The sequence below is a fragment of the Nicotiana tabacum genome, chromosome 3 (genome assembly GCF_000715075.1).
Source record: "Nicotiana tabacum cultivar K326 chromosome 3, ASM71507v2, whole genome shotgun sequence".
NCBI classification, from domain to species: Eukaryota; Viridiplantae; Streptophyta; class Magnoliopsida; order Solanales; family Solanaceae; genus Nicotiana; species Nicotiana tabacum.
In genome coordinates, this window is record NC_134082.1 from 155,893,034 (window position 1) to 155,965,122 (window position 72,089).

At 40.9% G+C, this 72,089-nt stretch overlaps 2 protein-coding genes across 3 annotated transcripts; both read right to left on the bottom strand.

Annotated features, from left to right (window-relative positions):
* Positions 1-24,014: 24,014 nt before the first annotated feature.
* Positions 24,015-25,683, bottom strand: LOC107765837 (photosystem I reaction center subunit III, chloroplastic). Its single transcript, XM_016584537.2, has 2 exons — positions 25,055-25,683; positions 24,015-24,405 (listed from the first exon to the last, which is right to left on the bottom strand). Exons 1-2 carry the CDS (start codon positions 25,429-25,431, stop codon positions 24,096-24,098), a joined length of 687 nt encoding a protein of 228 aa, XP_016440023.1. The 5' UTR covers positions 25,432-25,683; the 3' UTR covers positions 24,015-24,095.
* A 7,272-nt stretch (positions 25,684-32,955) lies between these two features.
* LOC107765836 (E3 ubiquitin-protein ligase WAV3) lies at positions 32,956-37,961 on the bottom strand. 2 transcript variants are annotated; one of them, XM_016584534.2, is made up of 3 exons: positions 37,404-37,961; positions 35,745-36,655; positions 32,956-35,174 (listed from the first exon to the last, which is right to left on the bottom strand). In XM_016584534.2, exons 2-3 carry the CDS (start codon positions 35,769-35,771, stop codon positions 33,231-33,233), a joined length of 1,971 nt encoding a protein of 656 aa, XP_016440020.2. In that variant the 5' UTR covers positions 35,772-36,655; positions 37,404-37,961; the 3' UTR covers positions 32,956-33,230. The 2 variants fall into 2 exon arrangements, with proteins under 2 accessions (XP_016440020.2, XP_016440019.2); XM_016584533.2 differs by lacking the exon at positions 35,745-36,655 and having other exon boundaries at positions 37,404-37,960.
* Positions 37,962-72,089: the final 34,128 nt, after the last annotated feature.

Here is a 72,089-nt window from a genome sequence, read left to right on the forward strand (position 1 = left end):
TAATGTGTTATTAAGCTAATAATTGTAATCATTGTTAATTAGTTAACCGATCAGGAAAGTTGTGCTTGTATTTGGAGATGAAAGTCGGCTGTCCCACGGGTAGGCCTCGGAGGCCCGATGCGGATTAATTATAAGTTTCTTTCTTAAATGGGGAAGTGGCTCTTAAAACAAATTAATTAAGACATTTTCTAACTTTAGAGACAATAAAAATATCAAAATTATAGTTGCTTTAGGCTTACCATTTTAAAAATAAGTGAGGCGTGCCTCGCCGAATAAATTACAAATTGCGCGGCCCTCACAAATGTATGTATTAATTACTTAGAACTCGGGATCGGCCGCTTAGCGAACTTCATGTCCATTTCCCAAAATAACACCGCATTAGTTTCTTTAGGCGCGTACTTTAAATAACATTACCTTCTTAAACCCAGGTGCACATTTATGTGACCCAAATCCAAATCTCAACGAAGTCGAAATGTGTCGCTAATCACGGGTACATTGATTGTGACGTGGTTCGAGATGCATTTCCACAACGTTGCAAATTCCTTTTAAAAAAATAATGAATGAGACGAGCCTCGACAAACGAAATACACGAGCTGCGGGGCCCTCTATATGTGTTGGTAAAATTACTTAGACTTCGGGATGAGCCGTTTAGCAAAGTTTCACGGCCTTACCGAAAATAATAATACGCTAGTCGCTTTAGGCGCGCCTTTAATAATTTACTTTCTTAAACTCGGGTGCACATTTATGTGACCCAAATCCAAATCTCAACAGAGCTGAAATGTGTCAATAACCACGGGTGTTCGAGATGTATTTTCATGACGTTGCAATTCTCGTTAAAAATAACAATAATAAAAGCGGTAAACAGTAAAAAAATTGCACATAGGTTCAACATGTATTAAAATCAGATAAACAAGCCAAATATGACAGTTGAGCGACCGTGCTAGAACCACGGAACTCGGGAATGCCTAACACCTTCTCTCGGGTTAACAGAATTCCTTATCTGGATTTCTGGTTCGCGGACTGTAATACAGAGTCAATCTTTTCCTTGATTCGGGATTCAACCGGTGACTTGGGACACCATAAATCTCCCAAGTGGCGACTCTGAATTAAATAATAAATCTTGTTTTGATTGTCCTTTAATTGGAAAAACTCCCCCTACGCCTTTGCGGGGTGCCAGGTGAAAAAGGAGGTGTGACAGCTCTGGCGACTCTGCTGGGGAGATAACCCAGAATCTCTAGTTCAGGGTTCAAGAATTCGAGCCTGGAATAATTGTTATTATTTGGATTCATTTATTATTTGATCTTATTACATGTTTTGGCCTAAATGTGCAAAATGTAGCTTTTATCGCTTTGATTTTATATGAACTGTATATAAACTGCTACGAAACCATTCTCTTCTCACCTTCGGGGATGTGCTTGCTGGTTGAGACTCCCTATTCTGTTAGTGTCACACCCTGAAATAAGAAAGAGGCCGGACAAGTTACAAATCCAGACGATCTCGCGGGTCCCCGGTACGTAGCCCCCTCCTCGACTCGAGTTGTCCGCTCGGGTACACATTCTAGAACAAATACCCAGGTTACGAACCTAGAATAACTCAGCTTCATGCCGGATCCCTAGTAGGAACGTTTGTTTGCATCATGTGCATTTGACTTTGGAGGCTCAACACAGGGGTTGGGTCTGTCTAGGACAGGTGTACTAAAACGACAAAAGACCATCCTGATGCATCCAACTTGCTACCTGTGCATTTGTTTGCTTCAGACTTGCATGCTGACCGGCTTTTAAATACTTTGAGGAAAGAGAGATAGAGGTAGTTAATCGCCTGTTTTGAAAAAAATCAATGTCCAAATAGCGTCGAAGCTCTGTCGGATTTTTGAGAAAATGAAAAAAAGGGTTTTGTTTATGAAAAATGGTTTTATTTGCCATTGAAAAGAGTCTTGTTTTCAAAAGAAGTTTGTTTTATCTACCCGAACAACGCCGGTTTGATTCTCACAGGGTGCAGGATACGTAGGCAACCCTCATCGGGTCCAACCTCCCCTTTACAAAAATGTCAAAATTTTAATTTTCGTCATAAATAAGTCGGGTGACGTCGTTTTTGTCAAAATAGCCGAATGTTCCCAAAAGGGACGCCGGAAGGCTGACTTTGCATAAACGGCCGCTTGTAGTCATTTTTTGGATTGTTGACCAGTTGACTCACCCAGCCTCAAAATCTTCGTTCCCGAAGTGCTGAAAGGTCGTGTTCGGAATCAGATCTTTCTTTTAATCTGTGAAAAATTAAAAAAAAAGCCAATTGGTTGAGTCAAATAAATTTTATTTTTTGCTTAATCACCTTAAAAATGTGCAGGATGAGCACGATGCAAAATGAACCTTTTTCAATAATGACTAAAATTCCTTTCAAGTTGCGGCTATGGTGGGATGATTTAGGTGGTGTAAGGCAAGATGAGGTCAAGAAATATCTAAAAGGTCTTACGGGTTTATTGGAAATCCAACCTCGGGGGGATATCATAAGAGCTTTGGTCACCTGCTGGGACCCGGCACACAATGTTTTCCACTTCTCCGATTTTGATCTCACTCCGACTTTGGAGGAAATAGTCGGGTACATCAGAAATGCTGAAGTTCCGTTGAGGCAAAAATATGTGGTTGCTCCAAGAGCTGTCACTGTGCATTGGTTTTTAGATTTGTTAAAGATACCCAGGACGGTCCATAACCCAGATTTGGCCGCATGTTTTTGTAATCTGCGCTTCATATACGACAGATACGGTCATGTCGGAGGATTCAACAACCCGGGTAACAAGTTATGCAGCAAAAGTAACCGTCAGAAATGGGACGAGCATAGACAAGTGGATTTTATGATAACCTTTTTGGGCCTTTTTGTATTTCCAAGGAAAGACATAAACATTGATCTGAAAATAGTCGGGGTTGTCAGTACCTTGCTCACTCAAGATGAAAGCACTCTTGCGCCTATGATAGTATCTGATATCTTCCGAGATCTCACAGCCTGCAAAGCCAGAGGGAACTTTTTCGAGGGGTGTAACTTGTTGCTACAAATATGGATGACTGAGCATCTCTGCCACCGTTCCCAGCTCTTGAGTTATGGTTCCTCGAAGAAAACTTGCATAGAAGAGTTCTACACAAGAATCAAGGGGGTCAGTCTACCCGAAGGAGTTACGACGTGGACATCATTCTTTCGGACCCTCACCGCCATCCAATTACAGTGGACACTAGGATGGTTGCCCGTTGACGAGGTCATCCATATGCTGGCAGCTAGGACCCACTTTCTATTGATGGGGCTCAAGAGCATTCAGCCTTACGCGCCATATCGGGTTTTGATACAACTCGGGAGATGCCAAACAGTGCCACAGGAGGAAGATCTTAGTGCTCAAGTGATTGAGATTAGCCCTGATGGACAGTTCCCTAAAGCAAGAGTCCGTCAGATCTGGAGTGAATGCCAATATTTAAAAGTAGATACTTGCATACAGGATCAGGCCAAAGGCGAAGTGGCGCCAGGAAACCTCGCTTGGTACATGAGAGAACTCGATCACGAAAGGCCGGCTAAAAGACCCCATCTCCAGGAATTCGTCAAGGCGTCGCAAGAACAGTGGGATTGGTTGGCTAAAGAGCACGAGTACAGGGTTACAATTGGCAAGTTGGAGAAGCAAGTTATAGATTTGAAATTTGATAAAGATTTGCATATCGCTGCAGATGAGGGAGAAAAGAGAAAACTAGATCAGGAAAACGAGGTCCTCAAAACTCAAATCCAGGAAATGAAAATAGCTACCAGAAACCCGAAGAGAAGCCGGGCTAATGAAAGGCTCATAAACGGTCTAAAGAAGAAAGTCCTCGAGTATCAAGAAGACCGGGAAAAATCTAAAGCTGGTCTAGCGAGAATCCAGGTGAAATGGATAAAGAAGGCAGAAGAGCGAGCACGATCTATGCAACAAATGAAGGGGGACTACGAAAGGAACATCGCTATATTGAGAGAAACAATATCCACTCTCAAAGAGCGGATTTTCAGACAAGCCCGAGATGCCAGAGCAGATAGGAAGCGCTACTATGATCTAATGGCCCGAGTGGAGAAACAGATGAATGAGTTTCATGATCAACTCCTTTACAACGCTCAAATGCTAGGGACGCGGAATCAACAAATAGAGCAATTGCTTATGGAAAGGGACAGAATCAATGGAAGAATCGACGATATCGGGCACTACATCACCATAAAGTGCCTAGCTTGTGAGGATATGTCTCGTACCACCTTCTGTGCTTTAATAATGATTTATGTCCACCAGATCATAGAAGATTTGAAAGATTTGCAAAGGGGCCTTGCACCAAAGCCCGCGGCGAGGCCGAACGACGCCCCGCAGGTGCCAAAATTCAAAACTCTAAAACATTCATAGTTTGAGTCTGTATTTTCCTCATAGTTTGAGTCTGTTGTCCGTCGAAGTTTGTATTTCCCTTTTTGGCATAAAGTCTATAGTCTGTATCAAGTCTGTCAATTTCCTTTCAAAAATGTTTTGCCTTGTAATAAAACGTTTTGCTACTAAAGGTTGAAAAATTCAAAAATGATGTCTTTATTCTCCGCACTTGTCGCAGAACTACGTGCGGTCTGATTCATGCGGGGACATGATACGTAGGCAATCCACATAAGATTCGACCACCACAAAAAAAAAGAGAAAAGGCAAAGTGAATAAAAGAAAGGAAAAGAAGGAAATAAAAAGAGAGATAAAGAAAGTTTCAGAAACACTTAAACGAGGCACAAACAAAGTAAGCCGGAATGACGCATGCGATCGAAGCAAAGACCTGTTAGAAATGGTTAAACTGCCTAGGAACATTGCATCCCCCAATGTGAAATTGCAATATGTGTTAAACTCTAACGCTAACAAGTTTGTTGTCCTTCCAGAGATTTCGAACTAGTTAGTTTGTTAGAACATTCTGGCAGATTACCATTACCAAACAAGATCCAAAGGGCCCATACTAAAATGCATGACTAGTTCAGACCAAAGTGTCGAGGATGAAAGGATGGAGAATCAAATGCTGAAGGAAGAAATGGATAAGATGAGACAGGAGATGAAAGAAATGTAGCTGGCCTTAGCTAGGGTACAAAAGTGCCTAACCCTCCCGTTACTCCCACTCTCCCACCAGGACACTCGCTGGAATACCCTCCAACCGGCCCTTCGACAAGCTTCCCCAGTCACCAATACTATCAGGGAAGAAATGCCTATGATCCCCAAGCTTCACAACCCAATCAGAACCCTCCTCCACCAAATGTTCCTGTTTTCGTGGCACCCCCACCAGCCACGCTGCAAAGATCACCCAGCGAGCCATTGTTTCAGGCTCACGATAACCAATATTACCCCCCTAAACCAACCTTCAAAGCACCCGAGCCTCATACTTATAATACCTACTTCGAGATCCCGGTAGAGACTGAAAAGTCGGCTAAGAGCCCAGAGCAAGACGAAGTACTTCGAAAGTTTAAAAGCCTGGAGCAGTCCTTCAGGAATATCCATGGTTTAGGCAACCAAGTCAGTGTGGCCTACGAAGATATGTGCCCATTCCCTGACATTCAATTGCTGGTAGGATTCAAGATGCCAAAGTTTGATCTATACGAGGGTCACGGTGATCCAATGGCACATCTGCGAGGTTTTTGCAGTAAGATGAGAGGGGACGGGGGAAAATACGAGTTGTTGATAGCTCATTTTGGTCAAAGTCTAAGCGGATCTACACTGGAATAGTACACAAGATAGGATCCTAGCAGGTGGTACACATGGGACGATCTGGCACAAGCCTTTGCAGGCCACTTGAGAAGAAGCCCGGGGAAAGATTCCGAGAATTTGGGTTCCGCTGGAGAGAGCAGGCGGCAAGAGTTTATCATCCGATGAGAGAGAGGGAAATGGTGGACTATTTTCTGCAGACTCTGGAGCCAACTTACTTCGGTCACTTGGTGACGTCAGTTGGCAAATATTTCAACGAAGTAGTAAAATTGGGCGGTATGATTGAAGAGGGACTTAAGTCCAACAAAATCCTGAGCTATTCGATGATTAAAGCAACCACTCAGGCCATCCAGAGCAGCACGGGAGGTGCGCTCGGAAAGAAGAAAAGGGAAGATGTCGCAACAATCGAGGCAGGTACTTGGTCCAGATCCAGAGGTCCCCCCTCACTACCAACCTAGACCCCATCACTCAAATTACCCATACATTCCATACGGCCCTCCACAGCCCTACCACCCACCACAAAAGCCACATTTCTCTGTCCATCATGCCCAAACTTACACCCAGCCTCCGGCTCGCCTGCAATGGCGTGTGCCACCTCCCCAGAATACATATCCACCTCCACAAAATATATATCCACCTCCACAAAACACATATCCACCTCCACAAAATACATATCCACCACCAAGGGCCTACAGGAATCCTTTGGGACCAGGTTTCTGTGGGAATCAGACTTTCAGGAATGAAAGGGTGAAGAGGAAGAGAGCATTCACTCCGTTGGGAGAAACCTATACTACTCTGTTCCACAAATTGAGGCAGTTAGGCCTATTGAGTCCCGTGGAGCCCAAATTGCCAAATCCCCTTCCCAAAAATCTGGACCACTCGGTAAGCTGTGAATATTGTTCGGGGGCTCCCGTGCATGATACTGAGAAGTGTTGGAAGTTGAAGACTGCCGTCCAAGATCTTATTGACACAAATAGGATCGAGGTCCAGGAGCTAGAGGCACCTAACATCAATCAGAACCCGTTGCCGGCACACCATGAAGCCCACATGATCGAACTAGTGCACGAAGGAGGGAAGCTCAAGAAACCCTCACAAACGGCAATGATGATCCATGCCAGTCCGAAAGAAAAGGCGATCAGTGGAAAAGCGGTAGTGTAGTCGGAAAGGGTAGAAGGCAAGCCAGTGGTGGTGATGGGGAAGAGTTCGTCTGATGTTGCCAAGAATCCAGAGCCGGTCAAAGTAACGGTGAAAGGGATATCAAGCAAGCCAGTAGCCATAAAGGGGGCATACATAGGACCAGTTGTTATCAGGCCAGTAATGCATTTGCCGATAATCAGCGAGAAAGCTGTGCTATGGAGCTACAGTCAAGTAATGGTAATGCATAAGGGGAAGGAAGTTGTGGAGGAAATATGTGAGGCACATGGGTTAACTCATTCGGGAAGGTGTTTTGCTCCCGCAGAGTTAAGAAGGGCCAATCCAGTAGCGACAAAGAATCCAGTTACCGAGGAATAGGTGGAAGAATTTTTAAAGAAAATGAAGGCGCAAGATTACTCCATTGTGGAGCAGTTGAGGAAGACCCCGGCACAAATCTCATTGTTATCGTTGTTGATCCATTCAGACGAGCACCGCCGGATATTGATGAGAATTCTGAACGAAGCCCATGTTCCAGATAAGATGTCTGTGAACCATCTAGAGAAAATAACAAACAAGATTTTTGAGGTCAACAAGGTCACTTTTTCAGACGACGAGTTGCCCGTGGAGGGTATAGAACATAATAGAGCCCTTTATTTGACCGTGAAGTACGAAGACTCGGTAGTCACTCGAGTACTGATTGATAATGGGTCCAGTGCCAATATCTGTCCTTTGACCACATTGAACAAACTGAAGGTCGATGGTGACAGGATTCACAAGAACTACATCTATGTTCTAGGGTTTGATGGGGTGGTACAGACACAGTGGGTGACATCATACTTGAATTAACAATTGGTCCAGTCGAGTTCATCATGGAGTTTCAAGTGTTAGACGTGGTAGTGTCATATAATCTTCTGTTGGGGCGACCCTGGATCCACGTCGCCAAAGCAGTGCCTTCTACATTACATCAGATGGTCAAATTTGAGTGGGATAGGCAAGAGATCGTAGTACATGGGGAAGACAATGCAAGCGTCGTAAGTGATGCCATCGTACCCTTCATAGAGACTGATGATGATAAGGGACCGTGGGTTTACCAGGTTTTCGATACAGTTTTAGTGGACAAAGTTCCTGAAGGTGAAAGCGTCCCACTTCCCAAAATAGCAGTTGCAACTGTCATGGTAGCCTCGGAGATGTTGAAGAACGGGTTTGTGCCAGGCAAAGGTTTAGGGGCTGATCTTCAGGGTATTGTTTAGCCGGTTTCTTTGCCCAAAAATCTGGATGCCTTTGGGTTGGGGTTCAAGCCTACAACGGCGGATGTGAGACGCGCCCGCAAGTTGAAGAAAAGAGTTTGGGTCCTTCCCAAGCCAATCACGCGCCTATCCAGATCATTTGTCAGAGCAGGTATCAGAGAGTTGTCGGTCCCGAAAGTTCTCGGACCACTAATTGGGCCAGATGGAGATTTGAATGAGGGACTTGAAAGGCTGTTCGCCGATGTCAACATGATAGAAGCTGGAGAAGGGCCCAGTAGGTTAGATGTACAGTTTGTGGGGCCCAGGGCAAATATCAACAATTGGATGGCTACTCCCCTTCCTACCCGGAGGGAGTCTTGGTAATGGGCTCTGATTTTTCTTTCTTGTTTTTTTTGGATTATTCCAGGGTTGTAATCCAGTTTTGTTTTGTATTCGGCAAAGTGTGAAACTCTTTTATCCCGTATTTTAAAAAAAAAAGTGAAAGCTTTTCTCTTCTTATTTTGTTTTAATTTTGTTTTCTTCTTTTCTCTTTCTGAATAGTTCTAATGACATGGCATGCACAACAGATCTTCAACCCAGTCTAAAAAATCAATCTGATTCCGAACTAATTGTACAAGAGGTCGATTATGATGATGAATTGGAATACGATGAGGACAAAGCCTTCGAAGAGATAAACAGAGAGTTAAGCCAATTTGAAGAGAAATCCAAGCCCAACTTAAATGACACAGAAGCCATCAATTTAAGGGATGCAGATGATATCAGGGAAACTAAAATAAGCATCCACATTGCACGGAATATTAGGGAAGAACTAATCAAAGCACTTATTGAGTTCAAAGACGTTTTTGCATGGTCGTATGATGACATGCCGGGGTTAAGCACGGATTTAGGGGTTCACAAATTGCCCATTAACCCGGCATGCCCTCCCGTCAAGCAGAAATTGAGGAAGTTCAAAACAGACATGAGTGTGAAGATTAAAGAGGAAGTAACCAAGCAGCTGCAAGCAAAGGTTATTCGGGTCACTCGATATCCTGATTGGTTGGCTAATATGGTGCCAGTGCCGAAGAAAGATGGGAAGATCAGGGCGTGTGTCGATTACCGCAATCTGAATAGGGCAAGCCCAAAGGATAACTTTCCATTACCCAACATCCATATCTTGATCGATAATTGTGCCGGACGTGAGATCAGGTCTTTTGTGGATTGCTATGCTGGGTATCATCAGATTCTGATGGATGAAGAAGATACGGAAAAGACGGCTTTCATTACGCCATGAGGGACTTATTGCTACCGGGTAATGCCATTTGGTTTGAAGAATGCTGGGGAAACGTATGTGAGAGCAATGACTACTGTGTTTCATGACATGATACACAAAGAGATTGAGGTATACGTGGACGATGTGATCATAAAATCCAAGCATCAGGAAGACCACGTAACAGACCTAAGGAAGTTTTTCCAAAGACTTCAAAGGTATGATATTAAGCTCAACCCGGCCAAATGTGCATTTGGTGTTCCATATGGAAAGCCATTGGGATTCATCGTCAGTCGGCGAGGCATTGAGTTGGACCCGTCAAAGATTAAATCCATCCAAGATTTGCCACCACCGAAGAACAAGACAAAAGTAATGAGTCTGTTGGGAAGATTGAATTATATTAGCAGGTTTATTGCTCAACTCACGGCAACTTGTGAACCCATTTTTCGGCTACTGAAGAAAGATGTTGTGGTAGAATGGATGGCAGAATGTCAGGAAGCATTTGACCAAATCAAAGGATATTTATCAAATCCACCTATGTTGGTTCCACCTGAGCCAGGAAAACCGTTAATTCTTTATCTAATGGTCCTGGAGAATTCGTTTGGCTGCATATTGGGGCAACACGACATTACAGGAAGGAAGGAGCAAGCCATCTATTATCTCAGCAAGAAGTTTACAAGCTATGAGGTTAAGTACACTCAACTCGAGAAGACATGTTGCGCCCTAACTTGGGTGGCCCAGAAATTGAAGCATTATTTGTCATCATATACTACTTATCTCATTTCACGCTTGGATCCACTGAAGTATTTTTTCCAGAAGCCTATGCCCACAGGGAGATTGGCGAAATGGCAGATATTACTCACAGAATTCGACATCGTCTATGTGACGAGGACGGCCATGAAGGCCCAAGCATTGACTGATCACTTGGCCGAGAATCCTGTTGATGAAGAATACGAGCCCTTGAGAATGTATTTTCTTGATGAAGAAGTAATGCATATAAATGAGTTGGAAATGACCAAGGAACCAGGATGAAAGCTTTTTTTTCGATGGAGCCACAAATGCAAAGGGAGTTGGAATAGGAGTGGTACTTATTTTTGAAATATGACATCATTATCCTGTTACGGATCAGCTGCGGTTCTATTGTACCAACAACATGGCTGAGTATGAGGCATGCATTTTGGGTCTACGACTAGCTGCAGACATGGATGTCTAGGACGTCTTGGTCTTGGGAGACTCGAACCTCCTGGTGCATCAGATTCAGGGTGAATGGGAAATAAGGGATTTGAAGCTCATACCATATCGACAATGTTTGCATGATTTGAGCAAGCGATTTCGATCAGTGGAGTTCAGACACATCACAAGAGTTCATAATGAGATTGCCGATGCTTTGGCCACCTTAGCATCAATGTTGCACCACCCAAACAAAATTCATGTTGACCCGTTGCATATTCAGGTTCGTGATCAGCATGCTTATTGCAACATGTTAGAGGAAGAACTGGATGGCGAACCATGGTTGTATGATATCAAGGAATACCTCAGGATGGGGATATAGCCGGAACAAGCCACCGGAGATCAAAAGAGAGCCATTCGGCGACTGGCAAATGGATTTTTCCTCAATGGAGGAGTGTTGTACAAAAGAACACCAGATTTGGGATTGCTGAGATGTATAGATGCTAGTCAAGCCACGACAGTTATGACAGAGGTACATGTTGGAGTTTGTGGGCCACATATGAGCGGATATGTATTGGCGAAGAAAATTCTTCGAGCAGGGTACTATTGGCTCACTATGGAGTGTGATTGTATTAGTTTCGTGTGTAAATGCCATCAGTGTTAGATACATGGAGATCTGATTCATTCTCCGCGACAGAATTGCATACAATGTTAGCACCATGGCCATTTATTGCCTGGGGCATGGATGTCATTGGACCTATTGAGCCGGCAGCTACCAACGGTTATAGGTTCATTCTGGTGACCATCGATTATTTCACTAAGTCGGTTGAAGCTAAAACTTTCAAGTCGGTAACCAAGAAGGCGGTGGTGGATTTTGTTCATTCCCATATCATCTGTAGATTTAGGATCCCAAAAGTGATTATCACGGATAATGGTGCTAATCTTAACAGAAATTTGATGAAAGAGGTATGTCAACAGTTTAAGATTACACACCGCAATTTCACCCCATATCGTCCCAAGGCAAATGGAGCGGTTGAGGCAACCAACAAAAATATAAAGAAGATATTGAGGAAAATGGTTGAAGGGTCCAGACAATGGCATGAAAAGCTACCATTTACATTGTTGGGATATCGCATTACTGTTCGCACTTCAGTAGGTGCAACTCCTTATTCGTTGGTATACGGAACTGAAGCAGTGATACCAGTAGAAGTTGAAATCCTGTCCCTCCGGATTGTCGCTGAGGCTGGGATTGATGACGATGAATGAGTCAAATCCCGATTGGAGCAGTTGAGCTTGATTGATGAAAAGAGATTGGCAGCAGTATGACATGGCCAATTGTATCAAAGGAGAATGGAAAAAGCCTACAACAAGAAGGTGCACCCCAGAAAATTTGAAGTGGGGCAGTAGGTGTTGAAACGAATCCTGCCACATCAGGCCGAAGCAAAAGGCAAGTTCACCCCGAATTGGCAAGGGCCATTCATTGTAACCAGAGTGTTGTCCAATGGCGCTTTATGTTTAACAGATATCGAAGGGAAATGCGCCGATATGGCTATCAATTCTGACGCAGTTAAGAGATACTATGTATGATTTCTTTTAATTGTAATTGTTGTTTGTTTGCATTTGGCATGGGAGAATGAAATGACGGAGGCAATTTGTTCTTCCATCCAAACACTTCAACTTTTGCTTCCCCTTTTGAGCCTTATTTATTCTTTCATACCCCTCTTTTGGAATCAGTAATGAAAATGAAAGAAAAAGAGAAGAGAAAAATAATGATAATAAAGACAAAAGAAAAGTCACAAGAAAAACAAAGGAATTGGGAACTACGTTTGACCTGATTCCTAAAAAAGGATACGTAAGCGCCTCATGGCTCGGTCATAGTGTAACAAAAATAAAAATCCTCAAGCAAGAAACTGGGGCAGAAGGTGTGTTTGTAATTTTGGGAAGGAAGTTTGATTCCAAGAGTTGTAATGTTTTACTCATCAAAATTATTTTGAACCTTTTGATACCCTTTTTCTTTTAGCCATACACAAAAACCCATATTGATGTCCAAAAAAGACCTCCCGATTAGTATACAAGAAGTGCCAAGTCATGCAAACGGAAGTCGAGAATAAAACTCTGATCCCCGGCAGAGAAGAGGATCATAAGCTGAAAATGAATTGGTAGCCGATAGAATCCCCAGCATAGAGAGTCATATCGGTAACACTCCAATCCCTAGCTGGGAAAAATAAAATAAAATAAGAGAGTCTTATCGGTGAAAACATCCACAGGCACCATAAGGCGACGTAAGTTGAGAGAAATAAAACGAGAGAGTCTTATCGGTGAAAACCTTCATAAGCACCATAAGGCGACGGGAGTTGAGAGAAATGAGAGAGTCTTATTAGTGAAAACCCCTCGAAGGGCACTATGAGGCGACAAGACAAGATTGGTGGAAAGGATCCGCATTTGGCAAAGAGTTGAGTGCCTGTTTATCCCCAGCAAGATGAGGTCATCCGAAAGATTGATTGATACAAATAGACTGGGTTGATTAATCCGGAATGCACGACATGATCGTTGGGATCGGTTATATCATTCAGATAAGTTCTTTTCTTTCTTTTTCCCCAACATTTGTTAAGAAAGACTTCTTCTTTTTCTATCTTTTGAAATCATCACTTTTTCATTTCTCGGTTTAAAGTCTTTATCTCCCCAGCAGTTTGTTTTTGAAAAGGATTTTCAGAGCTTACTACTAGTTGCCAAGATGGTGCAAAAACACAATGTGGATAGGACGGGCCAAAGATAATGCAATGGAACGAGAAAGACGTTCGTTGCAAGACCAAATGATGGATTGGTCTAGGATTTCGGGGAGGGTATGGAGAAAAGTGGGAAGCAACAATTGGTGAATAAAGAATCGTCAAAAAACAAGAGCTTCCCTGGCAGATTATCGACCAAGTTCCAAGAGGGTCGGACAACACGGAGCAGGGAAAGAAGAGGGGGAAAACCATCCCCAGCAGGAATATGATCGCTAGCAGGAATATCATCCTCAACAAATAATCTCATCCCCAGCAAGCTTTGGTGATGTAATGGAACACAAAGCTGGGAAAGAAGAAAGAGAAAACCATCCCCAGCAGGAGTGGCACGACCATTCGCCACATTTTAAACTAACAATTTTTTTTCTTTGATTTGAAGCAGGGACAGGAAATGTTATAGATGATGAAAAGACATCATGATACAAGAAAGATTGTCAAACTGGGGCAGAAAATTTTCTTTCATTTTGAAAATTTTCTGGAAGTCTGATACCCACTTGGGGAAGAAGCAAGATAACACAAGTTTTGGGAAAAATGGTATCCCCAACAGTTTTCGGAAGAAGGCCAAACAAGTTTTAAAGGAAGCAATTTCGAAAGGAAGATAACACAAGTCTTAAGGGAAGTAGTTCCAGTGGAAGGAAAGCACCAACTTTAAAGGAAGTAGTTTTTGAAGGAGGAAAATAACATATTTTGAATAAAACACTGGTGTTATCCCCAGCAGTTTTCAGAGGAATGAAACACCAGTTTTGAGGGAAGCAGTTCTGAAAGAAGATAATTTCAAGTTAGAAGGAAAATGATCCAGGAGGCAGGAAGGAGCAACAACAATAAAACACATTTTTTAAGAAGTAGTTGAAGTCAGGAGCCCGCTTGGAAAATGAAGGTATTATGTTTTGGGAAGTAGTGAAGTCAAGAGCCCGCCTGGAGAATGGAGGTATTACATTTTGAGTTGTAGTTGAAGTCAGGAGCCCGCTTGGAGAATGGAGGTTGTTGTCATTTTAAGAAGAAGTTGAAGTCAGGAACCCGCCTGGAGAATGGAGGTGTTATATTTTTTAAGTCATAATTGAAGTCAGGAGCCCACCTAAAAAATGGAGGTGTTATATTTCTTGAGAAGGTTGAAGTCAGGAGCCCGCCTGGAGAATGGAGGTGTTACATTTTTAAGAAATTGTCGAAGTCAGGAGCCCGCCTGGAAAATGGAGGTATTATCTCTAAATTGTTTGTTGAAGTCAGGAGCCCGCCTGGAGAATGGAGGTATTATATTTTTAAGAAGTTGTTGAAGTCAGGAGCCCGCCTGGAGAATGGAGGTGTTATGTCTTTAAGAAACAGTCGAAGTCAGGAGCCCACCTGAAAAATGGAGGTGTTATATTTTTGAGTTGTAGTCGAAGATAGGAGCCCGCCTGGAGAATGGAGGTGCTATATTTTAAGAAGTAGTTGAAGTCAGGATCCCGCCTGGAGAATGGAGGTGTTATATTTTTAAGTCATTGTTGAAGTCAGGAGCCTGCCTGGAGAATGGAGGTGTTATATTTTTAAGTTGTGTTGGAAGTCAGGAGCCCGCCTGGAGAATGGAGATTGTTGTCATTTCAAGTTGAAGTTGAAGTCAGGAACCCGCTGGAGAATGTAGGTGCTATATTTTTAAGTAGTTGAAGTCAGGAGCCCGCCTGGAGAATGGAGGTATTATGTTTTGGGAAGTAGTGAAGTCAGGAGCCCGTATGGAGAATGGAGGTATTACATTCTGAGTTGTAGTTGAAGTCAGGAGCCCGCCTGTAGAACGGAGGTTGTTATATTTTAAGTTGAAGAAGTCAGGAGCCCGCCTGTAGAACGGAGGTTGTTATATTTTAAGTTGAAGAAGTCAGGAGCCCGCCTGTTAGAACGGAGGTTGTTATATTTGAAGTTGATGAAGTTAGGAGCCTGCCTGGAGAATGGAGGTGTTATATTTTTAAGTCATTGTTGAAGTCAGGAGCCTGCCTGGAGAATGGAGGTGTTATATTTTTAAGTTGTGTTGGAAGTCAGGAGCCCGCCTGAAGAATGGAGGTTGTTATCATTGCAAGTTGCAGACGAAGTCAAGAGCCCGCCGGGAGAATGGATGTATTATATTTTTAAGAAGTAGCTGAAGTCAGGAGCCCGCCTGTAGAATGGAGGTTGTCATATTTTAAGTTGAAGGGGTCAGGAGCCCTCCTGTAGAATGGAGGTGTTTACTTTAAAGTTGTTGTTGAAGTCAGGAGCCCGCCTGGAGAATAGAGGCTGATTTATTTGCAAGGTCGCTATTGGAGTCAGGAGCCCGCCTGTAGAACAAAGGAGTACACATTCAAGTTGAAGTCAGGAGCCCGCCTGCAAAACAGAGGAATACATTTCAAGATCAAGTCAGAAGTCAGTAATGCGGAGGGTTACAACAAAAATACCCTCAGCATGAATCCCATTTCAGAAATCAGAAAGAAGACTACAAGAGCAAGTCGAAGATAGATAAGATTCTGTAATCATTAGTTTATTCTAGTTTTTTGTTTTCTTTCTAGCAATGGTGTAATAAGGAGGTCGGAAAGCAGTAGTAACAGCATGCAACAACAGTAATAGCAATGTTGCAGTCCCATGGTAGTCTCAGCTACCAAAACTTCCCGAACTACATTAACCTGATTCCCTTTTAGCCAGGGATATGTAGGAAACCTGTGAAGCAAAGGTTCGGTTAAATCTTTTCAAAAATGCTTCACACGGAGTATTCCAACGGGCAAAAATCGCTCGTATCTGCTCACTTTATCTTTGCACGAAAACTCTTTGTGTTTTCGGACAAAGAGGGGCAGCTGTGAGCACGTGATTTTTTCTTCACGAAAACTACTCCAAAAGAAATCGAAAAATAAAACAAATTGCCTTTGGGTACAATTTTGAGAATTTTGCGTGACATTTTGGATAATTATTTTTGTCTGTGAATGTTTACCTTGTTTTAATTAATTGAAAAATATCAAAATACCTGTTGTGTGCATATTTAGGATTTAATTATGCATTTTTGAATTAATTAAATCATGTCCTATTTTAAAGAATGAAAATCACAAAAATATAAATTTTTGGTAGCATTGTCATTTTTATTGTTTAATTGTGTGATTTTATTTTAATCAATATTTGATCTTGTGTGTTAATTATTGTTAAGGGTTAATTAATATCTTTTTAAAATAATCTTGGTTTTACAATTTAATTTAGGAATTTTGGTTTTTAGGAATTAAAAGAAAATGAAAGGAAAAAAAAAGAGTGAAATTGGGCCAAATCAGAACTGGGCCAATTCCAATGCAAAATCAGGCCCAAATCATATCAAACGATCCAATCCAATAGGCCTGGTCTCTCAGACAGTCCAAACGACGCCGTTTCGGCGCCTTAGATCTAAGCCGTTGATTTGTTTCCATCAGACGGCTCAGTTCAACCCAGCATTATTTGAAACGACGCTGTTTTAGGCAAGTTGATCTGAGCCGTCCGTTCCCAATGATCTAACGGTCCAAGCCTTCCCCCATAACCCGGTCCATTTCAACCTAGGTCGACCCAGTCTCGATGCATGACCAAACATCACTGTTTCCTTTAAGTGAATTGATCTAGGCCGTTGATCGTGCTTGATCCAACGGCCAAGATTAAACCACCCCCTCCGTATATAACCCTAATCCCTTACCTCACGCCCCAAACCAAACCCCCCCACCCTATCGTCTCTCTCAAGCTCAGAGACGTACCAGACCCAAACCCTAGCCGCCATTGTTACACCTCCGCCTGAAACCCGGCAGCAAAAATGCCGCCGGTCACCAAATTAGCACCCCTAAGCCATCTGACCACCCTCGTTACAGATCCGCTAACCGTTTGCCTCGAATCAACCTCCAGCTTCTCGAATCTTCAATCGAAGATTCGAGCATAACCTAAACCTACCCCAACCAGTCCCAAACTCATACCGGACATCTCTCTGACTCTTTGGTCTGAATTGAGTTTCAAGCTTAAATTGTGATTTGAGTTTGATGAATCTTAATGTTGTTCTGATATGAATCTGATCTTGAATGTTGATATGAATCTGACCATGATGAACTGATTCCTAAGTGTTGTCAATTGGGAGTTAGTCTCATATGATTTGATTAGTCAATTGTTAGGATTTCTCACTTAAGATTGGTTATAGCTGCTATAGTTTGGTTAATTGATTAGGAGGATTGGATATAGCTGATGGGGTAGAATGGTAATTTCAGTAATTTTAGGGACTTTATGAGGGTATTTTGGGATTAAAAGGTTTGAAATTGGTTTAAGTTGAATGTTCTGACAGTAGGGTACTAAAGTACCATTAAACTAATGAATTGTTTAAATGCTAATGGGGAACAAAACATAATGGTGGGGGGAAGATTGAAAGGAAATAGATTAAGAAATAGGTGCCCATACCTATTTGAATTTAAATAAAGGGAAGGACAAGGGATAATGGGAAAAACATACTCTAGTGGGGAACAAGTGAATTAAACAGAGAACAAAACATATAGTAGTGGGGAGAAATACTTTCCTAATTAGCTAAGTGCTCCTTAGAGCTGGAAAGAGGCTGAGGTTTGGTTATATATAGGTTCATTCAAAACAGAAAAAGGGCTGGTTTTTTTGGAGAAGAAAAATCAGTTATCTTTCAGTTTTTTTTAGAGAGTCTAGGCTGGATTTTGACATCAGAAATTCAGAGTTTAAGAGTGAAATACAAGCTGAGTTTTTACCCTAAAGAGTTCAATAGGTTGAGAGCTAAATACTGAAAAGTGAGGTCTTCTTTACTACTGAAAATCAGAATCAGTTTGTTACTGTTTAATTGAGGTTCTGAGTGTCTTTATTTGAAAATTTGAAGAACAGAAATCAGAAAATCTACTCTCCTGTCTCATTTCTGAATACATTTTGTTCCTGTCTGTGAATTGCTTGGTATTTTCTAGTTTCACTCCTGGGTTTTGGACTGCTTGTGCTGGGTGTATTTCTGCTGGTTGTTGCTCTGTTCTTTGCTGTGGTGTTGCTGTATTGTATACTACTGCTGCTGCTGACCTGCCTTTCATCTTCTTCTTCTTCTGCTATTCTCGATTCCAGGTACACTACTTTGAATCATCTTGGTGTATGCTCATTGAAGCTGAAATGAAATGGCCATAGGATTTATTGTTCAAACTATAGAATGCTTGTATTCTATTTGATATTAGTTATGTGTTTCCTGTTGCATGAATAATAGACGACTGTATAATTAGGACTATTTATAAGTTGTTTGGGTTGTTTGATTCCGGGACTGTTTGGACTTTGGAATGTGATTATGTAATAGTCATATAGGTTTAGTTTTGTTTTTGTAGTATAATTGTTGAAATTAGAAGCAAGCTGCAAGCTGAAACAGGAAAGTGTTTTTGGGAATTCATGAATTTCACTTGTACTAATAAAATTGAGCTGAAATCAGTAAGTATGGGTTTAGATGTGGTTATTGATTAAGAGTGCATTCGTTATTCATATTTTGTTAAGAATCAAACTTGTATCTATGGATTCTTATAAAATTCTCTTTTATATATTTTATAATGCGTATATCTATGTAAGTTTTAGACAATGTTGTCATTGGTGAGTGTTGTAGTTTAGACAAGTAATATATTTTAGTTGTAATAATAATGTTATGGTACATGTTTTCAATCTGTTATTAATAGGCCATTGTCAATAGTTAAAACGAGATTGGAAATTAATGGTAATGTGTTATTAAGCTAATAATTGTAATTATTGTTAATTAGTTAACCGATCAGGAAAGTTGTGCTTGGACTTGGAGATGAAAGCCGGCTGTCCCACGGGTAGGCCTCGGAGGCCCGATGTGGATTAATTATAAGTTTCTTTCTTAAATGGGGAAGTGGCTCTTAAAACAAATTAATTAGGACTTATTTTTTTTACTTTAGAGACAAAAAAAATATCAAAATTATAGTTGCTTTAGGCTTACCCTTTTAAAAATAAGTGAGGCGTGCCTCGCCGAATAAATTACAAATTGCGGGGCCCTCACAAATGTATGTATTAATTACTTAGAACTCGGGATCGGCCGCTTAACGAACTTCATGGCCATTTCCCAAAATAACCCCGCATTAGTCTCTTTAGGCGCGTACTTTAAATAACATTACCTTTTTAAACCCGGGTGCACATTTATGTGACCCAAATCCAAATCTCAACGAAGTCGAAATGTGTCGCTAATCACGGGTACATTGATTGTGACATGGTTCGAGATACATTTCCACAACGTTGCAAATTCCTTTTTAAAAAATAATGAATGAGACGAGCCTCGACAAACGAAATACACGAGCTGCGGGGCCCTCTATACATGTTGGTAAAATTACTTAGACTTCGGGATGGGCCATTTAGCAAAGTTGCACGGCCTTACCTAAAATAATGATACGCTAGTCGCTTTAGGCGCGCCTTTAATAATTTACTTTCTTAAACTCGGGTGCACATTTATGTGACTCAAATCCAAATCTCAACAGAGCTGAAATGTGTCAATAACCACGGGTGCATTGATGTGACGCGGTTTGAGATGTATTTTCACGACGTTGCAATTCTCGTTAAAAATAACAATAATAAAAGCGGTAAACAGTAAAAAAAATTGCCCATAGGTTCAACATGTATTAAAATCAGATAAACAAGCCAAATATAATAGTTGAGCGACCGTACTAGAACTACGGAACTCGGGAATGCCTAACACCTTCTCTCAGGTTAACAGAATTCCTTATCCGGATTTCTAGTTCGCGGACTGTAGTACAGAGTCAATCTTTTTCTCGATTTGGGATTCAACCGGTGACTTGTGACACCATAAATCTCCCAAGTGGCGACTCTGAATTAAATAATAAATCTCGTTTCGATTGTCCTTTAATTGGAAAAACTCCCCCTACGCCTTTTCTTGGTGCCAGGTGAAAAAGGAGGTGTGACAACAGCGAAGCGAAGCAAAGTCATGGATCACTTCGCGAAATGGAAGAATTTCAAAAGCTGAATCCGCGTCAAAGCCGCACAACGCGCGAAGGCAGACTCGGATTCCAGCTTCTCCCAGCCGAAGTTGGATTGGAAAATTCCGCCTTTTAGCAACCCTAAGTGATATAAATACATCAAAGAATGATTTTGTAAGGGCTACACAACATCTTTGAAGGCAAGAACAAGCAAGGAGCAAGACGGAAGATTCGAAAACGAGTTTTTATCTTTCTTCTTCTCTTTTTCTATTATTGGTGATGAATTCTTATATTGTAGTTGTGAAAACAATTATGAGTAACTAAAATCTTTATTCTAGGGTTTGATGGAACCTTTTAAAGGATCAATTTTTATTGTGTTTAATATAAATTTGCCGTTGAATTTTCTCTGCTTGTTCAACTACGTGATTATTGTGGTTGATTGTAGGAGCTCTCAATCGACAATGCCTATTTAGTGTGTATTACTCGAAAGAGAGTGCATATTTAGGTAGTTGTTGAATAACATCACTCCTAACGTATATGAGGGATCAATACAGAGGGTTTAAAGGTGGGATTAAGAATAACGAAACCTTGGTGCGATCTTAGTGAGCGGTAAACTAGTGTTAGCCAGCGTAGTTCGGAAGAATACGTCTAGTAAATTGTTGTAATTGCTCGGCAGAGAATTAATACACCTAAAGTGCTCACGATCGGTAAAGAGTATTTAGGCAAATCTATAGGAGACGTAATAGGGAGGATTCCGATAAGTGCAAAAATCGTAACCCTAGATCTTTCCAATCTTATCTACAACATTTGCTTTGTTAGTAATAAGATTACAACTTTTAATTACCTTATTTTTAGTTAGTAAACACTCAACTCATTATTCAATATTTCTGAAAGTTGATTACTTAAATTCTTGTGAAACTAGCAGTTGTCATTAGTAGGGTAATTCCCTGTGGGATTCGACTTCGGACTTGTAAACCAGATTATATTTACAACGATCGTTTAGTCCTTTTTATAAGGCATAGTTGGGCGTGATCAATTGGCTTGAGAGATTAATTTGTTAAATGATGAAAATTAATTTGGGATTTACCTTTAGTGAAAGAATTATTTATTTATTTATTTATTTTCTGTTATTGAGTTTTTAGTTATATTTATGTAATTCATGCTTAATTATAATTTCAGTATTTTATTGTTAGCCCATAATAAGTGTCAAAGTCGACCCCTCGTCACTGCTTCTTCGAGGTTAGACTAGATACTTACTGGGTACATATTGTTTATGTACTCACGCTATACTTCTACACTAAATGTGCAGGATCAGAGGCAGGTGCATCTGGATATCAGTCCGGTGCGCATCCTTGATTTCGCGAGACTTTGTGGTGAGCTACATTCTGAGCCTGTTCTGCAGCAGATGAAATCTTCTTTTTTCTTATATTTTTGTCTATTTCACTTCAGACAGTAGTGTAGTATTCTTTTTGTATAGTCTGCTAGTATTTCATACATTTGTGATACCATGTCTTGAAAATTATGTAGTAGACATATGATGACTTTTGGATTATTTTACTTATCTCATTTGATCTTAAAAATTGTTATCTCTCATCTTATAAAATTTTTACTTCCTATTTATGCACTAATTAAAAATCAGCTATTTTAAAAATATTAAAATAAACAATCATGTGGTTAGTTCACTATTGGCTTGCCTAATGGTAGTGTTGGGCGCTATCACGGCCTATGGGAGAAATTGGATTGTGACAACTTTAAGGTTGTGGGTGGAGAAAAGTAACGGCGTGTGTATGGTTTAGGATCTCAATCTTTGACTTTGTATCCAGACTCCAACTCTATCACTTCACGCACTTTACATCTGATACCGGATGCTGCTAAAGAACGCATTAAAGTTCTTGAGGAGGAGGTGTTGTGTAAGAGAGAAACTCAAGAGAGGATTCTTCAACAACGTTCAGAAGAGGAGGTGCAGCAACGCATCGAGCAAGAGGTGCAGCAACGCGTCGAGCAGGAGGTTGTACTTTTGAGGCAACAAAGTGACGATCGATTTCGTTCTATAGAGGAGCAATGTAAGAGCATGAAGAGCGAGATGACGTATCATCCCGCCCATCTGTGGGTCCTACTTAGTTGATGCTTAACTGTTGAATATTATAAAACTTATGTCAATTGTTTAAGTGTAATGTTGCTAACTTTTGTTAGCTGAATAGGTGAAGTTTGGGGTAAATTTCACAGATGGTCATATAACTATGACATTTTTTCACTAAAGTCATATAACTTTTTTTTCTCACACAAAAATCATAAAACTTTTACTACTTTACTCAAAAAGTCATAGTTAACCAACAAAGACAATTCTCCAGTAATTTTTTTTGTATTTTACCATTTTTTTTATTTTTTAAATTCAATCTAATAAATAAAAATCATAAGATTTAGAAGTATATTTACTACTAGGTTTAGAAGTATATTTCGTTATTCATAAAATTTAATTCGTAAATACTTCAGTAAGAACTTCACTGATAATTTATATTTTTAGCTAGAAAATTTGATTCAATAAAAGTCTTTCTATCATATCTTTTAAATATAAATTTTATATTAGAAAAAATTATAAATTTAATCAGTTTCATAACATTTAGGCTTTTGAAGTCACTTAACATCTTCCTTCATTGAGTTAAATAAATAAAATTAATAATGATAAATTTTAGAAATTTATACTTTTTACTTTTACGTACTTCTATTTATGAGTCTCATACAATTTTTAATGTAATAAATATAAGATTTATAAATTTTTTTACTTATTCGGACGAGGTACACACGCAAAGCATGCTAAATAGCGTTCACCTTTTTTTACCATTTATAAAAGGATTACATACTAGACAAGGTTATAATTTAATTATATTTATAATACTTAGGATATAAAATCAACTAAAATTTTGATTATTAAATTTTTCCTTAATTATTTGAATTATATTAGAAGTCCTAATATACTCTGTGGCGAAACTAATATTCTCTTCTTTTGTCCTTTTATTATGTTGAGCTGAGTGTCTTTTCGAAACAGCATCTCTACTCTTTTTATAATTAAATATCTAACTGTGAACCCAGTTATTATTGCATATAAATTTGAAATTACGGTAGGAACTCATAAGAATCAAATCCCGGATCCGCTTCTGAATAGAGTGTATGCCTTTGATATAGGAGGTAAAATTTTCTATTTTAATTGAGTCATAATTTATTAGATTGAATTTAAAAAATAAAAAAATGGTAAAATACAAAAAAATTACCGAAGAACTGTCTTTGCCGGTTAACTATGACTTTTTGAGTAAAGTAGTGAAAGTTTTATGACTTTTGTATGAGAAAACAAAGTTATATGACTTTAGTGACAAAGTGTCATAGTTATATGACCATTTGTGAAATTTACCCCTGAAGTTTGCATATTTAACTTCAAACTTTTGAATAATATATTTAACATTATGTTTGTTATATTTTGATTGCCATTTTTAATTATTTTATGCTTTTAGATAATTAAATATAATTATAATTTATTAAATTTGAAAGTTTAAAAGCTAAATTTGTGATAGATTTAGTTAGTCACAAATATTTTACTAACCATTAAATTAGTCACAAAATTTGTGATGGAATGCAATTCCGTCGATAAACGATTTACGACCAAAGATTATGAGGCATTTGTGATTCCGTCACAAACAATGAATTGCGACAGAATTGTCCGTCACATATTTGACTTTTTTTTTCGTATTGTCATGAGCTTGAATCGTGATAAAATCGTCTAAACACACATTTTTACAAACGTTAATGAAGATCCACAAGATCAACACATAATTAATATAGGGAATTCACATTCTTTCATTAAATATAAACAAGTGAGAGTACAATACTCCAACAAGAGAAAAATGAATGAAATCAGAAATTAGGGTCAGTGAGCTCTCCATTCAACAACTCTCTATAAGCAGCAACAGGCCAGCTGAAGCCTCTCCAGATGAGCTTATTAGCCAAAGGAACATCAATGATGATTTCCTTCATAGTTGGTTTCTTGTCATCTCTTACAGCAATCAAGTAACTCCTTCCAACCCACCCAATCCAACCAGCAATGTACAAGAAGAGAATCCCTGGTGTGATAAACTCTCCCCAGTGCCTTTGGTCTCCACTCACTATCAAATGTGGCAATCCATCTGATCCACACAACAGTCCTTGTTTCCCATAGTTGTCAAATCTGCAAACCCAATTTATCATTCATTATTATGTATGGAAAAAGTATACAAAGGGCTGCCCGTGCACTGAGCTCCCGATATATGCGGAGTCATGGAAGGACCGAGAACTCTACATTTCTGCAAGAGACTGTCTCCACGGCTCAAATCCGTGACCTCCTAATCACATGGCAACAACTTTACTAGTTATGTCAAGGTTCCCTTGGTAAGGAAAAAATACATAATTAGGAAAATTCCATGATATTCCTAGAATGTAACCAGTGGCCGACCCAGGATTTTTTGCACGCGGGTTCAATTTTAGAAGTACATAACTTTAATCGTCAAATAGTAGTTGTCAAGTGGGTTCAAATAAAATATTATAAAATATTTACGCAACTTTAATCATAATTTATACATATACACAGTATTATCTTTTGATGAAGCGGGTTCAATTGAACCTGTTTGCCACCACGTGCGTCCGCCACCGAATGTAACAGCCTACCCCACCACTAGTAATATTATCCATTTTGGGCCAAGGCTGACACATCTTTAAAACACGTCACTACGGCCTAAGACTTGTTTACTTATATACTCAGCAATTTCTTTCGTATTTTGTCGACGTAAGAATCACCTAACAACGAAAAACTTGAAGAATGAGGGAAATTGAAGACAAACCTGCGCTTGGTTTTCTCAACAGTAGCCTTAATAGCCAGGGCAGGAGCACTATCAGGCTCATAAAGTTTGAGAGAACTCTCAAGTTTCTTGATCTGTTGCTTCTCACGCTTAGCAAACTGCTTTGATTCCTTGCATGGAGTGAGCCCCGAGATGTCAGCAGAAGCTGGAAGCACTGGTGCTGACAATAGAATAGAAGACAAAGCAAGTGCAGCAGAAAAAGCCTTTAATGAAGAAGAAGTATCCTCTGTTGAATTAGATGAAGGGGTTTGGTTTGAAGAGCAAACAATGGTTGAAGTTCTTGGTTTTGTGCTAAATTGAGAGCTAAACCTAGGTGTTGTTATGGATTTTGAAAGGTTTGTAGGAATAGTGAGAGACATGGTGTTTTTTTCTACTTTTTTTAAGGTATTATTTTCAAGAAAATTGGTAGAATTAAGAAGGAGAGTTTGGAGATGGAGTGTGGAGAGTGAAGGGATGGTTTTTAGAAAAAGGAATATTAGTGATGAAGGAAGAGGATAAGGTAGGGAAATGGAGTAGAAGAGAGCTTACGTGGAGGGGTTTGATTGGATAATTGAGTAAGATTTTGTGAGCTTTGGAGATTTTCTGAAATTTTTATCTGTGAGATTATATGTGAAGAGCAAGAACCAGGGATCACAGATATAGATACGCCTCCTATGGTGTGGCCTCCACGTGTCTTGAGGTTTTGGAATTTATTTTGCAAGGGTAAACTCGGAACTTAATTTTCGTGAAAACTGCTGTACTATAAATTAAATTTGTCACGATCCGGATTTTCAACCCTTGGGAGTCCTTATGACGTCTACTAGTGAAAGTTAGGCAAGTCAACCAACTGAACTATATACTGTGTTTCTATTTTTAATCCGATAACAGTTTAGAGCCAACAATTAGATAACAACAGAATTGAATAAGCGGAAGGTTGCATTGCAAAGTTTTAATAATACTGCTAATACCAATCCATAACAAATCTACTCAAGACTGGTGTCACAACTTCACACTCTGTCTAGGAGTACTACAAATAAAGGTCTGAAAGAAATAAATACAACATTGTCTCTGGAAATACATGAAAGAAACAGGAATAGTAGATAAAAGGAGACGCCAAGGCCTGCGGACACCTGCAGGACTACCTCGGGCCGCCTGATGAACAAGAAACAACAATCTCACTGCGGTCCGAAGTCTACAACACTGGAATCTGCACAAAAGAGTGCAGAGTGTAGTATCAGCACAACCGACCCCATGTGTTGGTAAGTGCCTAGCCTAACCTCGGCGAAGTAGTGACGAGGCTAGGACCAGACTACCAAATAAACCTGTGCAATTAAATCATATACAACGGAAATAGAAGCAGATAATTACAATTAAAATTGGGCGGGGAAAACATGTTGCGGGGTGTAACAGGTAACAACAGAACGACAGTAGAGAAACATAAGGAATGTCATAAATCAGTTACCAGCAAAAATAAAGAAATAGAAGAAACAGGCACACACGTAATACCGTTGCAGGCGCGCAACCCGATCCCATCTCATATATTACCATTGCATGCGTGCAACCCGCTCCCATTTCACATATTACTGTTACAGGCGTGCAACCTGCTCCCATTTTACATATTACCGTTGCAGGTGTGCAACCCGCTCCTATTTCACATATTACCGTTACAGGCGTGCAACCCGCTCCCATTTCTTTTGTCAACACCAATCAAAAAAAAGGGTCCCGGCAAGGGATCAATAATATCAAACAAACATCCCGGCAAGAGAACAATAATATGACAATAACATCTCAGCAAGGGAACAATAATGATAATAATATCCCGATAAGGGAACAATAATGATAATAACATCCCGACAAGGGAACAATAATGATAATAAAATGTGAAGCGCAGTAAACCACAACGGAGTCATAACAATTACAATACAAGACTCACGGGCATGCTTAACACCGACGTATAGATACTCATCACCATGCCTATACGCCGTACTCCACAATTAACACGTAGCAAGTAAGACACGACTCCTAATACCTCAAGTTAAGGTTAGACCAAACACTTACCTCGATGCCACGAACACAATTCAAGTCTCAATTATCGCTTTACCTCTTGATTCCACCACCAATTCGCTCGTATCTAGCCATAAGTTACTTAATTACATCAATAAACGCTAAATGAATCAATTCTAATGCATGAAAATGAGTTTTCTAAAGTTTTACCCAAAAGTCAAAAATCGCCCCCGGGCCCACATGGTCAAAACCTGAGGTTCGAACTAAAACCCGATTACTCATTCCCCCACGAATCCAAATATATAATTTGTTTTGAAATCGGACATCAAATCGAAGTCCAAATCCCCAATTTTTGAAAAACCTATGTTCTACCCAAAACACCCAATTTCCTCATGAAAATCATTGATTTTGAGTTTAAATCATATGAAAAGATATCAATGATTGAAGAAAACGAGGTAAAATTCACTTACAATCGATTTGGAAGAAGAGTTGTCTTTGAAAAATCGCCCAAGAGTGTTTTGGTTTTGAAAGAGTGTGAAAAATGAAAGATTTTCGGCTAAGTTATAAAATTGCAAGTCGCAGATGTCATAATTTCGACCAGGGTTCGCAATTGCGAACCCAGACTTCTGCTAAGCTCGCATTTGCAAAGTGACTCTCACATTTGCGAGGTCGGAATTGCGAACATACAATCGCATTTGTGATAACAGGCCTAAATGGGGAGTATCGCATTTGCGAAGGAAAAATCTCGCATTTACGAGGAAGGGCTGGCCTCGGCTGTTTCGTATTTTCGACTTAGCCTTCGCATTTGCGAAGCCTGCAGGCCTGCAATGAAACAGCTGAAGCCTGCAATTTCTCAAGTCCAAATCCACCCCGTGGCCTATCCAAAACTCACCCGAGCCCTCGGGGCTCCAAACCAAATATGTACACCAATCTAAAAATATCATACGGACTCGCTCGTGCATTCAAATCACTAAAATAACATCAACAACTATGAATTTAACATCAAAATCATGAAATTTCGTAAGAACTTCAAATTTTCCAATTTCCTCAAATAAGGTCCGATTCATATCATTTCAAGTCTGTTTCTTACCAAATTTCACAGACTCGACTTAAATCACATATAAGACCTGTACCGGGTTCCGAAACCATAATACGGGCCCGATACCATCAAATTTTAAACACATTTCATTTCCAAAACTCATAAATAATTCCAGAAAATAATTTTCTTAAAAATTCATTTCTCGGGCCTGGGACCTCGGAATTCGATTCCGGGCATACGCCCAAGTCCCACATTTTCCTACGGACCCTCCGAGACCGTCAAATCATGGGTCCGGGTTTGCTTACCCAAAATGTTGACCGAAGTTTCGGTCAACTTAAATTCATTTTAAAGTCAAAATTCATTATTTTTCACAGATTTTCACATAACGGCTTTCCGGCTACGCGTCCGGATTGCGCACGCAAATTGAGGTGATGCTGAAAGAGGTTTTTAAGGCCTTGGAACACAGAATTTACTTTTAAATAAATTGAACAAATTGTATTTTTCTAGTCTTCCTATAATGGTATTCAGTTGTGATATTATTTTTATTTCACGTAACAAAACGTAGGTAACATTAAAAGCTTGTGCTGGGAAAAAACTAGGGGTGTCAATGGATATTCGAAAACCTTCTAAATCGACCGAACCGTACCGCACCGAACCGATTTTTATGTTTCTTTTTAAGAAACCGTAGGTTTTTATATAAATCTGTAACCGCACCGATAATTAGGGTAGGTTTTTTATTTTATAAAAATAAACCGAAAAAATACCGAACCGTACCAAATAAATTTTACATGTAGAAAATATATTTATTTAGTAAGTTTAAAAGTAATAATGCATTAAATTTTCTTTGGGCCTTGGAATTATGAAAACTATTACAAGCCAACAAGTAATTAAACTCAAAATACTAATTCTTAAAACCAATTATGCTACTTCTACTTAAACTAAGTTATTTCAAGTATCTTTATTACCAAGACACAAAGTATTCTAGCGATTATGAGTAGCAAACTACAATGTATTGAATATGTTTCCATTCATATAATTTGGATTTATTTTTTTGAATATTTAATCTTCTATAGATTTTATTCTTGAGTCCCAGCTTGGTATATCTTTCAACTCGTGTGATTTATATTTTCTTTGCCTTTGTTTGATTTCTTTTACGCTGTTCTAGAATAGTTGATGGATCTATACTCTAGCCATCTTTTTTTTTTTAATTCATCACCCTTTAAACAGTAAAAATGTCTAGATAATTTTGCTAAGTCCAATAAAATAATGTATGTTATTGCATTCTACTTCTACTGGTGAATTTTACATGATATAAAAAAAATACCGAAAATTAACTGAACCGTATCGATACCAAAGAGAAACCGACATGATTGAGACGGTTTCGAAAAGTCTAATTTTGGTTATACATAATAGAATAACCGAAAAATTTATATGGTATAAATTTTATAAAATAACCGGCCGAACCGAACTATTGACACCCCTAGAAAAAACTAAAAACCAATTAAATTATTTAAGACATGTTTGGTGAATAAACAAATGGGAAATAGTTTACTAACAGTGCGTGCACTTGAATCATAATATAGTGGCAAGTGCTCCTGCGAAGTGATAAACACAAGATGTGCCTCACTGACTAGGTTTAGCAAAGTCATTGAGTACTACTTATTAGTGCAATTATTATTCTTTAAGTTTTGAGACAACTCGTGATATTTACCCAATGAAAATTCTTTGACATTAATGGTGTGTTTGGTACAAAGAAAAATATTTTTCTGAAAATTAAGTGGTTTTATCATTTATTTTTCTTTGTTAGTTTGGTGAGTGCAATTTTTTTTTCGGGGAAAAATATTTTCTAGTGTTTGGTTAGATAGTAAAAAATAATTTTAGGAAAATAATTTTTATGTTACTCTCCTCAACCCACCTTCCCCAAAATCCCCATATTTTTTGTACTCCTTCCCCCCTCCCCTCAAACCCCGAACTCTATTTTCTTCAAGAATTTAATTATTCATTTCAAATTCACACAAACTCAAAGTAATTAATGTGTTACTTTACTTTTATCACACAAGAATAACGTTAAAATTTGAGTTTGATAACAAAACAAAAACAAAAAAAACAATTACAAGAAAATACACATGATTTTACACCACAACAAAAAATGGGCCATGTTTTTAAAGTTTACCCGCTATAGTCCAGTTTGTATAGAATTTGAAGGAAAGATTTCAATCACTAACCTAGTTCTCTTTTTTCCTACACGCCCAAAATGCTCTCTCTCCATGTGCCTCTTCATTCTCTACAGGCCATCATCTTCTATCCTCTGTATTTTTTTGATCTATCTCCCATATTCATTTTTTATCTTCTAGAATTTTTAAATCTATATTTCATCCTATCTTTTCTCCTCTCTAATTTCCAGATCTAATTTTTCTTAACTTTTTTTAATTCTCTCAAACTTTTCTAATGCAAAAAGATGAAAGTCTAGAGTAAGATGAAGAATATGAAGTTAGTTGTTCATTTGAAAGGATTGAGGAAGAAAACATTTGACCCATTAATGATTTAAGTAATTTTGATTGATAAATCTCGAGTCTCTTACTGTGAGCATTTAGTATCGAAATACAAGTCCCAAAAATCATAATTCTGCCACTAACGAAGCTAAAGTTTTCAGATCTAGAAGTTTTCATTGTGAATTGGTGCTTCAATTCAGATGGGTATTGACTAATAATAGTATTATTGATCGGGTGAGACAAAATTTAAGAATTTGGGATTCATCTAGACCTATCTTGAGCTGATTGGTTCTTCTTCTTCTTTTTTCTTGTTCTTTTTGATAATATTGGTGTTAAAACAGAGGTGTAGTGATGAACATAAGGTATTTTTCAGTGCATATGCCGTATAATTGGTGTTTATACACACTTATACAAATATTATATAATTATGTATAAAATAGGTATAAGTGTATAGATTTGTGTATAATGATGTATAATTATATTTTTTTTCAATGTATAAGGGTGTATATACATTATTATTGTACAAGAGGTCTTCATGAAAGTTTGACACTTTTTTTTATATGGTAAATATTGTGTTGAAATAAAGGTTTAATGATGGCTGGAAAGTTTTTTTCTAATGTAAAATATGCATGTTGAATTTATGTACATTCAATGCATATGTTGTATACTCATACATATGTATTATATATATATTGTATAAATATGAATATAAGTGTGTGTATATATATATATAAATGACAATAAACTCTTTTTTGGTAAATTCCGGACATAAATAAGGTAAAGAGAGATATATATATATATATATATATATATATATATATATATATAAAATGACAATATAATCCTTTTTTGGTAAAGTTCGGACAAAAATAAGGCAAAGAGAGGGGGAAAAAGTAAGGATTTAAAATCACGTGATGACTTGACTTTTTGTGAGATAGTCACATTAATCTGGAAGAGAAAAAAACAAATAGGAGAAATAGAAAAAAGAAGAAGGAAAGAGATCATTATGAGATTGATGTCAGACGATAATGTCAGTCAAACAATGATGTTAGAGGGCTTCATTGGCTATACGGATGAAAACTTAAAATGGTGGGTACGCAAATGAAGAGCACCTATGTGGGCTGCACTTATGTGAAATTAAATTATCCCAAGCTTTATTTTATTGAAAAAGAAAGTATCTTTTCTACATCATGAAAGAAAATTACTCATTTTGTTGAATGAAAGAAAATGCTTTTACGAAAAGAATATACTCATTTTGTTGAAATAAAAAAAAATACTCTATCTACAACATAAAAAATACTCTTAATAATAGTTCTATTTAGGTTGGTGATGGGCGAGGTGGGGGTGTCGGTTCTGGGGGAGGGTGGTTTGGGGTAGGGTGGGTGAGGGTGGGTTGGTGTGCTTAGAAAATAGGGTGGAGAATGTTAAAAAAGAATTTTGGAAAATGTTTTACCTTCTTTTGATAGGAAAAATATTTTTCTCCAATTAGAGAAAAATATTTCCAAAGCATTTAAGCCAACCAAACATAAAAAAATTAAAAAACATTTTCCGAAAAATATTTTTCTTCGTACCAACCACACCCTAAAAATTGATTAGGATTGATATGTGGAAGTAGCCAAAATGAGCTCATTGACGGACGTTTCAATGTGAGCGTCCCCTTCTAATATTATTAATGTCATATCTTCTGATGCTACGACATGTAACTACTAACTAGTATATTGACGTAACTAACTCTTAGAAGATTACTTATTACACTACTTCATCCGATTCAACAAATTTGCTTTTAGCACGCATCAACAATAATCCAACATAATTCCACTAGTGGGGTCTGGGAAGGGTAGTGTGTACGCAGATATTATCTCTACCCTGGGGTAAAGAGGTTGTTTCCAATAGACCCTCGGCATCCTTCCCTCCAAGAACTCCCTACACGCCCATTAAGAAAATATTAAATTTTATACAAAAATACCTACTATGACTAAACTACCCCTAATTAAACATTAATGTAAGGAGAAAGAAAACTTTTTAGGGATATGTATATAGGGGTTATTTTGTAAAAACAAATTGAATTCTTTCTTGATTACATAGCTGGACACTTATTTTGAACCAAATTGAAAAAATAAATTGATCACTTATTGTGAACGGGAGGAGTATCTATTTCGTGATCGCCAGCTTAAATGCAAAAGCACAAACATCTTTTCTTAATAGAAACGTCATATTCGACCAATGGCTGTTCGCATATTAAACACTACCCATTCTTAGGGATTTATGTTTCTAATTTTTGAAAAGAATCTGAGCATCCAATTCTAAACCTTAAGGCTATGTTTAGAGTAGCCCATGATCATTTAAAACCTCTTTGAAATCCTTACAGAATCGAAAAGGGACGAGTATAGTATTCTCTAATAAGAGGACGATCTCAGCAGAAAAACGGTTATCAGCTCTAACATATTATTCCGAAATGTAGAGACGTCAATCCAAAAGAATCTAATTTGAAAATGATTCAACTATGGAGAACTAAAAGAAAAAACAAATGGAGCAAAAAAAAAAAGTATAGTAGGGTCAAATATACCACAGAATTATATCACGAGAAGAGTGCTGTTGTTCAGTTGCCTATCACGCTGAGAACGAATGGGGTTAGAAATGTTTACTAAGATCTTGGAGTTAAGTTGCATGTCTTGTTGGGACGAGGAACTTGTTCAACACGATTGGCAAGACTTAGGTTCTGTGACTTTGAGACCATGTTGATCATAGATGGAGTCTCATAGCCAATGGCGCCACTATTGCTTGAGCTACCACCTTGCGATATTATTTGTGTTGTTGTGTCTCCTCTAGTTGTGGCTCTTTGCCAAGAATGTGAGCTCAAACCCGAGAGAACATAGGCTCGTCCTGTTTGTTCATAGCGTTCCCTGCTCGCCATCCTCTCTCTGATTTCGGTGAGTTCAGTGTCAAGCCAGTTACAAAGAGCATCACCTGCTTGCGCAGATACAGAAGATAGAAGAGAGGATCTTCTATTAGCTAGAACAGCTTGAGCACCCTCAAGATTTCCCATTTCTGCCATCTGTTGTGCCTCTGCAATGGTTTCTGCTACCGCCAGCCTGTTTATCTGTCTATCAACCTCACGACTTACTAGCACATCTGTAGGAGACAGTACTGGTGGCCTACGTATCTCAACTGTCTCACCCTCCACACTGACCATCTCTTCGGATGTGGCATTTTTGTAACCACATGTAATTTGCAACAGAGATGTCTTTGTTGCGCTTCCTTCAATTTCAGCTGAGGGAACAGACAAGTAGACAAGGAATTCTTTTTCCTCATCTGCATACAGGTTCCCAATGTTTATTACACCTTGCTTTCCCTGTACAGAAATTTCACTTGTATATCTTCCTGAAGGGATGGATCCAATATCCACTCCACGAGATGCTGACCTAACAGTAAGTTTTAGCTCCTGGGCTACAACACTGAGGAGACCACCAATACACATTGCAAAGGCATCTTGGACAGTACCAACAGTCTCAATGAATGAAAATGTACCACCTGATGCATCTGAGATAGCATGCATAGCAGAGGAATCATGGTCTAAACCAAACCCAAATGTATGCACATGAAAAGTTGGAAGCTGGTCTGCTGCTAGTGCTTCTCTATTGCGAGGACAAATGGAAGAAGGCAATAGATTCAGATATTCTGGGCCTGATGTTGCATTTGAGGATCTGCGGTTCCTAGGACTATGCCGTTGGTTGGCATTATCCCCGTTATAGGTGTCTCTCCCATCTGACAAGAGAACAATGCTAGCAACTGGATTCCTTTCACGCCTTTCTTCAAGAACTCGGACCCCCTTTTTGAGCCCTTCCACGATATTTGTCCCACCATTTGCTGAAATGGCATTGACAGCCTGTGCAGCCTCTCGACGCCCTTGCTCTGTCATCCTTCGCAAGGGAAAGTTTCTTTGAGCTCCGGATGAAAACGTAACAATAGCTAGACGGTCAGAAGGCCCCAAGTTATCTATGACAAAACAAACTGCTTGCTTCAGGAGTGACAATTTTGATCCAGCCATGCTGCCACTAACATCTAGAACTGTGACTAGGTCAATACGCGCACGCTCTCGGTGCCGAGCATCATCAGCAAGTGGGGGTGCCCTTACTCCAACAAGAACAGCAAATCTTGACACAGCTTCGGAAGCCGCAACTGCAGAATATTCTGGAAAAGCTCTCAAGACTACACTCTCTGAATGAACAGTGGAAGGGGAGGAGGTCTGGTCCACGGTAATGCTGGGAAGAGGTTCATCATCAGAGAAGTGAAGGGGCTCAGGAAGGGGGAGAGATACCGGTGGTGGAACACGAGAAACATTGTCAGGGTAATGATCTTCAAGTGGAGAGACACGAGTCCGTCCTGCACTGTTAATGGTTGCATCAGTACTGAAGGACGACATGAGAGGAATCTCTTTCCATTTGCATCTGCAGATAGGGCAGAGGTAGTTTCCATGCTTAACACTGTTGGCAATGCAGCTGAAGTGGAAGGAGTGGGAGCATTCAGCAGTGAATATGGCCTGACCATTCCCAGGTTTCATACTCCCAAGGCAAATGGCACATGTTCGCTGCAATCACAATAAAATAGACAAAGTGGCAAGTATAGTGAGAATACTGTAATCAGCCAATAAATATATCCGTATGTAACCACATGTCCCTAGTCAATTCCTCAATTAACTTAAGAAACATTGATGAAGCTATAGTTTATATATCCACTCAAAAAAAATTGTAGTGGACTCTGTTGAACAGCAGGTTAACCAAAGCACAGAAATTTGAATCTATCATAAGGTATACATGGGACAAGGGCAAAGAAAAGCTAAGTAAAAGAGCAGCAATACCAATTTTCTGACCAAACAAACTGATGAAGTCACCAAGCAATCGCACCCGAGGGTGCGGTCCAATGATCAATGAAGTGGTGTAAAGGTTCAAATCCTAACGAAGGCAAAAAATAATAGATGATTCTTCTTGTCTGCCTAAGCCTTAGTGGGCAGAGTTACTATATGCCGGCACTAGTGGCTATTCGGTGGAATAATCGAGGTTCACGCAAGTTAACTCGGACTCTTATCATTATAAAAAAGAAAAAGAAAAAAGAAGTTACTAAGCAATCATGCAAAGACTTTCATGACATAAGCCCTTACTTGCAACCTTTGCCCCCAGTGTGACATTCATGGTTAAAACAGTAAAACTGCTTCGACTGTACATTCACGGTAAGTATTTTCAATAATAAAAAGGTTCTGGAACCTTTGGGCTTTTTTCCGGGAATAGATAAGTCACTCGGACCCAGTTACCGACTCATTCAATAACTTAAATCATTGATGAAATAAGCTTTTGGAATCATTAGGTATATAAGTATTAACTTTATGAAATATCGATCAAAATGAAGTCATTTGTTTAAGCAGTAAGGACTTTTCGATAAAATATACTCCAATAAAATATACATGAGGACATCTAGTTACCTAAACCAAGTACTGACAAAACTAATGAAATATCTGAAAAGGGTCAAACTATCCCTATCGTTTGCTAAATGGTTTATAAATACCCTCCGTCTATCTATCCGTTCAAAAAAATACACTCCGCCCATTTATCCGTTCAAAAAAACACACGAAGTTAATTCTATTAACAAAAATACCCCGCGATTAACGGCAAAACTTGTGGATCTTTTATTTAATGACGTGACGATTTTTAATTGGGCCACGTGACAATCTTTGACTGGAACAAAAAAAACATTTCATTAGTAGTGGCAATTGCTACTACTAACCAATTCTAGCAAATTAGCATTTCAATATGAAAAACTAACTGCATCTTGCCCACATCTAATATACTCCATGTGAAGCAAACACGTAGTGGCATAAAAAAAAAGTCCGTCCTTTTCTAGGTGGCAAAGTCAATTGTTGTTACGTCTAAGCTATTGCCAATTATAATCCTATATTTTATAGAACTGGTCCAGCTTCATTCAATCCAACTTCTTTTACTAGACATGGGCACACACACATAGCTGGCGTAAGAAGTTGTCAAAAAGATCTCAGCCAGATCCCCCATTTGTCCAAACCTGAAATCATCAAAATTCTCAGCTACCCAATAAATAATCTACCTCTTATCTTATTTAAAAAATGAAATGAGTCGGTAATAAATAGTTTTGGTTGTTCTAATGCGTAGGATATTGGTTGTACCTTCATTAATAGTGGTTGTACACTAGCATCAATTTTAAGAGTAGAAAAGGTATTTTCACAAAGACAAACTCAGAAAAAGCCTGGCACGGAAACCCAAGAAAGGTCAACTTTTAGTTCTCAACTACTCCTATTTAGACAACGAAATGACCTTTTTGACCTTTACAAAAGGGCGTTGATACCAAAGTAGAGCGGAGGGCAGTATAGTAATCATCTATGCATTCGTCATCTAATGCCTTGTAAAGCTGGCTTTCCTTTTAGTTTATTCATTGATTCAAATAAACCAAACAAACGTGATAAATTAAAAAGTGAATTCCCAATAGTACCCCGGCTCAGATCCCCCAAAACGGAAGAATCCAGTAAATTTCGCAAAATAACGAATGTATTTTTGTCCAAAATCAATTCTCCCTCCAGTTTAGGAAAAGCACAAAATTCTGCTCCATTTTCGCGATGGTAAAATAGCAGTTGTCATCACCGGTGAAGCAAAAACCGACTTTCCGGCGAATCAAAATGGATAACAAATCAAATACTACCGGCGAAAAACAAGGAAGAAACAACCGAAAAACTCAACAAAAAAAAAGAAAAAGAAAAAGAGGACAAAATTATTTAAAAGAAAAGAGAAAAGCGGACCTTAGAGGATCGGGAGGTGGAGCTGAAACTTCGGGAGAAACGGGAGAAAGAGGAGGAAGAAGGGGCGGAGGGCGGCCGAGGAGGTGGTGGTGATTTGGAATTGGAACCGGAGGATGCACCATTATCGGTAGGAGACTTAGGCTGTTGCCTAAACGACAGCGTCTTCTGCAGTTTGCTCCATGTCCCTGACATTCTTCTCGTTTTAGCTCTTTCTATAGAGCAAGAAAAAGGAATATAATGGATTTTAGGGTTTGGGTTTGTATGGGAAAAAATAACAAACGTGAAATTGGAGAAGAAGAGAGAAAAAAGAAAGACAATTTGGATTTTAAAATAGTGACAAGAATTTTGTTTGTGTGATACGGCAAAGTGTATCTGATTTGATCTAATTAATTATTCGCCCTTCTTCTCTCTCTTTTGATTTGGTTCCAAAAACGGAAGGGCTTTTCATTTTAGCAAGGAGTAATTGTATGGGTGAGAGAATAAAACTGCATGTTACCATTTTCAGTAATAATAGTAATAAATAAAGTAAGAGAGGGAAGAGGGGAGTAATTTTGGGCAACTTTCAATTTCATTTATTGTAATATATCTTCATATTTTAATTGTCTAGATCCTTATAGCTGACTTTTTGGTAATTTACAATTCTCGCGGTTAGGTCCGCAAACAAGTGTTACCGAGACTAGAATACGGGAACTAAATATTTAGTATGGTGTCATTTGATTGCAAAGCGGGATATTTAGAGATTAACAATCTTAAAATTATAATTAAAAATTTAGGATTATAATTCTAAGATTACTATTCCACATCCAATATGGGATAGTTATATAACCATTTTGATATAAATTTTGTACCGATATTAGCTAATACCAATAACTAAACATAGGACAAATACAATCTAAAAATTAATCCCGACCTCCCGAGATTATAATACCTAATCCCAATAATCAAATGCCCCTAACGTTATTTTTTATTCGGAGTAGCTAGGATTATTATACGGCATTGAATGTATAAGAACAATATCAAAATTTTGTATAACTAATCAATGATTGCTTATGCCGAAAAATTAATTCAGCCAAATACATGACTAGATAATCCCATATTTTATTCAAAGACTATTTTTCTCTATCGCATGAATCAAACTATCAATTATTTGTAAATTCTGGTAAATGCTAATTCGTGTTTCCTGAAAAGGCGGAGCACCTGATCATCTGATCACTCCTAAAGAAATGTGATAGGGGATTATGTACGGATACAAGGTCATCTCGAGTGAGCATCTTACAACTCAGCATAAGCTTTTGGTTATGAACTTAGATATCAGGTAGACGAGGATGTGGAGGGTTTTGTCTGGTCTATCTAGGGTTAGGTGGGGTGTGTTGACTAAGGACAAAGCACAGGAGTTGGGGGAGAGATTGATGGCTATGGGAGCTTGGAGGAGTAGTGGGGATGCAAGCTGTATGTGGACTATGATAGCGAATTGTATTAGAGAGCGACGAGAGATGTGATAGGGGTCTCGAAGGATTTCTCTGGTGGACACAAAGGGGACCGATAGTGGAACGAAGAGGTTCAAGGAAAATTGGAAGCTAAGAAAATAGCTTATTTGAAGCTAGTAGAAAGCATATGCGAGGGGGAGAAGAGGGCTAACAGGGAGTGGTATAAGAAGGCTAAGCAGGAGGCAAAGTTAGCAGTTACTACGGCTAAGACCGCTACGTTTGGTCATTTATATGAAGAACCTGGGGACGGAGGCGGGGACGGGGACAAGAAGTTGTACATGCTGGCGAAGGTGAGAGAGAGGAAGACTCGTGATCTGGACCAAGTGAGGTATATAAAAGATGAAGAGGGTAAAATTTTGTCGGAGGAGGCTCAAATTTGGAAGAGATGACAGCCTTATTTCTATAAACTCTTGAATGAAGAGGAAGATATGAGCATTGTGCTGATGGTAGACTATAATCCCGTATTTTAGTCTCTTATTGCACTATAATTCACTGCACTTTACTTGTGTTGAGCTTTAATTAGTAGTGTTTTGCACTTATTTTGTATTATATGCCGTGTAGGAGTGATTCCGAGTTATTTAGATGTTGCGGAACAAATTCGATTTATTTGGAGCTTTGAAGTCTAAGTAGAAGCCCAAGGGATTAAACCGGGATCGTCTTCGGGGGTCAAGGACCAAGTCAGGATGTCAAAAATTGAAGAAACGAACTCACTCTACAAAAAATGCACGGTCGCGCCGACTCAAAAATTGAAGAAACAAACTCACTCTACAAAAAATGCACGGCAGGCAGCGCGACAGTGCAAATTATGCCCAGAAATGAAATTGCAAAACATTCTGGAATTGTCCACAAGCACGCCGCATGCCGCGGGGTGCGGCGCGGCGTGGTAGCACAAAAATATTAGGTTGACTTCCCATTTCTGCTAAAAAGGGTAATTTCGTTCGGGGTTTATTGGGGGTTAACTTAAATACACACAAAAAACACCATTTTTGGGACTTTTGACAACATTTTTTTAGCTAAGAAGGCTTGGGAAGAACACAAGCACAAGGATTTCATCATTCCTTCCTCACTCAAGATCCGGGTTTGGATTGAATTTATGTTTTCCTATATTTTAGTTACATTTGTGAAGAACTTCTCCATGTCTATGGAGTAGTTCCTTTTGAGTTTTGATGGATTTGGTGTATTGATGATTGTTTGTGGATTATAACTCTATATTTATGTATTTGAATCATTTTTGGAAGATTTAATTGTTGCATCTATATTCACTTGTTCTTGTAATTGAAAGAGGCATAACTTGTGATATCTTTGCACTATTTTGTTGGTTGAGTTCATAGATTCTTCTAAGTAATCGAAAGAGGCTAGTTGAATTGTTAATTAAACCTAATTAGGAAAATAATCGAAAGTGGTTTTCCTAAAGATCGATACACTACGCATTCTTGCATATCTTTACAGTGCTTAAATTGGTTCATCTCGTGAGGTTAAGACTTAATCGAGAGAGAAGTTTTTGCTGAGTGTTTGAACTAATAATAGAGTGAATTCGAGAGATTCACTCGAACATTGGAAGTGAACTATCTAGAGTTAGATCCCGAACAATTATCTTGCACTTATTCCGTCAAAACACTATCATCTCCCACCGATAACCTTAATTATTTATTCCTTATTTTGATAGTACTAGTTAATAGCTGTAGATTTTATATTCTTAGTTAAATCTTATTAATCGTATAAATATCAACTATTGATCCTCATAGATAGCAATCAAGATACAAACTACGAGAATACTGTTTAAATCTAATTCTTGTGAATACGATATTATATTATACTATCTTTGACTAGCGAGCACAATTTAAGTGAGTGTTTTGTGCTCGTCAAATTTTGGCTTCGTTGCCTGGGATTGGCAATCAACAGTGTTTGAAATAGTTTGTAGTGCTTATTCAGTAATTTATTTTATTTTTATTTTATTTTATTCTTCATGGGTTTCTCATCTGTGTGCAGGCAACAAGATAAGTCCATGGTGTATGATACGATCTTCTTGTAAAGAAGTAATACCCTCAAACCAAAATTGGAAAAACACTTGCGGCAACTGAGGAAGGAGAAAGAGTTCACCGTAAAGTTCGTAGGGCAACCTTCAACCCAAGAACACATGGTTAATAGTGTTGACAACGAGGTAGAGGCAATGCAACATAGAGAAGAAGTTGCAAGGATAGCAGTTGAGGCAGCCCGTAGAGCTGCTGAGAAAACTGTCGAAGATAATAGGGGTCGAAGATTCAATCTAAATCGACTCTTGATTGAAGATCAGTTCGAGAATGCGGTACCCAGGCCTGGTACAGCATTGGGTGATTATGCCAGACGAGTCTATATTCAAGGATTGTCAAGTGTTAGACCACCTCCAATTGTAGCAAATAATTTCTAGTTGAAGCAAGGTTTGCTTCAAACCATTCAAAACAACTGCTTTTTCATAGGGAAGATGAATGAAGGTCCAAACACGCATTTGATGGACTTCGAGGAGATTATGAACACCTTTCAATACAATAGGGTGTCACTAGATACAGTGTATTTAAGGGCATTCCCCTTTTCACTTAAAGATGATGCGAAGCTGTGGCTTCGAAGCTTGCCAAATGGATCAATTAGAACATGGGAGGAAATGACCAAAAAATTTCTTGATAAATATATATCCTCGGCTAAGACGGGAAAGTTTAGAAGAGAAATCCATAACTTCTGCTAGAAAAAGACTGAAACTATTTTTGAAGCAAGTGAGAGGTTTAAGGATAGTTAGAAGGTGTCAACATAGCGGAATTGAACTTTGGATGCAACTCCAGGATTTTGGGATGGATTGACACCGGCCTCGCATAAAACATTGAGCAATATAATTGGAGGCCGTTTTATGAAGAAGACTCTAGATGAGATAGTTACAATTCTTGATGAGTTATCCGAAGATGCTAATCAGTGGCCCCTTGAAAGAGTGGAAAGAAGAAAATCAACTGGTGTTCACCAAGTTGAGGCTACTACATCTGTGCAAGTACAATTTGATGCTATGGATAAAGAAATACAAAAGCTAATTGTATCTTCGATGCAAAATGTACACCACACAGCTTGTGATATATGTGGAAGAGGATACCTTACTCATGAGTGTCAAGCCTCAACTGAGGAAGTGAATGTTGTAGGAAACTATAATTTTAATGTAATGGGTCAGAGGCACCCCGACTTTTCATGGAGTTCACCTGGGGGTACTGCAAGTGCATGGCAACAAAACAACCCTAGATTCCAGGAACAAGGAGCTCCAAGTTTTCAAAATTAGCAGAGGCAGCAGTATCAGTCTCCACTATCAAATCAATCTAGCATAGAAGATCTTATGAAGACATTCATTATCAAGACAGATGAGAGGCTTGATGCCCATGATGCAACTATCAAAGAATTGAGTACATATTTTCGTAGCCTAGAAAGATAGGTTGGGTACTTAGCTACTCTAATATCTAAGAGAGTCCCAGGAACACTCCCGGATGATACAGAAATAAATCCCAAAGAAATAGTAAATGTTGTAACTTTGAGAAGTGAGAAAGATTTGAAAGATCTCACCCCAATCCAAAAAGATATGAAACATGAAAAAGAAAGCGGGGAGTAGCTGAAGAATGCTATCGAAAAGAGGAAAGAAGGAAAATCGAGAAGGGAGGAACTTGATATGAGCAAGCATATGCCTGCGCTATCTTTTCCCCAAAAGATAAGTAGAGAAAAGCCAGGCAAGCAGTTCGAGAGATTTCTAGATGTGCTGAAATAAGTTCATGTAAACCTACCATTCATAGAAGTGCTCTCACAAATGTCGACTTATGCCAAGTTCTTGAAAGAGATCCTAACAAATAAGAGGAAAATAGAAGAGATCTCAGTGGTCAAGCTCACAGAGCATTGCAGTGCAATATTGCAAAACAAACTCCTACAAAAGTATGGAGATCCAAGGAGTTTTACCCTACCTTGCTCTTTAGGCACTACTTAATTTTGACAAGTCTCTATGTGATTCTGGTGCCTCAATTAATCTAATGCCTCACTCTATTAACAAGGAACTGGAGAAGGAGATTGGAGAGATAAGGTCTGCACCAATATCTTTTCACATAGTAGACCAAACGACTCTAATACCCGAGGGAATAGTTGAAAATATCTTAATTCAGGTAGATAAGTTTGTATTTTTTGTAGATTTTATAGTGGTAAAGTTGGATGTAACGACCCGACTGATCGTTTCATAAGTTACTGCTTCATTTTCCCCATTTCTACTTCTTTATGTGTTGTTTAGTTGTATTATGTGGTATCGGGTTGGTTGGTTCGGGTTCGGAGTGATTTTGTAGAGAAATGAGATACTTAGTCTCTTAAATTGGCCATTTAGTTGGAAAAGTCAACCGGAAGTTGACTTGTGAAAAATCAATCTCAAAATTTGATTTTTTATTATTCGGATAGCTTCGTGAGATGATTTGTGACTCAGTAGCGTGTTTGGAATGCAATTTGAAGGTCCATGGTAGGTTTAAGCTTGAATTAGCGAAATTGGAATTTTGGCGCTTTTCGGTTGGTAGTGAAATTTTTTGTATCGGGGTCGGAATGGAATTCCAGAAATTGGAGTAGGTCCGTTGTGTCATTTTTGACATGTGAGAAAAATTTTAGGTCATTCAGTGGTGGTTTGATAGACTTTTTGATCTTTTGCAGAATTCGGAAGTTTTTGGAATCCTTAGGCTTGAATCCGAGGGTGTTTTGATGATTCGATGTTGTTTTGAGTGTTCCGAAGATAGGTACAAGTTTGAATAGTGTTATATGACTTGTTCGTACTTTTGGTTGGGGTCCTGAGGGCCTCAAGATGATTTCGGATGGTTATCGGGAAGTTGGAAGTTTGAGTTTGTAGCTGAAGCTGCTGAGTTCCTGTCATAACCGCACCTGCGGATTGGGGACCGCATGTGCGGGCCCGCAGAAGCGTAGAAAGAGCCACAGATGTGGCCAAGGGTGTGAAAGGCAGGAGCCGCAGATGCGGAGAGCTGAGCACACCTGTGATGGCGCAGGTGCGAGTATTTGAGCGCAGATGCAATTTTGGGCGGATAAGTGACTTTCGCAGCTGCGAGTAAAAGGCCGAAGGTGCGGTATTGCTGAGCAGAACATATAAATAGATGCCTTCACGAATGTTTGTAAGCACGTGATTTTTGCTTCACGGACAGTCACTCCAAAAGAAATAGTAACAAAGGACCTCGCTGTACAATTTTCAAGTTTCCGTAACATGTGTTGTTAGTCATGTGTGGTTCTGTCCATTTTGTCCATTTTTACATTATTAAACAAAATACAAAATGTGTATGTCCTGGTAATTAGACCATAATTCATTCAGTAAAAGAAAAATTCACAAAAATATTCTAGGGTGCGATTTAACCTATTTAAATATTTTGATAATTATGTTTGTTTGAATTTCATTTTTATTTTTTAGTTTTAAGATTAGAAAAAAAAAAGAAAGGAAAAAGGAAAAAAGAAAGGGAGAAAAGAATGAAGGAAGCGGTTTGGGCCAAGGAAATAAACCAAAAATAGGCCCAAACCAACGATCTGACCCGGTCCGAACCAGGCCTGCCCAGGCACCTCCTGAAACGACGTCGTTTCAGGCAAATCAATCTGAGCCGTCCGTCCCAGCCGATCTAATGATTCAGGACTTCTTTCAGCGACCCACGTTCAAACCCGACCCAAATAACCAGCCTGACCCAATCCCTCACTTAAACCAAACGACCCCGTTTAACTGCCAAACGACCCCGTCTCATTTCTCAGCATCAGATCCAAGCCGTTGAGATCATCTGATCTAACGGCTCAGATCCAATCCCATAGACCATATATAAACCTTCCCTTATACCCACGCCCCCTATACCAACACCCCACCCCTTCGTCCCCAAGTCGAACCCGGACCTCCCATTAGAAACCCTAGCCGCCCTCGTCTCCCTCGCCATTAAAGCCGGCGGCACGAACGCCGGTGACCACCTCCTGAACACCCTAAGACCCCCTCACTCTCCTGAACAGGGATCTGTTACCCTCTTGCCTCGAATCACCTTCCCTCGTCTCGAATCTTCGTTTGAAGATTTGAGTCGAACCCGGACCTATGCCAAACCACCCCATCTTCATACCAGACATTCCCCTGACCTTCCTCGTGACCAAACCAAGCTTGGTTTGGTCCGAATCTACCCACAACTCCTAAAAATCCAGATCTGGAAATCCAGAACTTGAAACACATGCACCTGGGGAACCCGGCCAGTTTTGACATGGGTTTGAGGTCTAATAGACCTTAATCAAGGTGTTCTCATGTGAGAACACCCTGATTAAAGTTTGTTCGGCCTCAGAAGGTCGAAGTTGAATCAGATTTGGGTCTGTTTGATTTAGACATTTTGGTAAGTTTTCCTTTCTTTTGTTTTATTTCTAAATAAGTTGTCAGCATATCTCTTTGTGTTTGGTTGTTATTTTGTTATTTTTTTTGGATTTCTTTCATCTCTGTAAAGACCTTTTATTTGGTCAATTGTTTTCTGTGTATGATTTGAATGTATTCTGTGATGAACATGTTCGATTAGATTAGTCGTCAAATGAATAAACTTATATAGGTTCCCAGTAATTGAACACAAAATTGTCTGATGCCCTTTAGGTCCCTGAACATATTGTTTATGTGAGCGACTGATTATTACCTGCTATAATTAGTATAGTCGACTCGACAAATGTCGTTGATTAGTTTCTATAACTAATGAATCAAACGAGCTAATAATGTCGCATGACTAATTGATACTTTGCCACTGATTGAAGGCCCCAGCATTGTTTGAAATAGTTTGTTTGCATTGAAAAATGACTGAAAGGTTCAGTCTAGGCAGTCCTGAATTTGAACTTTCATCAGTTCAAAAATGCCCTGATGCTGCAAAGGGTCAAGACAGTGATAACCAGGGTTTAACAGGGGTAGTCTGGGGTTTGAAAAGGACAAAAATGATTAGTTTAAATGAGCTGACAAGTAGGGTACTAATTTAGGATTAAACTAATACCCATGGGGAACAAGACATAAGAGTATGAGGCTTAAAATGAATAAATAAAACGAGCCCATAACCCTTGATTAAACAAAGACCAGGCGTGGGGAACAAAGGGGCTGGTACCAAAGATGCTTAGGCATGGGCTTATAGGGTATGGGCATTCTGCCAATTGGCAGGGCAGGCAGCTCAGCTGTACTGGTTCATTTGGCCTATAAATAGGCCATTTGATAACTTAAACAGGGGTAGAGATTTTAGTCTGGAGAAAAGAGAAAAACAAAGTGAAAATTTTCAGAATACTTTGACTAAAACATTGCCCAAAACTGCACAAGGAACTAAGTTGGTTGAGCTGTTCTGGCCAAGTCAGTTATTCTAACTAGGGTCATCACTGTTCCGTTAAGAGAAGGCTGTGTGTTTTCTGCTGTGATTGTTACTATACTGAGTTTTCTGTGAGCTGTGGATTGAGTTTTAGCCTTCTTGATTGTTGGAACTGTACTGAGTACTTGCTGAGTTTTGTGATTATTGGATCTTCTGTTGCTGTTACATTTGGTATCTTGGGTTTTCGGTTGGTTCATTGTTCTTTTTCTGGGATTTGTCTGTCTGATGCTCAAGCACCTGTGGGCTACATAGTTGCTGTTGGTTGTGTTGCTGCGTTGTTGCTATCTGTTGTTGCTGTTGATTACTTGCTGCTGATACTCTCTCTCTTCCTCTTCTTATTGTGCAAATATCCAGGTACACGACTAATACTGTCAATGTAACTTGAAGTTGAGTATGAATGCAAAAGAGAAGAATTGAAGATTGTTTACTTTAAGCATAGGCTGTTGTATTGAATATCATGCAATGCATGATAGTTTACATTTGTTTGGATACTGAAGGCAACTTGCACGCATCGTAAATATCAATGTATGGGGATTGAATGTTAGTTGTATATGTAGGCTGTTAGATGAATATTCCTAATGCAGTAGGTTGTATCCCAGATTTAGGTTTAAATTGTGTAACATACTCTTTAATGTAGGCCAGGCATGTAAACTATCCACTGCTAGTATAGTTCTTTCCCCTTTTGCTAGTTTGTCACATATAAACTGATAAAGAACAAAGAATCGGTTCTAGGCCTCCACCCCAGGAAGGCCGAGCCCAAATCGAAGGTCAGCTAGGCCTGTATCGGAAAAACAGGGCCCAAGTCGGGCCATCTCGCATGAGCTGGATTTGGGCCCATAATTTGCGACTAGTTGGCCATAAATGCAGTCACATTTTATTATTCTGTAGTAGCACTTTAAATACGGTTTTATAATCAACTAAGGCTATTTACTGCTTTCAATTGATAGAGACAAACACGACGAGAAACATAGTTGCTATAGGATATCCCTTAAAAATAACAACGAGATGAGCCTCGATAAAAATAAACAAAACGCAGATACGGGGCCCTTGTTAAATGCATATTAGTGAAGCATTTAGTTTCCAGGACGGGTTGTTTAGCCAATCTCACAACCTCCCTAAAAATAACAATACGTTAGACTCTTAGGACGCGCCTTAATAAATCTTACCTTCGTAAACTCGGGTGCACATTGATGTGACCCAAATCCAAATCTCAACGGAATCGAAAATGTGTTTCTAATCACGGGTACATTGACTGTGACGTGGTTCGAGATGCGTGTCCATGACGTTGCAAATTCATTTTAAAATAAGGATGAGATGAGCCTCGCCGAATAAAAATACAAATTGCGGGTCCCTCAGTAAATATTTGTTTAAAATTACTTAGACTTCAGGAGGGCCGTTTAGCGAATTTCGCGGCCTTCCCAAAATAATAACACGATAGTCTCTTTAGGCGCGTCTTAATAATTTATTTTTTTCTTAATTCGGGTGCACATTTATGTAACCCAAATCCAAATCTCAACCGAGTCGAGATATGTCAATAACCACGGGTACATTGATGTAACGGGGTTCGAGACATGTTTTCACGACGTTGCAAGTCCTATAAAATAACAGTGAATGATAAAAGCGGTAAAAAGTTAAATTTTGCACGTAAGTTCACACTTGTATAAAATCAGATAATCAAGCCAAATATAACAGTTGAGCGACCGTGCTAGAACCACGGAACTCGGGAACGCCTAACACCTTCTCCCGGGTTAACAGAATTCCTTATCCGGATTTCTGGTACGCAGACTGTAATATAGAGTCATTCTTTTCCTCGATGCGGGATTAAAATTGGTGACTTGGGACACCCTAAATCTCCCAAGTGGCGACTCTGAAATAATTAAACGAATCCCGTTTCGATTGTCCTTTAATTGGAAAAAACTCCCCTGCGCCCTCGGGCGCGGCAAAAGGAGGTGTGACAGCTCTGGCGACTCTGCTGGGGATCTGTAACCCAGAACCACTGGTTCAGGGTTAAGAATTCGAGCTTGAAATAATTGTTATTATTTGGCTTTATTTATTATCTGGTTTTCTTTTTACGTGTTTGATCCTAATGTACTAAATGCTGCTTTTACTGCTTTGATATTATTTGGACTGTATATAAACTGTGCCGAAACCCTTCTCTTCTCTCTTGAGGAGCGCACGCTGGTCGTGGCTTCTTTCTGTTAGTGTCATATGCCAAAATAGAACGAGGATTCGGAGGAGTTGCAAAATCGGATGGCCTTTTGGTTACCGGTACACAGCTCCCATCCTCGGCTCGAGTTGTCCGCTCGGGTAAGCCAGGTCTAGAACAAACACCTAGGTTTTACAGCTTAGCATAACATAGCTTCATGCCGGATCCCTAGTAGGAACGCTTATTTGCATCATGTGCATTTGACTTAGGGGACTCAGCACAGGGGTTGGGTCCGTCTAGGACAGGCAACCTGAGAATAAAGGCCATCCTACTACATCCTGTTTGCTTTTACTTGTTTCAAGGCTTGCATGCTGACCGGTTTCTGAATATCGAGAATGTTTGGAAAGGGAAGAGGAATAACGGTTAAGGGGTTACTTATTCTTGAAAAGTCACAAAAATGGTCAAAGCTCTGCCAAAATTTTGAAAAGAAAAAAAAATGTGTGTCTTATTAATTTGTTTTAAAAGAAAAAAAGGAGTCTTTGATTCATTTTTAAGAGAAAAATAGGGTGTCCCCAAAATTCGATTTATGCGCGAACTACGTCAGTTTGATTCTCGCATGGTGCGGGATACGTAGGCAACCCCCATCGGGCTCAACTTGTTCTTTCAAAATAGAGGTACAAACCAAATAACAAAAGTTTTAAGGTAACATCGTACTTTTCAGAAACAACCAAAATTTCGTTTTTCTAGAAAATAGTGTGTCGATTTGTGTATTTGAGTCTAATGAGTCTGGATCTTCGCTTAATCACCCCAATAAACATGCAGAATGAGCATGAGTCCAAGTTTGCCGATGACAGTTAGAAGCAAAATCCCCCTGGAAGTGCGATTATGGTGGGAAGATTTGGAAAGGCCAGAGCAAGACAAGGTCAAACTGCACCTGGGGGGTTTGGTTGATTTGTTGAAAGTCAGGCCTCGGTGCGACATCATAAAGGCTTTGGTTACATTCTGGGATCCGGCCCACAACGTGTTCCGTTTCTCAGATTTTGAACTCACCCCAACCTTAGAGGAAATGGCGGGTTACATGGACGTCACTGAAGGTTTGAGACACAAATACCTGATCGCTCCAAGGGCTGTGAATTCACACAAATTCATGGATCTGTTGAAGATAAGCAAAGGAGTCCCATACGCTGAACTGGATAGAGGTTTTTCTACCCCACAATTCATATACCAGAGGTATGGGAGCATAGGAGGATTCAATGATCCAGAAAGCAGTGTTTGCAGCAGGGGAAATCTAGTAAAATGGAATGAGCATAGGCGGTTCGCTTTTATGGTGGCATTTTTGGGCCTTGTGGTGTTTCCCCGAAAAGATAGAAATATCGACCTAAAGGTGGCTGGAATCGTCAAAATCCTGATTACCAACGATAAAAGCATCCTTGCTCCCATGATAATGTCAGAAATATACCGAGCCCTCACGGCTTGTAAGGCTGGAGCAGACTTCTTCGAAGGGTGCAACTTGTTGTTACAGATGTGGATGATCGAGCACTTGTGTCACCACCCTCAGTATATGCACTACATGTCTATAAATGGGGGCTGCATCGAGGGTTATAGCCTAAGGGTTTCAGGTTTCCGATCACCGGGAGGGTTTGAAGAATGGATATCCTATCTCCGGATCATCACCGCAGACCAAATAAACTGGACTTTGGGTTGGCTTTCTGTGGAAGAAATCATATACATGCCCGCCACTGGTCCTCACTTCCTCTTGATGGGACTCAGGGGTATTCAACCTTATGCCCCTTACAGGGTAATGAGGCAGTTGGGAAGATGCCAAGTACTACACCCGGACGAAGATCTCAGCACTTATGCAGTCGAGGTCAGCAGTGACGGCCAATTTCCTGAAAAGACAGTTCGTTGCATATGGAGTGAATGCCAGTACTTAACGGCGAATACCCGAGTAAATGATTTGTCTAGGGGTGAAGTCTCGCCGGCCTATATCACTTGGCAGAACAAGAAGAACATCGTAAAACGGCCAACCAAACGGCCTCACCTCCGAAATTTTGTTGAGTCATCGCAAGAACAATGGGACTGGCTCGCAAAAGAGGAAGGTTACCTGGTTGAAATTAGGAAGCTGAAGCGACAAATGGAGAGGATGGTATTCGAAAACAACATACAAGTCGCCCAAGAGCAGGCTGGAAAAGACAAGTTAGCCCAAGAAAACCAAACCCTGAGGGCCCGGCTTCGCCAAGCCAGTAAGAATAACATCGACCGACAGAGGCGTTGCTCCGACGAAAGATTGATAGCCAGTTTGAGAAATCAGGTCATCCAGAGCCAGGTAGAATTAAACCTATCAGAGGCTTGCATAGCAAGGATGAGGGCCAAATGGGCAGAAGGTACAATGGCCCGGAGAAAGCGCCTACAGCGAGTCATGAGGAATTGTGAACTGAGCGTCAAAGCAGCAAAGGAAACAAATTCCGCTTTGCAAGAGCGGATCTTCAAGCAAACACAAGATGCCCAGGCCGACCGGAGACGCTATTACAATGCAATGACAAGGATGGAAAGGCAAATGGATATATTCCAGGATCAGCTCGCCGCCAATGCACAAACGCTAGGGTTAAAGAACCGACAGATAAGGCAATTGTTCGCAGAAAGGGACAACATTCGGGCAAGAATTGACGAAGTCGGGCATTACATCTACCTAAAATGTTTGGCATGCGAGCAGACACCTCGGGAAAACCTCATTGCTTCCATCATGGGCTGCGTCCATCGGATTATGAACGAGTTGAAGGGCTTGCAAAGAGACCTTACACCTAGGGCCGCGAAAGGGCCGAAAGATGCCTCGTGGGTCCCTAAGTTGGAAAATTAGTTGTTGATCGAGTCCTGGTTGTTTTGTTTGTTGTTTCCCCAATAACCAAGTTTAAAACCCTGGAGTCTGTACTATTGCTATTTTGTTTGAAGTAATGTGTAATAGCAAATTTTGATAATGAAATTAAGTGACTCCGGAAGAATTTCTATGTGTCTTTGCTTTGAGGCAGAACTACGCCTGGTCTGATTCACGCGGGGACGTGATACGTAGGCAATCCCCATAAGATTCGACCGCTTTTAATAAATAAATTAAAAATGTAAATAAAATAAAATGCGGGGTTTCGCAAAATACTTTAAAAAGAAACGAATGAACAAACCGGGATGACGCATGTGGTTTGAAGCAAAGCATGTAGAAACGGTTAACTGCCTAGGTGCATTGCATCCTGTATGTGTTATGATCAAATCTGTTAAGCTCTAACACTAACAAAGTTTGTTGTTGTCTGATACCAGACAGTTAGTTGTTAAAGAATTCTGGCAACACATTCATACCAAACCAGATCCAAAGGACCGGTAGCAACAAGCATGACTACTTCTGAGAATAGTAATGAGGAAGAAAGGCCGATGAGCCAGTTGCTAAAAGAGGCAATGGAAAAGATTGAAAGGATGGGACTAGAGATGCATGCAATGCAGCTAGCCCTGGCCAAAACGCAAAAGAGCCCTGAGACACTGGGACACGTGCCGGAGTACCCTCACTCTGGCCCTTCCACAAGCCGCCCAAATCCCCTCTATCATCAAGAAAGAAGCCCTCATGATTCCCAAGCTCCACCACCCCATCAACCTTTCCCAACACCCAATATTCCCATTTTTGTGGGACCTGCATCAGCCCCTTTGCAGCGAACGACCAGTGAGCCATTGTTCCAGGCTCATGATACACAATGCTATCCCCCTGAGCCTACATTCCATGCACCCGAACCACAGGCTTACAATCCCCATTTGGAAGTACCGGCAGAGGTTGAGAAGCCGGTTAAGGCCCCTGAACAGGATGAAGTGTTGAGAAAGTTCAAAAGCCTGGAGCAATCCTTCAGGAACTTACACGGGCTGGGCAATCAAGTCAGCGTGGCATACAAAGATCTGTGCCCTTTCCCAGATGTCCAACTCCCGGCAGGGTTCAAGATGCCCAAGTTTGATTTATATGAGGGGCACGGCGATCCCATGGCACATTTGCGGGGATTCTGTAGCAAAATGAGAGGGGCAGGAGGCAAGGATGAGCTTTTGATAGCTTATTTCGGTCAAAGTCTGAGCGGATCTGCACTGGAATGGTATACCAGGCAGGATTTCAGCAGGTGGTACACGTGGGATGATCTGGCACAGGCTTTTGCAGGTCATTTCCAGTACAATCTAGAGATAGTCCCTGACCGTCTCACGTTATTGAGAACTGGGAAGAAACCCGGGGAAAGTTTTCGCGAGTTCGGATTCCGCTGGAGAGAACAAGCAGCTAGGGTCGATCCTCCCATGAGAGAGGGAGAGATGGTAGACTACTTTTTGCAGACATTGGATCCAACCTACTTTGGTCACTTGGTGACAACGGTTGGAAAATCTTTCAACGAGGTGGTCAAAATAGGGGTCATGATAGAAGAAGGTTTGAGGTCGGACAAGATCATAAACTATTCGGCACTTAAGGCCACAACCCAGGCTATTCAAAGCGGCACGGGAGGTGCGTTAAGAAGAAAGAAAGAAGAGGTTGCCACGATCGAGGCAGGCAGTTGGTCCAGGGCTGGCAGGCCACACTACAACCAACCCAGGCCTCACAGGTCAAACTACCCATACAACCCACCACAAAATTTCTATCCACCTCGAGAACCACATTGTTCCGTACACCAAGCCCAGGTATACACTCAGCCTCCGGTTCGCCCACAATGGCGCGCACCGGCTCCCCAGAACATATATGCACCACCACAAAACACTTACCCTCCACCAAGGGCATATAGAAATCCTTCAGGGGCAGGTTTCCGGGGAAATCCAGATGCCAGAAATGACAGGTTGCGGAAGCAAAGAACCTTCACCGAACTGGGAGAAACCTACACCACTGTGTTCCACAAGCTGCGGCAATTAGGTTTGGTTAGTCCTGTCCATACTCGGGAACCAAATCCCCCGCCTCAGAATTTGGATCGTTCAATCAGTTGTGAATACTGTTCAGGGATGCTCGGGCACGACACCGAGAAGTGCTGGAAGTTAAGGCATGCCATACAGGATCTTATTGACACCAATAAGATCGAGGTCCAGACACCGGAGGCTCCTAACATCAACCAAAACCCACTGCCAGCACACCACGAAACTCACATGATTGAGTTGGTGTGTGAGGGAGGAGAATTAAGAAAACCCTCACAAACAGTGATGATGATCCAGGCTGCCCCAAAAGAAGTCTTAACCAGTGGAGGAACAAATGTACAGTCGCAGGAAGAAGGCGTCAAGCCGGTAGTAATATGGGGGAAGAGCCCGTCCGTCATAGCAAGCAAACCCGAGCCAAGCAAGTTGGTAATACCAGGGATCCTGCCCACACCGGCAGTCATGTTGAAAGGGGTATGTGGAGAACGGGTGACCATAAAGCCGGTGGTCCAACTGCCAATGCTTGACAGCAGGGCTGTGCCCTGGAAATATGAAAAAGCAGTGGTGACGTACCAAGGAAAACAGGTGGAAGAAGTCAGTTGTGAAGCGCAAGGGCTGACTCGATCAGGTCGATGTTTTGCTCCGGTGGAGTTAAGGAAAACCAACCCAGTGGCAACCAAGAAGCCAGTGTCAGAAGAAGAGGCTGAAGACTTCCTGAGGAAGATGAAAGTGCAAGACTATTCTGTGGTTGAGCAGCTGAGAAAAACACCTGCCCAGATCTCACTATTGTCATTACTCCTCCATTCCGAGGAACATCGCCGGGCCCTGTTAAAGATATTGAATGAGGCCCATGTACCCAGTGAGATTTCTGTAAACCACCTGGAAACCATTGCCAGCAAGATTTTCGAGGTGAACAGGGTAACATTCTCAGATGATGACCTGCCGGTGGAAGGTACGGAGCATAACAAAGCTCTATACCTAGTTGTCAAATGTGAAGACTCGGTGGTAACTCGAGTATTGGTGGATAACGGCTCAAGCGCCAATATTTGTCCATTGTCCACCCTGGACCAGTTAAAGATTGACCGTGGAAGAATCCGGGAGAATAGCATCTGTGTCCGGGGGTTTGATGGAAACGGAACAACCACTATGGGGGATGTCGTACTTGAACTGACCATTGGCCCGGTCCTATTTACCATGGAATTCCAGGTGTTGGACGCCACGGTATCTTACAACTTGCTGTTAGGACGACCTTGGATTCATGCAGCTAAAGCGGTGCCTTCCACCCTACATCAGACAGTGAAGTTCGAGTGGGAAAGACAAGAGGTCGTGTTGCACGGCGAGGATACAACATGCACCATGGGCGGAACCATCGTGCCTTTCATAGAGACCACTGATGACAAGGGTCCCTGGGTCTACCAGATTCTCGATACAGGGTCGGCCAACAAAATTTCTGAAGGAGAAATCATCCCGTACCCTAGGGTGGCTGCCGCAACAGTCATGATGGTATCAGAAATGCTGGGTAATGGGTTTGTGCCGGGAAAAGGCCTGGGAGTTGAACTTCAAGGGATAGTCCAACCTGCCTCCCTTCCTAAGAATCTGGAAACTTTCGGGTTGGGGTTCAAACCAACCGCAGCAGACAGGAAGCAAGCGCGAAAAATGAAAAAGAGGGTCTGGTCTCTGCCTAAACCAGTGCCACGCCTCTCAAGGTCTTTTGTTAAAGCTAGTGCCAAGGGGTCAGCGATCCCAAAGATTCGAGGACCTTTGATCGGCATAAGTGAAGACCTGAATCAGAGTTTTGAGAGACTATTCGCGGATGTCAGTATGGTGGAAGCTGGAGAGGGTTCCAGCAGAGCAGAGATACAATTTGTGGGGCCTGAGGCCAAGACCAACAATTGGACGGTTACTCCTCTTCCTGTCCGAGGGGAGTCTTGGTAGTAGGCTTTGATTAATGTTTTGTTTGTTTGTTTGTTTGATCGGATTATTCAAGGGTGTAATCCCAATTTTACTTTCGTTTTGTAAAAGTGTGAACCCTTTTATCCTGCAAATTTAATAAAGTTCTTTTCTTTTGTCCCGTTTTAATTTCTTGTTTTGTTCTTTTTCTTTCTGAACAGTTCTCTTTTTACTGGTCCTAATGACATGGCATGCACAGCGGATCTTCGACCTAGTCTAATAAATCAATCTGAATCTGACTCAATGATGCAAGAGGTCGTTTGTGATAATGAATCCGAATGTGACGAAGGGGAAGCCTTCGAAGAAATAAATCGAGAACTGTGCCAATTTGAAGAGAAACCCAAGCCTAACCTAAATGACACTGAGGCTGTGAACCTAGGAGACGCTGATAACATCCAAGAGACCAAAATTAGCATCCACATTGAGCCGAATGTCAAAGCAGAATTGATCGAAACTCTCAGGGAATTCAAAGATGTTTTTGCATGGTCATATGATGATATGCCTGGATTGAGCACCGATTTAGTGGTTCACAAATTGCCCACTGACCCGGCATACCCTCCGGTCAAGCAAAAACTAAGGAAATTTAAAACAGAAATGAGTGTAAAGATCAAAGAAGAAGTGATTAAGCAATTACAATCGAAGGTCATTCGGGTCACTCGGTATCCCGAGTGGTTGGCCAATGTGGTACCAGTCCCAAAGAAGGATGGAAAAATCAGGGTGTGCGTCGACTACCGCAACCTCAACAAAGCAAGTCCCAAGGACAATTTCCCGTTACCCAACATTCATATCCTGATCGATAATTGCGCTGGGCGCGAGATCGGATCCTTTGTGGATTGCTATGCAGGTTATCATCAGATCCTAATGGATGAGGAGGATGCTGAGAAGACAGCGTTTATTACGCCGTGGGGAACCTACTGCTATCGGGTAATGCCGTTCGGGTTAAAGAACGCTGGGGCAACGTACATGCGAGCAATGACTGCTGTGTTTCATGACATGATACACAAAGAAATAGAGGTGTACGTCGATGATGTGATCATCAAATCTTGGCGTCAGGAGGACCATGTGGCAGACCTAAGGAGATTTTTCCAAAGACTCCGGAGGTATGATATCAAGCTTAACCCGGCCAAATGCGCATTCGGGGTTCCATCAGGAAAGTTGCTAGGATTCATCGTTAGTCGACGGGGGATTGAGTTAGACCCATCCAAAATTGAATCCATCCGAGACTTGCCACCGCCAAGGAACAAAACAGAGGTAATGAGTTTGCTGGGTAGACTCAATTACATCAGCAGGTTCATCGCTCAACTCACAGCAACTTGTGAGCCCATATTTCGGCTACTGAGAAAGGATGCTGCAGTAGGTTGGACGACAGAGTGTCAGGAGGCTTTCGACCAAATCAAAGGGTATCTGTCTAATCCACCCGTATTAGTCCCGCCTAAGCCCGGGAAAACCCTAATCCTTTACCTGACGGTCTTGGAAAATTCATTTGGTTGTGTACTGGGGCAACATGATGACACAGGAAGGAAGGAGCAGGCCATCTACTATCTTAGCAAGAAATTCACAGTACATGAGGTCAAGTACACTCAACTCGAGAAAACGTGCTGCGCCCTAACTTGGGTAGCTCAGAAGTTGAAACACTACCTGTCTTCATATACTACTTATCTCATATCCCGCTTGGACCCATTGAAGTATATCTTTCAGAAACCTATGCCCACGGGAAGGTTGGCAAAATGGCAAATTCTGCTCACAGAGTTTGATATCATCTATGTGACGAGGACGGCCATGAAAGTCCAGGCGCTAGCAGACCATTTGGCCGAGAATCCCGTTGATGAAAAATACGAGCCCTTAAGAACGTATTTTCCTGACGAAGAGGTGATGCATACGAATGAGTTGGAATTACCCGAGGAACCAGGTTGGAAGCTTTTCTTCGATGGAGCTGCAAATGCAAAAGGGGTTGGAATAGGGGCAGTACTCATTTCTGAAACAGGACGGCATTATCCTGTTACGGCTCAACTGCGTTTCTATTGCACCAACAATATGGCCGAATATGAGGCTTGCATTCTAGGTCTGCGCCTGGATGCCGACATGGATGTCCAAGACGTCTTGGTCTTGGGAGACTCGGACCTCTTGATACATCAAATTCAGGGAGAATGGGAAACACGAGATCTAAAACTCGTACCATACCGACAATGCTTGCATGATCTGAGCAAGCAATTTCGATCGGTAAAGTTCAAACACATCCCGAGAGTTCACAATGAGGTTGCGGATGCCTTAGCCACCTTAGCATCAATGCTGCACCACCCTGACAAAATGTATGTTGATCCTCTGCACATCCAAGTCCGTGATCAGCACGCCTACTGCAATGCCATAGAAGAAGAAGCGGATGGCGAACCCTGGTTTCATGATATCAAAGAATACCTCAGGATGGGGATATATCCAGAACATGCCTCTGGAGACCAAAAAAGAGCCCTTCGGCGGTTGTCGAATGGTTTCTTCCTCAGTGGAGGGGTATTGTACAAAAGAACCCCGGATTTGGGATTGTTGAGATGCATAGATGCCGGGCAGGCAACGACAGTTATGGCAGAAGTACATGCTGGAGTTTGTGGGCCACACATGAGTGGATATGTATTGGCAAGAAAAATCCTTCGAACAGGGTGTTATTGGCTCACCATGGAACACGACTGTATCACTTTCGTGAGGAAATGCCATCAGTGCCAAATACATGGAGACTTGATTCACTCTCCGCCAACAGAGTTGCATACGATGTCAGCACCCTGGCCGTTTGTAGCATGGGGCATGGATGTCATTGGGCCCATCGAGCCAGCAGCGTCCAATGGTCATAGGTTCATTCTAGTGACCATTGATTACTTCACCAAATGGGTTGAGGCTAAAACCTTCAAATCAGTAACTAAGAAGGCAGTGGTGGACTTTGTTCACTCCCATATCATCTGTAGATTTGGGATCCCAAAAGTGATCATCACGGATAACGGTGCGAATCTTAATAGCAGCTTGATGAGAGAGGTATGCCAACAATTCAAGATTATACACCACAATTCCACCCCATATCGTCCTAAGGCAAATGGAGCAGTCGAAGCAGCCAATAAGAATATCAAGAAGATACTGCGAAAAATGGTGGAAGGGTCCAGACAATGGCACGAGAAATTACCCTTTGCTTTGTTGGGTTACCGCACTACCATCCGGACTTCCATAGGCACAACTCCTTATTTGTTGGTGTATGGAACTGAGGCCGTGATACCAGCGGAGGTCGAAATTCCGTCCCTCCGAATTGTCGCTGAAGCCGGAATTGATGATGATGAATGGATCAAAGCTCGCTTGGAACAGTTGAGCCTGATAGATGAGAAAAGATTGGCAGCAGTGTGCCATGGTCAACTGTATCAGAAGAGAATGGCAAGAGCGTATAATAAGAAGGTGCGCCCCAGGAAGTTTGAAGTAGGACAGTTGGTATTAAAGAAGATCCTCCCACATCAGGTCGAGGCAAAAGGCAAATTCGCCCCAAATTGGCAAGGGCCTTATATCGTGACCAGAATATTGTCCAACGGTGCTTTGTGTTTGACAGATGTCGAAGGTAGATGTGTCGACATGGCTATCAATTCAGATGCAGTCAAAAGATATTATGCGTAATTTCTTTAATTATGGCAATTATTCGGTTTGTTTGTTTGTATTTGGCATTTATTGGATAATGAGATGACGGAGGCAATTCTTTCTTCTACCCAAACACTGTTTAACCCTTGCTTCCCCCTTTGAGCCTTAAGCAAATTCTTTCAATACCCCTCTTTTGGAATCACTAATGGGAAAGATACGAAAAAAAAAGAAAAAAAAAGAAAAGAAAAAGAAAAGAAAAGAAAAGAAAAAGACATGAAAAAAGGAAAAGAAAATGAAAAGAAAGAAAAGAAAGGAATATAAAACCGTGGGAACTACGTTTGACCTGATTCCTCAAAGAGGATACGTAGGCGCCTCACGGCTCGGTCATAGTGTGCATCATAGCAAATATAGGATGCATAATGTACATAGTGTGCACAATGTAGCACAATGTGCGTAACGCACGTAACTCAACATAAGCGTAAAAAAATAAATCCCCCAAGCAAGAAAACTGGGGCAGAGGTTATGTTTTAAGTTCCAACAAAGGTTTGATTCCAAAAGTTGTAGCACATCACCCTTCAAGTTGTTTTCATTTTATAGCCTTTCTTCAATCCCACACCAAAACCAACATCGACATCCAAAAGACCTCCCGATAAATGTTCGAGAGATGCCAAATCCGGCAAATAAGGCCGAGAATAATACACTGATCCCCAGCAAAGAAAAGGATCGTAAGACTGGGAATGAGTTGATAGTCAAAAGAATCCCCGGAAGAGAGGGTCGTATCTACAACACACCGGATTCTCGAAAGAAATAAAATGAGAGAGTCTTATCGGTGAAAACCTTCACAGGCACCGAAAGGCGATGTAAGATGAGGGATATGAAATGAGAGAGTCTTATTGGTGAAAACCTTCGCAGGCACCATAAGGCGCCGGGAGATGAGAGAAAAGAGAGAGTCTCATTAGTGAAAACCCCTCGAAGGGCACTATGAGGCGACAAGACGAATCAACAAAAGCTACCACATTTGCAACAGCATGGACAGTCACTTATCATCCCCAGCAAGTCAGACCATTCAGCAAATCGATTGATACAAATAGACTGGGTCGGGAATCTATGGTGCACGTCATGATCACGGGGACCAGTTGTGTCCTCCAGATAAGTTCTTTTGATTGTCTCCTCCCACAAAATATTGGTTCAGAAAGATTTTCTCTTTTCCATATCTTTATTTCTTTTCCTAAAAAATGTGTCTTTGAAGGATTTGTCAAAGCTTACTACCAGAAACCGAAGGGGAATTCATCCAATGCAGGATAATACAAACAGTCTTAAAGGCTGGCCCCAGGCAATGCAGGGATTGTGCTCGGAAATGTTGGAAGAAGTAAGCTCCAAAAGGGAGTGGTTTCGGGAGTTAGAAGCAGACTCCCACATCATGTGTTTTAAAAGAAAGCAGAAAAGGGGATAAATTGAAAACCAATCCCCAGCAGGCTAGAGACCCCCAACAGGCAACTTTGCCCGCCAACCAATTATGGGGACAAAGAGCAAGAAAATGGGAAGAGAGAAAAATTGCTCGCCAGAAAGGCACCCTCTACCACCACGATTAAAACTGATTAAATCCTTTTGTCTGCTGCAGGAAAACAAAGGATTGATGATGGCAGCAAGATGCACCGCCATGGAAGTCACCAAAAACCGGGGCAGAAAATTTTCTGCCGATTGTCGAAAATTTTCTCGGAAGAACGGGGAAACAATTGGAATACATTTTAAGTTCTAGGTCGCCCACCAGTATAATGCGGGAATACATTTTAAGTTCTAGGTCGCCCACCAGTATAATGCGGGAATACATTTTAAGTTCTAGGTCGCCCACCAGTATAATGCGGGAATACATTTTAAGTTCTAGGTCGCCCACCAGTATAATGCGGGAATACATTTTAAGTTCTAGGTCGCCCACCAGTATAATGCGGGAATACATTTTAAGTTCTAGGTCGCCCACCAGTATAATGCGGGAATACATTTTAAGTTCTAGGTCGCCCACCAGTATAATGCGGGAATACATTTTAAGTTCTAGGTCGCCCACCAGTATAATGCGGGAATACATTTTAAGTTCTAGGTCGCCCACCAGTATAATGCGGGAATACATTTTAAGTTCTAGGTCGCCCACCAGTATAATGCGGGAATACATTTTAAGTTCTAGGTCGCCCACCAGTATAATGCGGGAATACATTTTAAGTTCTAGGTCGCCCACCAGTATAATGCGGGAATACATTTAAGTTCTAGGTCGCCCACCAGTATAATGCGGGAATACATTTTAAGTTCTAGGTCGCCCACCAGTATAATGCGGGAATACATTTAAGTTCTAGGTCGCCCACCAGTATAATGCGGGAATACATTTTAAGTTCTAGGTCGCCCACCAGTATAATGCGGGAATACATTTAAGTTCTAGGTCGCCCACCAGTACAATGCGGGAATACTTTTAGCTCTAGAGTTTGGAATCAGTAGCCCCACCTGAAGACGGAAGGTTACAACAGAGAGCCCCAAGCAGGAAAAACAATAAAATCCCCAGCACCAAGAAGCAGGCAACTGCAGAGGCAAGCGCGCAATTCAAAAGGAAAAATGAACGCGTCTCAAAAGAAGTAGTTTGGGAACGTTGTAGCATGCCCAGTATAACAATTCTGATGGAAAGCCATACCACTGAAGAAACCATTGGAAGATTTAAAGAAGAAAGTCGTGTCCCCAGCAAATCAAGCAAAGTGATGAGAACTGACATTCAGAAAAGGTGAAGGACCAGCATCATCTCCAAGTTCACAAAATAGAGGCATCGGAGGAAAGCGATAGCCGACAAGAAAGCAAGGCAACAAGAACAAGTCGAAAATGGATGAGATTTCAGGATCCTCAGTTTAGCTTAGCTTCTTGTTTTCCTTTTAGAGCAATGTAACAGGGAGATCGGTTGAGCAGTAGCATCCTACAGCAGCATACAACAGCGCACAACAACAGCAAGCAATACAGTCACACGGTAGTCCCAGCTACCAAAATTTCCCGAACTACATTGACCTGATTCCTGTTCAGCCCAGGATATGTAGGAAACCTCTGAAGCAAAGGTTCGGTCAAATCTCTTTCAAAAAATGCTTCACACGGAGTATTCAGACGGGCAAAAATCGCTCGCTTTATCTTTGCGCGAAAACCCTTCGTGTCTTCGTGCAAAGAGGGGCAGTTGTAAGAACGTGATTTTTGCTTCACGGACAGTCACTCCAAAAGAAATAGTAACAAAGGACCTCGCTGTACAATTTTCAAGTTTCCGTAACATGTGCTGTTAGTCATGTGTGGTTCTGTCCATTTTGTCCATTTTTACATTATTAAATAAAATACAAAATGTGTATGTCCTGGTAATTAGACCATAATTCATTCAGTAAAAGAAAAATTCACAAAAATATTCTAGGGTGCGATTTAACCTATTTAAATATTTTGATAATTATGTTTGTTTGAATTTCATTTTTATTTTTTAGTTTTAAGATTAGAAAAAAAAAAGAAGAAAGGAAAAAGGAAAAAAGAAAGGGAGAAAAGAATGAAGGAAGCGGTTTGGGCCAAGGAAATAAACCAAAAATAGGCCCAAACCAACGATCTGACCCGGTCCGAACCAGGCCTACCCAGGCACCTCCTGAAACGACGTCGTTTCAGGCAAATCAATCTGAGCCGTCCGTCCCAGCCGATCTAATGATTCAGGACTTCTTTCAGCGACCCACGTTCAAACCCGACCCAAATAACCAGCCTGACCCAATCCCTCACTTAAACCAAACGACCCCGTTTAACTGCCAAACGACCCCGTCTCATTTCTCAGCATCAGATCCAAGCCGTTGAGATCATCTGATCTAACGGCTCAGATCCAATCCCATAGACCATATATAAACCTTCCCTTATACCCACGCCCCCTATACCAACACCCCACCCCTTCGTCCCCAAGTCGAACCCGGACCTCCCATTAGAAACCCTAGCCGCCCTCGTCTCCCTCGCCATTAAAGCCGGCGGCACGAACGCCGGTGACCACCTCCTGAACAACCTAAGACCCCCTCACTCTCTTGAACAGGGATCTGTTACCCTCTTGCCTCGAATCACCTTCCCTCGTCTCGAATCTTCGTTTGAAGATTTGAGTCGAACCCGGACCTATGCCAAACCACCCCATCTTCATACCAGACATTCCCCTGACCTTCCTCGTGACCAAACCAAGCTTGGTTTGGTCCGAATCTACCCACAACTCCTAAAAATCCAGATCTGGAAATCCAGAACTTGAAACACATGCACCTGGGGAACCCGGCCAGTTTTGACATGGGTTTGAGGTCTAATAGACCTTAATCAAGGTGTTCTCATGTGAGAACACCCTGATTAAAGTTTGTTCGGCCTCAGAAGGTCGAAGTTGAATCAGATTTGGGTCTGTTTGATTTAAACATTTTGGTAAGTTTTCCTTTCTTTTGTTTTATTTCTAAATAAGTTGTCAGCATATCTCTTTGTGTTTGGTTGTTATTTTGTTATTTTTTTTGGATTTCTTTCATCTCTGTAAAGACCTTTTATTTGGTCAATTGTTTTCTGTGTATGATTTGAATGTATTCTATGATGAACATGTTCGATTAGATTAGTCGTCAAATGAATAAACTTATATAGGTTCCCAGTAATTGAACACAAAATTGTCTGATGCCCTTTAGGTCCCTGAACATATTGTTTATGTGAGCGACTGATTATTACCTGCTATAATTAGTATAGTCGACTCGATAAATGTCGTTGATTAGTTTCTATAACTAATGAATCAAACGAGCTAATAATGTCGCATGACTAATTGATACTTTGCCACTGATTGAAGGCCCCAGCATTGTTTGAAATAGTTTGTTTGCATTGAAAAATGACTGAAAGGTTCAGTCTAGGCAGTCCTGAATTTGAACTTTCATCAGTTCAAAAATGCCCTGATGCTGCAAAGGGTCAAGACAGTGATAACCAGGGTTTAACAGGGGTAGTCTGGGGTTTGAAAAGGACAAAAATGATTAGTTTAAATGAGCTGACAAGTAGGGTACTAATTTAGGATTAAACTAATACCCATGGGGAGCAAGACATAAGAGTATGGGGCTTAAAATGAATAAATAAAACGAGCCCATAACCCTTGATTAAACAAAGACCAGGCGTGGGGAACAAAGGGGCTGGTACCAAAGATGCTTAGGCATGGGCTTATAGGGTATGGGCATTCTGCCAATTGGCAGGGCAGGCAGCTCAGCTGTACTGGTTCATTTGGCCTATAAATAGGCCATTTGATAACTTAAACAGGGGTAGAGATTTTAGTCTGGAGAAAAGAGAAAAACAAAGTGAAAATTTTCAGAATACTTTGACTAAAACATTGCCCAAAACTGCACAAGGAACTAAGTTGGTTGAGCTGTTCTGGCCAAGTCAGTTATTCTAACTAGGGTCATCACTGTTCCGTTAAGAGAAGGCTGTGTGTTTTCTGCTGTGATTGTTACTATACTGAGTTTTCTGTGAGCTGTGGATTGAGTTTTAGCCTTCTTGATTGTTGGAACTGTACTGAGTACTTGCTGAGTTTTGTGATTATTGGATCTTCTGTTGCTGTTACATTTGGTATCTTGGGTTTTCGGTTGGTTCATTGTTCTTTTTCTGGGATTTGTCTGTCTGATGCTCAAGCACCTGTGGGCTACATAGTTGCTGTTGGTTGTGTTGCTGCGTTGTTGCTATCTGTTGTTGCTGTTGATTACTTGCTGCTGATACTCTCTCTCTTCCTCTTCTTATTGTGCAAATATCCAGGTACACGACTAATACTGTCAATGTAACTTGAAGTTGAGTATGAATGCAAAAGAGAAGAATTGAAGATTGTTTACTTTAAGCATAGGCTGTTGTATTGAATATCATGTAATGCATGATAGTTTACATTTGTTTGGATACTGAAGGCAACTTGCACGCATAGTAAATATCAATGTATGGGGATTGAATGTTAGTTGTATATGTAGGCTGTTAGATGAATATTCCTAATGCAGTAGGTTGTATCCCAGATTTAGGTTTAAATTGTGTAACATACTCTTTAATGTAGGCCAGGCATGTAAACTATCCACTGCTAGTATAGTTCTTTCCCCTTTTGCTAGTTTGTCACATATAAATTGATAAAGAACAAAGAATCGGTTCTAGGCCTCCACCCCAGGAAGGCCGAGCCCAAATCGAAAGTTAGCTAGGCCTGTATCGGAAAAACAGGGCCCAAGTCGGGCCATCTCGCATGAGCTGGATTTGGGCCCATAATTTGCGACTAGTTGGCCATAAATGCAGTCACATTTTATTATTCTGTAGTAGCACTTTAAATACGGTTTTATAATCAACTAAGGCTATTTACTGCTTTCAATTGATAGAGACAAACACGACGAGAAACATAGTTGCTATAGGATATCCCTTAAAAATAACAACGAGATGAGCCTCGATAAAAATAAACAAAACGCAGATACGAGGCCCTTGTTAAATGCATATTAGTGAAGCATTTAGTTTCCAGGACGGGTTGTTTAGCCAATCTCACAACCTCCCTAAAAATAACAATACGTTAGACTCTTAGGACGCGCCTTAATAAATCTTACCTTTGTAAACTCGGGTGCACATTGATGTGACCCAAATCCAAATCTCAACGGAATCGAAAATGTGTTTCTAATCATGGGTACATTGACTGTGACGTGGTTCGAGATGCCTGTCCATGACGTTGCAAATTCATTTTAAAATAAGGATGAGATGAGCCTCGCCGAATAAAAATACAAATTGCGGGGCCCTCAGTAAATATTTGTTTAAAATTACTTAGACTTCAGGAGGGCCGTTTAGCGAATTTCGCGGCCTTCCCAAAATAATAACACGATAGTCTCTTTAGGCGCGTCTTAATAATTTATTTTTTTCTTAATTCGGGTGCACATTTATGTAACCCAAATCCAAATCTCAACCGAGTCGAGATATGTCAATAACCACGGGTACATTGATGTAACGGGGTTCAAGACATGTTTTCACGACGTTGCAAGTCCTATAAAATAACAGTGAATGATAAAAGCGGTAAAAAGTTAAATTTTGCACGTAAGTTCACACTTGTATAAAATCAGATAATCAAGCCAAATATAACAGTTGAGCGACCGTGCTAGAACCACGGAACTCGGGAACGCCTAACACCTTCTCCCGGGTTAACAGAATTCCTTATCCGGATTTCTGGTACACAGACTGTAATATAGAGTCATTCTTTTCCTCGATGCGGGATTAAAATTGGTGACTTGGGACACCCTAAATCTCCCAAGTGGCGACTCTGAAATAATTAAACGAATCCCGTTTCGATTGTCCTTTAATTGGAAAAAACTCCCCTGCGCCCTCGGGCGCGGCAAAAGGAGGTGTGACAATGTTTCCTAAGTTTCTCCATTTTTGAAGATGGGAAGAGAGCTAGGCAGGAATTTTTCAGGGGATCAAAGGTTTTCAGTTGGGTAAGCTACTTAAGCTTTATTACTTGTGTTTATAACCATTTTTTCATTGTTAATCATGGTATTGGTGGAAATTTAGGGAAGAAAGTTGGGAGATTAGGGCTTGTAATTGGAGACTTTAATTTAGGGATTTGAGGGGTCATTTGTGGTCGAATTTTGGTGTATTTGGTATGTATGAACTCGTGAGAGTGTAAGGATTCTAGTTTTGAGAATTTTATCGGAATTCGAGACGTTGGCCCGAGGGTCGGGTTTGGCCAATTTTGGGATTTTTGAGTTAAATTGATAATTTTCGTGTGCGGTTCATTCCTTTAGCGTATATTGATGGTTATATACTGATTTTGGTTAGATTTGGGGCATTTGGAGGCTGAATCGAGAGGCAAGGGCGTTGCGGGCTAGAGTTTGGCTTGGCTTGAGGTAAGTAACACTTTCAAACTTGGTTCTGAGGGTTCGAAACCCTGACCTATGTGTTCTATGATTACTATTGAGGTGACACAAATATCAAGTGACGGGCGTGTAGGCGTGCACCGTGAGAATTACGGCCTAGGTCATACCATAGCACTGCTTAGTGACTCTTTCATGCTGATATCTATGTTGAAATTATATGATTAAGTTAATGAGCTGCAAATCATGCTAATTATCATGTTAAGGCTTCACGCCAACACTGTTGAGACCCGAGAGGTCGTTTCTTGCTGTCATGTCAATAGATTCGTATATATTCTATACTCAGTCCTGTTTATGCACATTATATCATTCCTTAGTCTCGATTATTGCTATTTGACATATAATATCTTTGTTCGGGCTAGTATCATGACATTTTGAGCCCGTGTGTCTGAGACTGGAGAGTAATGACTGAGTGAGGCTGAGAGCCTGATATTGAATGACAGTATGGGATCGGGTTGCACACCGCAGCGTGATATTGATCATACCTTTGTTGGCTTGATATAGAGCTTGGGCTAAGAGAAGCCCCTCTGGAGTCTTTACACCCCTAGTGAGCGCAATTGAAGATATTGAGGGATGGATCTTCCCTGGACGTGGATCTTGTCCGAAGTATTGATACCTGGAGATGGATCTTCTCCATGGGGATGGATATCCTTCCTCGGTACTAGATGACTACGGTCAGTGATGTGTATATATTCCGGGATAGATCTTTCCTGTGCCGAGTGGCCATATAGAGTACTGAGTGGTTGAGCACTTATGAGTGGAGGTATACAAAACATTGATCATACTATTTGTGCATTGGTACTTAGAGATTTCCTAAGCTTTATACTCTGTACTGGTCATGTTGTATTTACTTACTGCCAAACTTTTACTTGAACTACAAGCATGCCTACTTTTCTGTACAGTTTATTTGTATATCTATTTAGGTTTGGTTCGTCACTACCGTCAGTCCATAGTTTGGACTTGTTACTTACTGAGTTGGTGTACTCACGTTACCCCCTGCACCCCTGTGTGCAGATCCAGGTATCTCGGGGCCCGATAGCGGTTGCTAATCATACTAGTTGGAGGCTCTTCTTTGGAGATTGTGAGGTAGCTGCCTGGCGACTGCAGTTCCGCCTTCTCCTTCCTTATCTTCCTTGTAGTATTTTTGTTGGATATTCTCAGACTATGTAGTCTTGTTTATTTCGAACATTTGTAGTATTTATATCATGACTTAGTTACACCCGCGGTCGGGCTTGTACTTTCTTTCCGCTTGTTTTGATTTCTACTTTTACCTTTTATCGATTTTTTGTTAAAAATGTTGTTTCATAAGTTTTAAAAGAAATGTGGAGTATTTGGAAAAATGTTTGATGGCCTAGTTTCACGATAGGTGCCATCACGACTGAGACGGTTTTTGGGTCGTGACATGTTGGTATCAGAGCCTAGGTTACATAGGTCTTACGGGTCATGAGCGGGTTTAGTAGAGTCTCACGGATCGGTACTGAGATGTCTGTACTTATCCTCAGGAGGCTGCAGAACCTTTAGGAAAAACTTCACATTCTTGAATTCTTGTCGTGCGAATCTGTTGATTCTGGTACTAAACTTCTGTTATTCTATTCTCTCACAGATGGTGAGGACACGTGCTACTAGTTAGGATGGACGGCCTCCAGTACCACCAGTTGCGTCCACTAGAGGCCGAGGTCACGGTCGAGGCCGTGGTAGAGGTAGGGGTGTAGCCCGCACAGCAGCTAGGGCAGCACTTGCAGATCCACCAGCCACCCCAGTTCATTATCAAGCTCCAACGGGGGATGCTCTAGCAGTACCAGCCAAACACCGATTGTGCCTATTGTTATTCCGGGCCTTCAGGAGACCTTGACTCAGATCTTGACCGTGTGCACTAGCCTTGCTCAAGCAGTCGCAGTTTCTACCACCAGCTACTTCTCAGGCCGGGAAGACATTCAGACTCCCACCGCACGTACACCCGAGTAGGTTCTTTAGGGACTCCAGACACCGAAGGCACCACCAGCCCAATTGGTTGCACCTGCTCAGGATTTTATGGTTCCAGTTATGGCTGATGACAAGCAACGTCGATTGGAGAGGTTTGGTAGACTTCAGCCTCCGACTTTCAATGGCGCAGAGGGCGAGGATGCCCAGGGTTTCTTAGATAAATATCAGAGGATGTTGCGTACAACGGGTATTCTAGAGACTAGTGGGGTCTCATTTACTACTTTTCAGTTTTCTAGAGCTGCCTTTACTTGGTGGGAGGCTTATGAGAGGCGTAGTCCTGTTGGTGCACCGCCCCTTACCTGGCATCAGTTCTCTATTCTCTTCTTAAGGAAGTATGTACCGTATTCCCGTAGAGAGGAGCTGTGCAGGCAGTTCGAGCAGCTATGTCAGGGGGATATGACCATGTCGCAGTATGAGATGAGATTCTCCGAATTGGCCCGTCATGCTATCTAGCTTTGTTCCCACGGATAGGGAGAGGATTAGGAGGTTTGTTGATGGCCTCAACTATAAGCTACGAATTTTTCTGACCAGAGAGAGTATCTGACGCTCCTTTTGAGGAGGTGGTTGACATTGTTAGAGAGATAGAGTCAGTTCACCGCTAGGAGTGGGATGAGAGGGAAGCCAAGATGTTTCGAGGATCTGGTAGCTTTAGTGGTGTTCCTTCAGGAGGTCAGTCTCAGCACAACAGAGGTCGTCCATTCAAACATGCTTAGTCAACCCATTCGGGTTACTATGGTGGGTCATCTGGCCATGGTTCTCAAAGTTCACATCAGGGTCACTCGTCTCTCAGTGCCCTTCCAGCTCACATGGACCATCAGTTCAGGGCTCATCTAAGCTTGGTTCTTCTAGTGGGCATCCCAGTGCGCGGGGCTCCCTTCAGTCCTCACCGCCATTTGCAGGGAGAGGTTTCTTCGAGTGTGGAGATTTGGGTCATATTAAGAGGTTCCGTTTCCATCTTACAGGAGGTTCATCCCAACAGAGAAGCCATCATTCGGCTTCAGTACCAATTACTTCCCCACCCGCTCAGTTATCTTAGGGTAGAGGTTAGTCAGCTAGGGGTCTCCCTAGAGGGTAAGGTCGATCAGGTGGTGGCCAGGCCCATTTCTATGCCCTCCCAGCCAGACCAGATGTTATTGCTTGAGATGCTATGATTACAGGTGTTATCTCAGACCACAGAGATGTCTCTGTATTATTTGATCTTGGTTCCACTTTTTCATATGTGTCATCATATTTTGTCCATTATTTAGATACGCCCCGCGAGTCTCTTGTTTCATCTATTCATGTATCTACTCTGGTGGGCGATACTATTATTGTGGACAATGTATATCAGCTGTGTGTAGTGACTATTAGGGGTTTAGATACCCGAATGGATCTCTTGTTGCTTAGTATGGTTGATTTTGACGTGATATTGGGCATTGATTAGTTATCACCGTGCCGTGCGATTTTGGATTGTCATGCTAAGACAATGACATTGGCTATGCCAGGATTACCACGGATTGAGTGGCGAGGTTTGATAGATTATGTACCCAGTAGAGTGATTTCATTTTTGAAGTCCCAACGGATGGTTGGGAAAGGTTGTCTTTCTTATCTGGCCTTCCTGAGGGATGTTAGTGCAGAGATCCCTACCATTGATTTAGTCCCGGTAGTGAGGGACTTTTCGGATGTGTTTCCTGTAGACCTCTCGAGTATGCCACTGGACAGGGATATTGATTTTGGTATTGATCTGGTGCTGGGCACTTAGCCCATTTCTATTCTACCGTATCGTATGGCACTGACGAAGTTGAAGGAGTTGAAGGAGCAGCTTCAGGAACTCCTTGATAAGGGGTTTATTCGGCCTAGTGTGTCATCGTGGGGTGCGCCTGTCCTATTTGTGAAAAAGAAGGATGGCTTTATGAGGATGTGCATTGATTACAAGCAGTTGGACAAGGTCACAATTAAGAACAAGTATCATTTGCCTCGTATTAATGATTTATTTGACCAGCTTCAGGGAGCGAGGGTGTTCTCCAAGATTAATCTCCGTTCAGGGTATCACCAGTTGAAGATTAGGGACTCAAACATTCTTAAGACAACTTTCAGGACTCGATATGGTCATTGTGAGTTTCTTGTGATATCTTTTGGGCTGACCAATACCACAACACGTTCATGCATTTGATGAACAACATGTTTTGGCCTTATCTCGACTCGTTTTTCATTGTGTTCATTGATGATATTCTGGTGTACTCGCGTAGTCAAGAGGAGCACGTGGAACATTTGAGAGTTGTGTTGCAGAGATTGAGGAGGAGAAACATTATGCAAAGTTCTCCAAGTGTGAGTTTTGGCTTAGTTCAGTGGCTTTCTTGGGGCACATGGTGTCCAGTGAGGGTATTCAGGTTTATCCGAAGAAGATAGAGGCAATTCAGAGTTGGCCCAGACTGTCCTCAGCCACAGATATTCGCAGCTTTCTTGATTTGGTGGGTTATTACCACTGGTTTGTTCAGTGATTTTCATCTATAGCATTACCCTGGACCAAATTGACTTAGAAGGGTGCTCCATTCATGTGGTCGGATGAGTGTGAGGCGAGCTTTCAGAAGCTCAAGACTGCTTTGACCACAACTCTAGTGTTAGTTTTGCCATCAGCTTCAGGTTCATATATAGTGTATTGTGATGCTTCGAGAGTTGGTATTGGGTGTGTGTTGATATAGGAGGGTAGAGTGATTGCTTATGCTTCTCGTAAATTGAAGCCCTATGAGAAGAACTACCCTGTTCATAATTTGGAGTTGGTTACCATTGTTCATGCGTTGAAAATTTGGAGACATTATCTCTATGGTGTGTCTTGTGGGGTGTTTACTGATCATCGTAGCCTCCAGCACTTGTTCAAGCAGAAGGATCTCAATTTGAGGCAACGAAGATGGTTGGAGTTGCTAAAAGATTATGATATCACTATCTTGTACCATCCGAAAAAGGCCAATGTGGTGGTCGATGCCTTAAGTAGGAAGGCGGTGAGTATGGGGAGTTTGGCGTATATTCCTGTTAGGGAGAGACCTCTTGCAGTTGACATTCAGGCCTTGGCCAATCGGTTCGTGAGGTTGGATATTTCGGAACCCAGTCGAGTATTAGCTTGTGTGATTTCTCGGTCTTCCTTAATTGATCTCATCAGAGAGCGCCAGTGTGATGATTCTCATTTGCTTGTCTTTAAGGACAAGGTTTAGCACGACGATGCCAGGGATGTGACTATTGGTGATGATGGAGTTTTGAGGATGCATGGCCAGATATGTGTGCCCAATGTACATGGGCTTCGGGAGTTGATTGTAGAGGAGGCCCATAGTTCGCGGTATTCCATCCATCCGGGTGCCGCGAAAATGTAC

What these genes read in the sequence shown, in the direction of transcription:
- LOC107765837 (XM_016584537.2), bottom strand. Translation starts at nt 25,431, where the DNA reads ATGTCTCTCACTATTCCTACAAACCTTTCAAAATCCATAACAACACCT. An exon ending in GTTGAGAAAACCAAGCGCAG is followed by an intron (nt 24,406 to 25,054) that starts GTTTGTCTTCAA and finishes TTGGGTTTGCAG; the next exon opens with ATTTGACAACTATGGGAAAC.
- LOC107765836 (XM_016584533.2), bottom strand. Translation starts at nt 37,595, where the DNA reads ATGTCAGGGACATGGAGCAAACTGCAGAAGACGCTGTCGTTTAGGCAA. An exon ending in CCACCTCCCGATCCTCTAAG is followed by an intron (nt 35,175 to 37,403) that starts GTCCGCTTTTCT and finishes TTGTGATTGCAG; the next exon opens with CGAACATGTGCCATTTGCCT.